The 71,702-nt window shown below is 49.2% G+C and overlaps 2 long non-coding RNA genes across 2 annotated transcripts; one reads left to right on the top strand and one right to left on the bottom strand.

Moving 5' to 3' along the window:
- Nucleotides 1-16,708: 16,708 nt before the first annotated feature.
- Nucleotides 16,709-19,356, bottom strand: LOC308525857. Its single transcript, XR_013996489.1, has 3 exons — nucleotides 18,418-19,356; nucleotides 17,507-17,787; nucleotides 16,709-17,409 (listed from the first exon to the last, which is right to left on the bottom strand). It is a non-coding gene; the product is annotated as an uncharacterized lncRNA (long non-coding RNA).
- Nucleotides 19,357-24,439: 5,083 nt separating this feature from the next.
- LOC308525855 lies at nucleotides 24,440-48,145 on the top strand. Its single transcript, XR_013996487.1, has 8 exons — nucleotides 24,440-24,554; nucleotides 32,626-32,765; nucleotides 33,547-33,723; nucleotides 34,894-34,985; nucleotides 37,129-37,253; nucleotides 39,668-39,741; nucleotides 40,019-40,123; nucleotides 46,598-48,145. It is a non-coding gene; the product is annotated as an uncharacterized lncRNA (long non-coding RNA).
- The last annotated feature ends 23,557 nt before the right edge of the window (nucleotides 48,146-71,702 follow it).

Consider the following 71,702-nt stretch of genomic DNA (forward strand, 5'->3'; position numbering starts at 1 on the left):
TGCGGGCTGGATATGGCCCCTTTGAAATGAATAACACTATTGAAAAAAAAGACCGTTCCCTTTGATGTAATGATGTTTACTTTGAATTTATATTAGTTCACACAAACACTCCATCCATGCTTTTGATCTCTCCTCCAACCAGTTTAAGAACCCATTGTTTCTATGGAGTAAAAAGGTATGCACAACCCTGGGATAGAGGCTGACGGGACAGAGGAGGGAGGAGACAGAGGCTGATGGGGCAGAAGAGGGAGGAGACAGAGGGTGATGGGACAGAGGAGGGAGGGGGCAGAGACTGATGGGAAAGAGGAGGGAGGGGACAGAGGGTGATGGGACAGAGGAGGAAGTAGGGGAGAGAGGCTGATGGGACAGATGACGGAGGCAACAGTGGCTGCTTTTACAGAGGAGGGAGGATACAGAGGCTGGTGGGACAGAGCAGGGAGGGGACGAGGCTCATGGGCCAGAGACTGATGGGATTGAGGCTGTCGGGATAGAAACCAGTGGGACAGAGGTTGGTAGGACAGAGGATGATGGGACAGAGGAAGGGAGGGTACAGAGGCTGATGGGACAGAGGATGATGGGAAGGAGGATGGAGGGGACAGAGGCTGATGGGTTAGAGGAGGGAGGAGAAAGAGGCTGAATGGACAGAGGATGATGGGAAAGAGGAGGGAGGGGACAGAGGCTGATGGGACAGAGAAAGGAGGGGACAGAGGCTGATGGGACAGATGAGGAGGGAGGGGACAGAGGCAGATGGGACAGAGTAGGGACTGGACAGAGGCTGATGGATCAGAGAAGGAGGTAGGGGATAGAGGCTGATGGTACAGAGGAGGGAGTGGACAGAGGATGATGGGGCAGAGGAGGAAGTGGACCGTGGCTGATATAACAGAGGAGAAAGGGAACAGAGGCTGATGGGAGAGAAAGGTGTGCACAGAGGCTGATGAAACAGAGGCTGATGGGACAGAGGAGGGAGGAGACAGAGGCTGATGGGAGAAACGACAGAGGTGACAGAGGCTTATGGGACAGAGGAAGGAGCAGACAGAGGCTGAAGGGTCAGAGGAGGTAGGGGACAGAGTCTGATGGGAAAGGGCAGGCCGGAGGGAACAGAGGCTGATGGGACAGAGGAGGAGGGATGGGACAGCGACTGATGGAACAGAGGATGGACTGGACAGAGGCTGATAGGACAAAAAATAAGGGAGGGAGAGAGGATGAAGAGACAGAGGAGGGAGGACACAGTGGTTGTTGGGACCGAGGAGGGAGGGGAAAGAGGCTGGTGGGGCAGAGGAGGGAGGGGAGAGAGGTGGGAAGGGACAAAGGAGAGAGGGGGCAGATAAGGGATGGGACAGAGGCTGATGAGATCGAGAAGGGAAAGGACAGAGGCTGATTGGACAGAGGAGGAGGAAGGGGACAGTGGCTGATGGGACAGTGGAGGGAGGGAACAGAGGCTGATGGGAAAGAGGAGGGAGGGGACAGAGGCTGATGGGACAGAGAAGGGAGGGGACAGAGGCTGATGGCACAGAGGTTGGAGGAAAGAGGCTGGTGGGACAGAGGAGGGAGGGGACAGAGGCTGGTAGGACAGAGTCTGATGGGACAGAGAAGGGAGGGAACAGAGCCTAATGGGATTGAGGCTGATGGGACAGAGGAGGGAGGTAACAGAGGCTTATGGGACAGAGGAGGGAGGTAACAGAGGCTTATGGGACAGAGGAGGGAGGTAACAGAGGCTTATGGGACAGAGGAGGGAGGGGACAGAAGCTGATGGGACAGAGGAGGAGTGAGGGGACAGAAGCTATGGGACAGAGGCTGATGGGATTGAGGCTGTTGGGATAGAAACCAGTGGGACAGAGGCTGATAGGACAGAGCCTGATGGGACAGATAAGTGAGTGGACAGAGGATAATGGGACAGAGGAAGGGAGGGTACAGAGGCTGATGGGACATAGGCTGATGGGACAGAGGAGGGAGATGACAGAGGCTGATGGCAAAGAGGTGGAGAGAGGGGACAGAGGTTGATGGGACAGTGGAGGGAGTGAATCGAGGCTGATGGGACAGAGGAGGAAGGGGACAGAGGGTGATGGGACAGTGGAGGGATGGAATAGAGGCTGATGGGACATAGGAGGAAGGGGACAGAGGCTGATGGGACAGTGGAGGGAGGGGACTGAGGCTGATGGGATAGAGGAGGGAGGACCCAGAGGCTGAAGGAACAGAGGAGGGAGGGGACAGAGGCTGAAGGGACAGAAGGTGATGAAAAAGAGGCTGATGAGACAGATGTGAGATGGGACAGAGGCTGATGGGACTGAGGTTGTTGGGACATAGAAGGGAGGTCACAGAGGCTGATGGGACAGATGATGGAGGTAACAGAGGAGGGAGGGGACAGAGACTGATGGGACAGAGGAGGGCGGGGACAGAGGCTGATGGGACAAAGGAGGAGGTAGGGCATAGAGGCTGAGGGGACATAGGACGGAGGGGACAGTGGTTGCTGGGACAGAAGTGATGGAGACGGAGGCAAAGGGACAGTGCCTGATGGAACAGATGCTGATGGGACAGAGGAAGGAGGGGACAGAGGCTAATGTGTCAGAGCCTGATGGGATTGAGGTTGTTGGGATAGAAACCAGTGGGACAGAGGTTTGTAGGACAGAGGATGATGAGACAGAGGAGGAGGTAGGGCATAGAGGCTGAAGGGACATAGGACGGAGGGGACTGTGGTTGCTGGGACAGAGGGGATGGAGACGGAGGCTGAAGGGACAGTGCCTGATAAAACAGAGGCTGATGGGACTGAGGAAGGAGGGGGAAGAGTCTGATGGGACAGAGCCTGATGGGATTGAGGTTGTTGGGATAGAAACCAGTGGGACAGAGGTTGATAGGACAGAGGATGATGGGACAGAGGAAGGTAGGGTACAGAGGCTGATGGGACAGAGGATGAGGGAGTGAGAGAGGATGAAGAGACAGAGGAGGGAGGACACAGTGGTTGTTGGGACAGAGGAGGGAGGGGACAGAGGCTGATGGGGCAGAGGAGAAAGGGGACAGAGGCTGATGGGAGAGAAAGGTGTGCACAGAGGCTGATGAAACAGAGGCTGATGGGACAGAGGATGAGGGATATTACAGAGGCTGATGGGACAGAGGAGGGAGTGGACAGAGGCTGATGGGAAAGAGGGGGGAGGAGAGAGAGGCTGATGGGACATAGGCAGATGGGAAAGAGTTGGAGAGAGAGGACAGAGGCTGATGGGACAGAGGAGGAGGGAGGAAACAAAGGCTGACTGGACAGAGGAGGAGGGGACATAGGTTGATAGGACAGAGAAGGAGGTAGGGGATAGCGGCTGATGGGAAAGAGGAGTTAGTGGACAGAGGATGATGGGACAGAGGAAGAGAGGGTACACAGCTGATGGGACAGAGGCTGATGGGACAGAAGAGGGAGGAGACAGAGGCAGATGGTACAGTGGACGAGGGAGATTAAAGAGGCTGATGGGACAGAGGAGGAGAGAGGGGACAGAGTATGAAGGGACAGAGGAGGGAGGAGAAAGACTGAATGGAGAAATGCTGATGGGACAGAGGAGGAAGGGGACAGAGGCTGATGGGACTGAGGTTGATGGCACAGAGAAGAGAGGGGACAGAGGCTGATGGTACAGAGAAAGGTGTGTACAGAGCCTGATGAAACAGAGGCTGATGGGACAGGTACAGATGGGAAAGAGGAGAGAGGGGACAGAGGCTGATAGCACAGAGGAGGGAGGAGACAGAGGAGGGAGGGGACAGAGGCTGATGGGACAGAGGAGGGAGGGGTCAGAGGCTGAAGGGACAGTGGAGGGAGGGGACAGAGGCTGATGGGACAGAGGCTGATGGGACAGAGACTGATGAAAGAGAGGCTGATGGGACTGAGGTTGGTGGGACAGAGAAGGGAGGTAACAGAGACTGATGGGACAGAGGATGGAGGAAACAGAGGAGGGAGGGGACAGAGGCTGATGGGACAGAGGAGGGAGGGGACAGAGGCTGAAGGGACAGAGGAAGGAGGGGACAGGTCCAGTAGATCCACTGAACCCTCAGCCACCCAGGTGGTGCTGCCCAAGGAAATTAATGGGGAAAAGTTGAAACAATTTGCTGGAATCACACAGCTGGTACCTGGGAGCAGTGGACTACGGAAAATACTGGAAGAGAAGATATGTTTTTCGGTTTCTTCTCCGCTCTGTTTTCTCTGCTTCCCTCTGTCCACCTCGACCCCAGTGCCGCTTGCGATGTCAGAGACCGTGGCTGCCGAGCGGAAAATGGTCTTGGAGAGCTGACGTACTGCCCCACGCCCAGTGCTGCTGTTTGTTACTGGGATAAAAGACAGCAGATGCTTCTGTCTGTGGCTGGAGGCGCTTAAGTGGGATGTCTTCAAGAGGCTGTTTTTGGGGGTGGGCAGCCCAAGGCCTTCCGTGGTGCCCAGCTGGTGCGACCCGTGCGGACCCACCGGCAGGACCAAGGGCGTGCGGATGGCTCCCTGAAAAGCCGCCTGGGACTCAAGGGCAACTCCGCCACACGCCCATCAGGAGGCAGGTCCCTTGTCGTTCCCTGAGGTGAAGGACAGCAATGCCAACAGAGACAGCAGCATGGCGGGCAGACTACCTCAGTCCTCAAACTGTGGTTGTGGTGGGGCTTCGAGCAGCTTAGCCGAAACCCGGTTTCTGTGTCTCTGTCTCTGACCTCTGTCTGTGTGTCCTTCCTCGTCGCTCTCTGCCCCTCGCTCTGTCTCTTTGTGTGTCTTCCTCTGAGTCCCTGTGTTGGTCTGTTTCTCTCTCTGTTGCAGCACACACACACACACACACACACACACTCACTCTCACACACTCACACACACACACACTCTCACACACTCACACACACACACACTCACTCTCACACACTCTCTCTCACACACACACTCAAACACACACACACTCACACACTCGCGCGCACACACACACACACTCTCACACTCTCACACACAAACTCGTACACACTCACTCTCACACACACACAGACACACTCACTCACACACACACACTCACTAGCTCACACACACACTCACTCGCACACACACTCTCGCACACACACTCTCGCACACACACGCACACACACTCAACACACACACTCTCTCACACACACATCTTTCTCACATACACACTCTCACACACACACACACTCACTTGCACTCGCACACACACACACACACACTCTGAACACACACACTCTCTCTCTCACACACACACACACACACACTCACTCACTCGCATGCACACGCCCTCCCCATCGCTGGCTAAGCATCCTGTTTCAGTGTTACCTGTGTGGAGAGGTCTTGGTGCAGAACAATCAGCTCCCCATCCTGGCACCACCGAGTTAGGGTCCACACAGGAGTTACTCTGGGAAGGTCACGCCCGCCTCCCAGACAGTCCCTGCTCCCTAGTTTCAATTCCCCTTCCAGCGTTCTTTCCCCTTAGAGATGATTCCTCTTGAATCGGAACAATGCTGCAATGAAACAAACGTCCTTCTATGAAACCCACCAAGAGAGCCGCCCCCCCCCGCCCCCCCCCCGCCCCGTCCTGGAGGCACATGCAGAGGAACCCCCAGGGACAGCAGCCTGCCTCCCCTTATGCCTGCAAACTCAGGCTCCAGGGCTCCACACCCCCTCACTCCTGGCTTCCCTTTCTTCGAGTGGCACCACCACACACAGGGTGCCAGGGCCCCTGGAGAGTCAAGGGACTGTAACTTGGCTCAGGAGTAAAGGATTTGGGGGTGGCGTGGCCAAGAACTGGGTCTGTTCTTGTGTGAGTCCCAGAGACTCACGATCCCCCCACCCACCGGAGCCTCCGGAACTTGGAGGTGGGAGGGCAGGGCGGGGCAGCAGTGGAAGGGGGGCGGCGTGCCCACCTCTGAGCCCTGGCGGATGGGCAGGAGGCCCAGGATGTTCGCAGCCTTCCTGGGTGTGTCACACCCCAGGGATGTGATGATTTGGGGGGGTGTTGGGGGGACAGCCACAGACTTTGTCTTCACTTTCTCCGAGTTGCACTGTGAGCCCTGAGATGGGAGAGCTGTGTCCGGCCACGCCTCCCGGCCTCCCAGCCTCCCCCTGCCACAGGCCGGAGCTGGGGGAGCCGGGACACGTGCTGCCCCTCTGGAAGGGGACACTGAAGGCGCCAGCTCTTGGGGCAGCTGGGGTATGCTGGCTCGGTGTTCTAATTTCCGTGTTCTCCGCCTTCATCCAGAACCCGATGCTGGGCAGTGTCTGGACTGTGCTGCGCGGCCACGCACGGGGCTGAGGAGGCGACACGGTGTGTGTAGGAGCTGCACGCGGGCGGCCCGGCCTTCGGGGAGCAGGAACTTACTTGAGACGAGATTTAGAATCCCATGATCACTGTAAACGTCACAGGATGCCTGACTCAGAGGCAAGGCTGAAGGAACCCAACCTTCAGTCCTCCCGGCATCAGCACCTTTGTCTGCGCAAAACTTTTGGATCCATCTTCCCGTCTAAGGCCGCCATTCGATTGGCCATTGCTCCTATCAATCAAAGTCGACCGCACACATTTCCCACTACGATTGGCCTCGGCACCTTTGCCCCGCCTCCAGGCAGACACTCACTTTCACCGGTTTGGGCAAAATGGCACCACTGCCAGTAAGGATGACTGACCTTGATGGTACCAGGCTCTGACCTGAGCCGCCCCGTCCAGCGGAGATAGCTCCATCTTTCGCCAAGCTGGGTCCTCTCCAGGGAGCCCCCTAGCGGACAGGCGCCAATACCAGCCAGCGAGCCGCTCCAGATGCCATCCCGGCACCCGGACCCCAGCGCCTGGCCTGGTGACGCCCTCACAAAGAACGCTGCCCCAAGCCTCGCGAGGCTTTTGGAGCGGACAAGAGGCCCAGCCTCACAGTCGCGCAGTGCGCCTAGTTCCCCCCGCCCTCCTTTTAAAAGAATCCTCACGCAGGGATATTTTTCCCATTGAATTTTTTTTAGAGAGTGGAAGGGAAGGAGGGAGCGGGATGAGAGAGAGAGAACCTCAGTGAGAGAGACACAGGAATTGGTTGCCTCCCAAATGGAACCCGACCAGGGCAGGGGATTGAACCTGCAACCCCAGGATGTGTCCTTGCCTGGGAAGTGAACCTGACACCCTGCAGGGCGCAGGCCGCCACTCTAACCACTGAGCCACCGGCCAGGGCACCCTTTTTTTTCTTCCCTAAACGGAGTGTCTGGAAATGAAACGTTAAGTCACAGGATAGAAACAAACAATGTTTGCCTTTTACCTCCCTGTTACTAACAGAAAGCAGGCCTCCCCGGGCTCCCAGCCTCAGGAATCTCAGCATGGCGTCCAGAACTGCCCAGGGAATGACACTGAGTTGATGAGGCGGCCACGTCAGCTGGGATTACAGTGAGATATTGGGGGTGCCACTGTCCCACCAGCGCAATGCTGTGTCCATGCCTTGAAGAAGTCTCCTTCCAATGGCTTTGCTAAGCAAAAGCGTCACTTGAACTGCAAAGGAATGGGCTTTGTATTTTATCAGGAAGACGAGGGAGTTGGTGTAATCTCCTGGGTGTGGACTTTGAAGGCGATCAGGCCCGGAGCACGAGGATCGAGCAGCGCGCACGCCCGGCCCTTCCCCTTCGGGCCCTTTGGGGTGTTAGGACACTGACCGCTCTGGCACTCGGGGCGCCGCTCACAGAACGTGTAGCCACAGGGGATGCCTGTCAGTGTCCCTTTCATTCCACCGACACCCTCCTGAGGGGCCAAGGACCATGTGGCAATAGAATCCCAAGACTGATTCTCCTGAGGCCCAGAAGGCACCCCGGAAACCAGAACCCTGGGGCTTTCACAGAAGATGTCACGGAAATGGTAAATGTACTTACTAAGGGTATTGACCCCGATGGTCATCACACACATGCAAATTAAAGCCGGCAAATGTGTGCCTGGAGGTGTGAGCACAGGGGTAACGTAAGTGGACTTAAAAAGGACTAGTGCCCTGGCGGGTGTAGCTCAGTGGTTAGAGCGTCGGCCGGAGCACAGAAGGGTCTCGGTTCCATTCCGGGTCAAGAGCATGTACACTGGGTTACAGAACTGATCCCCAGCCCTGGTTGGGGCATGTCCGGGAGGCAACCAATTTCTGTGTCTCTCTCACATCGATGTTTCTCTCTCCCTCTTCCCTTACCCTTCCATTCTCTCTAAAATCAATGGACAAAATATCCTCGGGTGCGGATTAACATAAAGATAAAAAATAGAAATAATAAGGTTAGGATGTTACAAATTATTATATATAACTAGAGGCCCAATGCACAAAATCTGTGCAAGAGTAGGCCTTCCTTCCCCCGGCTGCGGGCACTGGCTTCCCTCTGGTACCTGGGACCCAGGCTTCCTTCACAGCCCTGGCTTCATCAGGAAGGTCGTCCGGAAGGTTGTCGGGAAGGACGTCTGGTCTAATGAGCATATTACACTTTTCTTATTACAGATAGTATTCAGATGATATAATATGCATCTGAAACAAAAAAACAGTTCAGGAATCCCCTCCTGCTCCGCCCCAACCCCCACCCCAGCCCCACCTCTCCCTGGCTCCCTCCTCGGCTCTGACCTAAATTAAAAAAAAAAAATAGTTCAGTGTAAAATGAAAAGACATGCTTAGGTCACCCCTGGGGAAGGGGACCTCAGCTAAGAGGCTGTCCCTGAGCATGAGTCCTCCCCTCCCCGACTCGTGGGCAGCCTCCCGGGAGGAGCACTGTGTTTTCCCCGGGGCTCAGTGTCTTATGGGGGCTCTGACCACTGCTTTCTGGAGCCCGCAGAGAACTCAGAGGGAAGTATCCGGGCCAGCGCTGCCACTCCTTTTGGGGTGCCAGTCCCGAGAAAGACGAGGGAGGCAGATAATTACACCAGGCCGCCCAGGAGGCCGCCAGCCTGTAGGTGCTGCAAGGAAAAGCTTCCTACGGGCGGCCTGGAGCACAAACACCGTCATTCACAACAACACTTTGTTTGCAGGGCGTTTAAGAGATTTTCCCAAGACTTCTCATAGAGGAGAGCGCATTTGGTCCTGAGATAAGCTGTTCGGCCTTTTCAAGGACGGGGCTGAGCTCAGACACACTGGGCGCAGAGCAGGCGGGGCTGCAGCTTCGGTTCCCATAGCATCGCTAGGGTGTGACCTGGGGAGAATTACTCCCATTTTTCTGAACTTTAATTTTCTCACTGCTGAATGGAGACACGAAGAACAGAAAAGGACAATATACTCGGAATGCCTAGCTTGGTGAGGGCCGCGTGGGGAGCCCTGCCTGCATGGTGTTTGTTATCAGTTATTCTGTCCCGTGGACGCGGTGAGTGGTGACGACGCCCTGACTGGAACACAGCACCTGCTGGTTCAGGCCTTTTCCTCTGTACAGGTTTGGTTGGATAAAATAACACCACAGCCCACCGATGCTGCAGAGAACATCTGTGGACGTGGGCAAGGCCCCCCTCCGCTCCTCCGCCCCCCCCCCCCCACCCAGGGCTGGAAGAAGAAGAGGACACGCAGCTTCGTGGCACCCTGACCTCAGCTGAGGGCATGAACCCCAGGGCCCCCTAAGCCGGCACCTGCCATTGGCGCCTGTTGATCTAACAGGATACAACCGCCTCTGGGAAGCGTCGGTTTCCCTGGAAATGTTCTACTCTCTGGCAGTTTTGTGTGTCACACAGTCCTTTGTTCTGGGCCTGGTGATTAAAAATGGACTCTCACGGGTTCCTGGCTGTGTGACGTTGGAACAGTGACCCCCAGGCTGCGACGTTAACGGCCACTTCCTTTTTCTTATTCTGTGCCTTTTAGTGGGAAGATTTTGAAATCAACTAACCTGGTAACACGATGACCCAGGAAATTTGAAAGACAGAATGGGCCACACAAATCCCCCCATGAGCCTGTCCCAGGGTAACTGGGCTTACAGAGAGGAGCAGGGACTGCTCACGTTCAGAGGACATTTCAATGACTCGCTTCCCGGGAATAGCTGCAGCTCTCAGCTGGTTTAAAGACACATGAGCTGTCAGCGATGCAGGAACTCAGGTTAATTAAATAACCCATGGACATGCAATCACAATTTTTTTAGATCGGGGAGTTTACCGGAATTTCACGGAGCCTGCACGTGAACACGATATGGTGGGTGTTGTGCCCAGATTTCAAGGTTCCCAAATGGCCCAGCAAGGAGCCAGCGAGTCCGATGCAAAAGCAAAGAGTCTTTCATTTCGTACCTGTTCGGCTCCCCAACCACACTCACCGATGCAACGGTAAGCCCCAGTGGCCGATAGAGAGCGAGGCCTGATGGGATTGTGGGTTTTATAGTAAAAACCTTTTATGCATACTAGAGGCCCCCGTGGGGGTCCCTCCTCTGGCCTGCGGGGCTCGGACATGTCCTGAGGGGTCCCGGATGGTGAGAGGGACAAGGGACCCCACTGGTGCACAAATCTGGGCACCAGGCCTCTAGTTATAGGTCAAATTGTTTTTCTTGAAATCTTGTTTACGGCATGTAACATATTTTAAATAGTTTTTCAAGAAAAAGAGAAAGAAAATGCCAAAGAAATGAAAAATGAAAATAAATAAAATAGAGCTTAGTAGAGGTTTTCAAACGAGCAATAGCATTCATGTGTTGGACTTACTGGAGCACCTGCAGTGATTCCGAGGGGACGTGCACACAGCTCTGCAGGCCTGCTGTCTGATGGATCCAGGAGCCGAGGGCAGCTCGGGGGCGGCCCACAGGCTCGGGACAGACCCTGGGACAGACTCTGGGCCCCACGAGGACGCCCCTGTCGCCACAGGCTTGGAGCGGAAGGCCGTCCCTGAGCGCGTCATGGCCGGTGTCCGTCCTGCCGCGGGGAAGGCTGCAGCGCCAAGTGCACAGTGACCACCTGGGCCGCGTTCCGTGGACGCTGGACCGGCAGCGGGAGGTCGGGGTCCGTGGCTCTCACTCCCCATCGGGACCTTCTGTCTGAGCCGAACCCTGTGGCTGAGGAGGTTGCGGGTCCGGGAAGCCCTGGAGCAGAGCCCTGAGCGGGGCCACATAGGGCGGGGCCGTGGCCGGGTCCAGCGCCCTCTGCAGGGAGGAGGGTGGCCTGGCCGGTGAGGGGGCGTCTTCCTCAGACACAAACCCCGACTAGGAAGGCGCCTCCCTCCTGGAGCCACTGGTGCGGGCAGAGCGGGGGTCGCTGCCCAGAGGACCTGGGGCCTGAGCAGGGCGGTCCTCAGCCCGCGCCCCAGGGCCCCGCGGCCCCCACTCGCCATCTTCCCTGCAGAAGCCTCCTGGCTGCCCTGGCCGTGCGCTGCCAGCAGCCACACAGGTCGGACAGTGCCCACACCTCCAAGTTGTTGGCTCCACAGGCTCCAGGCTGACTTCCGGGAGGGGCGGGACTTCCGCGCAGTGGGCGGTACCTGCGAGGGCCCGTTGTGCGCCACCTCGTGGCGGGAGGCGGCAGCACAGGGAAGTGTCAGCAGCCAGGTGCCTCCTGGGGGAGCTCTGTGCTCTGAGCAGGGGCAGCAGGGGCTGCTCTGGCTCCCACAGCAAAGCCCTGCAGGTCCCAGTGCAGACGCCTCCGCCTGCCCCGCCATGGAGGGGCCCTGCTGCTCGCAGGCATCACGTAGGCACACGTGGGCGTAGGGACTTGGAGACCATGCCCACAGGGAATGTGCCCTTGGCCTGGGCGCCTATTGGCCAGAATTGACGGGAAATTTCTACTCAGCTTGCTGTTGCCACTCAACCCCGGGCCTCGTGCCTCCGTGTGCCGTGTGGGGCCTCTTCTGTGGTGTGTTCTGTGCCCCCGGTCCATGCGGATGGGACAGAGTGGCCGTGGCCTTGTTGAGAATGGCCTTGGCCTGTGGACTCCAGGTCAGAGGGGTCTCAGGGTCTGGGGTGGGTGGGCCTCACTGAGTGACAGGTGTCCTGGTGGAGGGAAATGAGACTCGCTGGCAGAGAGAAGGTCATATGACTTGGACGCAGAGATGGGTGGGCGGATGGGGCTCCCAGCCCGGGAACCGAGGACAGCTGGCTCCACCTGAAGCTGCGAGAGGTTTTCCCTGCAGCACCAGGAGGACCAGCCTTGCCCTCTCCCTGATCCCGGGGCTGAGAGTCTCACAGGCAGCGTGGAGAGCTCCGGTCCCTGCCCACCTGCCCGGTCACTGCCTCCTGGGCTCCTGGAGAGAAGCCACAGGAGAGGAAGGGGCTCCAGGCTGGGGCTGAGGAGCAGGAGGAGGGGTGCCTGGGGCGCTGGCTCATCCCTGATGCCCTGGGCACCTCCCATCCTATACCCTGACCTGTGGACCTGGGTTTATATCTGCCCAGAGGGCCTGAGGACCAGGGTGCAGGGCCGTGCGAGGGAGACTCAAGAGCAGGCGTGACAAAGCTCCTCTTAGGTCTGAGCCCACCTCCTCTAGTGCTGCCTGTACTCAGCACCCTCACTACCCCCACCCAAGTCTCTACAGCGTCTCCCTTCTGTCTTACACCCTGGAGCCCATGACTCTTTCTCATGCAATGGTTTCTCTGGTGCTAATTGGGAAGAGGGAGTCAGTCGCCCCCTTTCACAGGAACCAAATGAAGTGAATCCATTTATTCCCAAGGAGTGCTGACAAGGGCTCTGGCACAGAGGAGCTGCTCAGTGAATGAATGCCAGCGCCCTCCGCAGGCACTCAGGGCAGATGGTGGACAGGAAGTTCTGTTTCTCTGCTCCTGGTGAAAGGCCTGGTCGCAAACATAAGACAGTTCAAGAATGACACGGAGGCTGACAGGTGAGAGCTTGGGACAGGGTGCTGGTGTGCACGCATGTGTGCACGAGAGAGAGAGAGGGAGGGAGAGAGAGAGAGAGTGGGTATGTGTGTGTTTGCAGGACATGCAGTGTTTCCTAGGCTGTCATCCTAGAACTAGCTTAGGGAAAATGCATGAATCTATTTTAATGAAAAGGTAAGTGCAAATGTCCAAGCTGCTCCTGTGCCAGCTCACACTCAAATGGAGAGTGAGCGCCTGTTCGCCACACCCCCTCCATCATTGACTCCTTCCTGGGTTTTCATCTGTGCCCATCTGGTAGGTGGAAGGTCAGCATAGAGAGACCCTGTGAGAAGGGAAGGGATACGGGGGACCCTAGGCTGCAAGGTCACCCAACCCTCTTCTTCAGCTCCCTCCAGCCAGCCACCCAGCCACACCCAGCTGTTTTCCCCCCTGAGCCTGGGGAGAACATTCGGGCAGACCCTGGGAGCCTCCCAGTCTCTTCTCCCATCCTTGTGACCATGGTCCTGCCGCTCCTCCTGCGGGTCCTCTTCGGTGCACGCGCTGGCAGAGGGCTCACTCTCACCCTCGCAGGCCCCTGCCATTCAGCCCACCCTACCAGGCAGTGGCCCTGGCTGAGCTGCAGCAGCCTGTGCTGCTGCTGAGAGCCCATGGGTGTGTCCAGGGGCTTCAGAGGCCACGTGATACACACAGACATGGCTAACAATTAACTCATATGAACTTGGGATTCAATAAATTATATTAAAAGCAAAGGTGGTAACCCTGGCCGGTGTCGCTCAGGTGGTTGGGCATTGATTGTCCTGTGCTCCCAAAGGTCACCGATTCCATTCCCAGTCAGGGTTCAGGCCCAGGTTGCATGTTCAGTCCATGGTAGGGGTGTTGGCAGAGGCAACTGGTCAATGTCTCTCTCTCTCTCTTTCTCTCCCTAATCCTCTTTCTAAAATCAATAAAAACATAATAAGAAAGAAAGGTTATAAATACTCAAAACTTGCCCCTTGGCCTTGTTGGCGTGGCTCAGTGGTGAGCAGAAACCAATGAAACAGGAGGTCACGGTTCAATTCCCAGTCAAGGGCACATGCCTGGATTGCAGGCTTGATCCCCAGTGGGGGGTGTACAGGAGGCAGCCAATATATGATTTTCTCATCATTGATGTTTCTCTTTTCTCTCACTCTCTCTCCCTTCCTTTCTGAAATCAATAAAAATAGATTTAAAAAAACACAAAAATCCAAAACTGGTTACTTGGAATTTTTTCCCTGTTACCCATACTCTTGGGGTTATTCAGACCTATCGTACCTGGGTGGAGGTGATATTATAGAGCAGGGTGGACCATACATCTAGCCCCAGGTTCGTGGTCGGGACACCATGTCAGCAGCCTGAAATCACCTCTGGTGAAAATATTTGCACCCTAGGAATTGGCCAGTGTTACCAAATCGCGACTTGATTTGTTTTCTTCTGTGCCTGTGGTCTCTAGACTTGAGAAAGTGATGCAGAAAATGTTAATAGTGAAGATTAAACCTGAAAGTGTGCCCTGGGTGAATATTATGACACGTAAATCGTCTCTCTGGTTTTTAAAAAGACCTCTGTAGGCCTTGCAGTGCCAACACATTATAAGAATTGAGGGACTGGGCTGGCATTCAGAAAAGCACTACCTGACTGAGTAGTCACTCACATCATGAACAAAAGAGTGAGCATCTCATAGGCACCTCCAGTTTGTCTTACTTGCTTACATAACAGCAAGCATCACCCAACATTCTCATTGGAATGACACTCATCCGTCAGTTGAGGGCAAGCATAGGGTAGCTATAAATTCACCTGTTTGGCAAAAATCAAGAAGAGCTTTCGAAGGGAGTCAATGGGCTGTGTATCTACATGTTTATATTCTCGTGTGTGTGTGTGTGTGTGTGTGTGTGTGTTTATGTGTGTGTGTCTCTATGTGTGTCTGTGTTTGTGTATGTGTGTGTGGACATATAAACACACTCCCTCCTCTTCCTCTGGTTGGTTGATAAACATGTGGCTGGATGCTTCTTTCCCGAGGTGTGTCTGACCTTTTCCCATTTTCTCACTTTCCTGCTCTCCCCAGGGGGAGCCCCTCTGGTGCCACAGGTGACCCCGCCCTCTCTGCAGGCAGACCTCAGCCCTGAGCAGTCACGTGGATGTTTACCACCCCCCAGAGCACACAGCTCCCAGCCAGTGCAGAGAGGTGGGGTCCTGGAGCTCAGGAGGGCCTCGTTTGGGTGCTCCCTCAGCCATAGGACCCCATGGCACAACCCTGGGAGGACCACCCCCTGGGTTGGGTGGTATGTGAGTGAGAAGTCAGAGTTGGGAGCAACTGGGGGAGTGAGGGATAGGACACGGGGAAGGGAGGGCGATGCCCAGCATGGTCTGGGGCAAGGGGACAGAGGGGATGAGAGGAGGAGCAGAGAGGCTTTGGTGGGGGAGGAGCGTGAACGGTGTGCTGAGCATTGTGGGGTGGAGGTGTCTTTGGGACCTACAAGCTGGGAACAGATCAGGCGGTTCCCAGGAGAGGCCTGGCCTAGCGGTGCTGGGAGTCTTCTGGGAAGATGGCAGTGAAAGCTGTAGGTACGACCAGCTTGTCTGGGGCTGGAGGGGGATGAGAGCGGGTGGGGTACACCCCGCGGTGAGTCACATGGAACACATAGTCCGCAGAAGGATGGGTGTAGCTAGTGTGGAAGCTGAGGGAGGGAGGTTCACAAAGGTAGGTCAGCGGGGTGGATGCCAGAGGTGTCAGGGGCTGAGAAGTTGTGGGAGGCAGGCAGACCAGTTGGCCAGGCCCTGCCAAGACCCAGGGACAGGGCTGTCAGGGGGACCTGGGATGAGAACAGTCAGCTAAGAAGGGCGGGCACATTCCAGATCCATTCCACACCCAGGTTCAGGAGAGCGAACACCTGTGGGAAGTGGAGAGAGGAGGGGTCCAGCCCGCACCCCAGGTTTTGGCTTCTGTGATTGACAGCTGGTGGCCTTGGTTAAGCAGGGAGCCCAGAGGAGTCAGGGACAGTGGAGAAGCCTGCAGCCTGGGCAGGGGGTCTAAGGCAGCGACCTCAGGCCTGAAGCTCAGGAGCAGTCAGTGCTGGGGAGCAGGTGGCTCAGCCTTGCAGAGGGGCAGGGAGGGGGCTGCCTCCATGGTGGAACCGGGGAGCAAGCACACAGGGAGCTTCAATGAGTGTTTGTGGAAAGGATGAGGGGGGACCCAGGGACCGGCCAGTATGCGCCCTGAAGAGCTGTCCCAGAGGGGAGAGAATCAGGGGACAGAGGCTGAGAGCTCCCAGGGGTAACCGGTCAGGTTCAGACCCTGCAACAGCCAATGGCGGAGGGGAGGCGGCCTGCAGGGGTCCACCCGCTCAGTTTGGCTCCCATCTTTGGGGAGGGCAGCTCGCAGAGGGGGCGGCTCCCCCAGGGGCAGGGCCTCGGAAAGAAGGGGAAAGGAGGCCACAGGAAGCACCTTACAGAAGAGGCTGGTGAGGGAGGAGGGACACGCAGGCGGCAGCTGGACGGGCTGCCATGAGGTCAGGTCAGGGGGGATCTTCACCTGTCGTCCTCCTCCCTCCTCGGCCTCTTCCTAGTTGAGTGGCCTTGGAAAACCCAAGGATCATTTTTTTTTTAATATATTTTATTGATTTTTTACAGAGAAGAAGGGAGAGAGATAGAGAGTCAGAAACATCGATGAGAGAGAAACATCGATCAGCTGCCTCCTGCACATCTCCCACTGGGGATGTGCCTGCAACCCAGGTATATGCCCTTGACCGGAATCGAACCTGGGACCTTTCAGTCCGCAGGCCGACGCTCTATCCACTGAGCCAAACCGGTTTCGGCCCCAAGGATCATTTTAAGCTGAGCTCCTGCTGTGATAGAAATCCCAAATCAAAATGGGATTCCACTTAGAGGGACTTAAAATACACCAAGGCCTGGGAAGAGGATACACGGGGAGCCCGGAGCTCGGGCATCGCTGCCAGTGATGAGCGGTGAGGAAATCCAGGACTCAATTCTACTCCAACTCATTTTATTACAAACCCATCTTTGTATTCCAGAATCAATGGCTAATCAGTACAGGTCACAGCACTCGGAGACAGAACACATTTGCACACCCAGTTCTTTGTCAGCACATTAAGGCCAAAGGAAAACCTCTTTATAGAGCCCCGGTCCCCAGGCCAAGCCCATCCCAGGAGAGCACCTTAGGAAACCGGAAACCATGTGTCAGGAAACTGGCCATATACACACTAGAGGTGTGACTCCTAAAGAGAAAGATTGATGCCAGCTGATGTCAATATAGCCTGTCCCCCCCAAAAGGTAAAAAGAGGTAGGGCTGCTGATGGAAAATGAGTCCCCATTGGATGTAAATATGGGCTGTCCCCCAAAAAGGTAAAGAGAGGTTGGGCTGCTGATGGACAATGAGTCCCCATTGAATGTAAATATGGGCTGTCCCCCAAAAAGGTAAAGAGAGGTCAGGCTTCTAATGGACAATGAGTCCCCATTGAATGTAAATACAGGCTGTCCCCCAAAACAGGTACAAAGAGGTCAGACAAGTGATGGAAAATTCTCTCCATTGAATGTACATGTAGTATCCCCCCAAAATGTAGACACATTAAGAGCTGATAACGCACTTAATTTTCACTTCTTTTCAGTTTGAACAGATTTGAAGAAATCAGTGAAGACGGTAAGATTTGAACGAAGAGCATGTCTCCACAGGACTTTTTATGGGGACACAGAAAAATTAAAGTTGAGGGGACGCAACACCCAGCAGTCGAGGAATCAAGGGCAGTTATTGAGAGATATGCGTACAAACACCTAACCGAAGGAACGATTCTTGATGTGTGCGGCTCCATGGCTGCGTCAGTTGTGGTCCAGGCGCTGCTGCTGCTGAAGCAATGGAACCGCAAACACCGAGAATCGCTGCGTTCCGTGTTTCTGCGCATCCTCTGTCCACAGCGGCCCTGGATGCCTGGACTGGGGCCCGTTCGGGACCAGACACTTCATCCTGGATGTGTCCCCATCACAAAGTCCAGAGGATACATCTTCTTGGTTCCAAGCTGAGTCTGGCTTCACCCATTACATCAAATCCGCTAACCCTGAAAAGGAGGGAAAATTGAGTTCTCAGCTGTTAAAGTGTGTGTACATTTGGTGGACAGCCAGCCTGTGGTACATCCATTTGGGGGACACCTCAAAACACATATATTCCATGAGTGCCTACACGGGTATGGAATATAGTAAATTGGGTTTCTATCCCGGGGAGTGACTCAGAAACAAAGACTCAAAGTGTCATCCTCGATGGTGGACACCGGGGGCTACAGCCACGTTAGCGACCAGGCTGTACCCGCCTCTCGCACACGCTCCCCTCTGCACACTGTGGCCTCTGCTGGGAGGGGCGGGCAGGGCTTCTCTGCGCCAGGCGGGGCAGAGCCCATGATGGTAGAAAAGTGAACCCGGGGGCAGGTCCGGGGCCCAGGAGCCAGCTGGAGAGAGGCACAGCCTGAGGCCACCTGCCTGGAAGGCCTCGGGCCCCGGGCTCAGGAGTGTGGGGCCCAGGCCTGGCTCGGCAATGCTCTGGCGTATCAGTGAGCCCGACTCCAAGGTCCACCCAGGGCCGCGAGTTCTTGGTCGTCAGGCCAGTCTGGGCTTCTCCTGGGAGCCCCAGGCTTCTGGAGATGGAGTCAAGTCCGGACCACAGGGCCCAGCCCTGAGAGCGTGCCTTCATGTACCTGCTCACCCACAGCAGCACACACATGGACGCTTTCATGGAGGTCAGGTTGCTGACACATGTTGTAAGGGGCACAGCATCTGCCTCAGGGAGTGTGTTTGTGACTGCACTGTGAGCATCCCCGGGCCAACGTGGATTTGTTCAAAGAGACCAGTTTCTGAAGGGTCAGACGTGTGCAGCCATCGTGGGAGTGTGACCCTAGGGTCCGGCAGAGCCTTGTCACTCACCGAAAGATGGGAGCAGCGGCGGGAACACTTCTTCATTCCAAAGTCGCTCCCGGCCCCTCCGGCCGATGGGAGAGGGGGCCCTGGTGGTCAGAAGGGGCGTCAGGAGTTTGAAGGCTCAGGGGCTGCGGGTCCAAAAGACCAGTCACCCACGGCCACGCTCATCTTCTGAGCTCCACCTGCTGGTCCCACGCAGCTGTGGCGACACCCGCCTGCTCTCTAAGTTGTTCCCATGACTGACGTTCTCAGGGGCCCGTTGGCGTGGGAGCCACGTCGGGTGACTTGCGTGGGCTCTTGGCAGGGAGCCCCTCCCTGTGGTCCTGCCCTGGACCCGTCGGGCTCTGAGAAGCTGACACTGCCAGGACAGGGGCCACGGTGGCCACGTGCCCTGAACGTCCGGGGCTGAGGCCTCGTCCTGGCAGCCGGGGCTGCAGTCACTGTGTGGTGCTGGGGCTGGAGCTGCTGTGGCCGCCACCTCCCGTGGCCATGGCGGGGCCGTGGAGGAGGCTGCAGGGGAGCCAGCCTCTCCTCCTTTGGGGGAGCCAGTGAGAAGCGCCTCCTGTCCAGTGGTTGGCACTGGGGACCCTGGCGGTGAAGGAGCTGGGGCAGAGGGTGTGGCTGGCTGTTTCTGCCCTCGAGTCCTCAGAACCCCCGCCTTCAGGTGACTCCTGTTTGCCGGCCTGTGGCCTGAGGTCCCAAGCAGCTGGGCTGAGGCTAGGCTGACTGCCCTATTTAGGGACAGGCACCAGCGGGCAGCTGTGTGGGAGGTGGGGGGGAAAGGGGGGAATGGGGTGGCCTGGCTCTGCCCAGAGAAAGGCTCTGAGGAGGCAGGGCTGCCTCAGGGCGCACTGGGTGGGCCTCGGGCTCAGCAGGTCTCAAGTTGGGCTTCACATACCGCCCGGCCTTCAGCAGCTTCCCCCGCAGGGGCTGACAGTCCTTCTGCGGGCACAGAGCTGGAGGGCATCCTCCCTTTGCTACTGGCAGGTGCGCCTGCCTGGCCCCCGGGGGTCAGGAGATGAAGGTGTTTCTGAGCAGGTACCTTGGCAGGTCATCGGGCACCTGGGAGTGTCCTACAGAGAAGAGAGGAACGATGGAGAGGACTTAGTGAGGGCAGGAGGGTTCTCGGAGAGCCCTCCCCTCCCAGGGCCGCCCCTCACAGGCCACATGGCCAGGACCAAAGTTTCCGCTCCTGCTCAGCCTGTTCACAGCCTAGCGTCACCCCAGCTCCAGCAGCGCCTTTGGTCAGGACGCCAGGCCTGGGTGCTGGGTCAGCAGAGGCATCTGAGTGGTCAAGGCTGCCTCCGTGGAGGGCCCCTCCCTTCAGTATCCGGTCTCCAGGGATGCTTCATCCAGGTCTAGGCGTCACCTGGGGGTGTGTCTGTGAAGCTCAGAAATGGCATGCCATGTTTCTGTGAGGACCTCCGTGTCTTTCCTGCACTTTTCACAGGGTCTGGCCCTACAGGGTGAAGGAGCACTGGCAGAGGGGAAATCAGCGCGCCCCTCACCGCCCCAGTCCCACCGGGGAGCGAGCAGAACCGGCCTGGAAGTGCGGCAGCTCCGGGTGGAGGCATCTCAGGCTCCTAGTGACAGGACTCGGCGCAGATGGAGAGGCCGGGACGGTCCAGTCACAGCTCAGCCTCCAGCTGACCGGGTCCTGCTTCCGGGCTCCACTCGGCGCCGGGGACCAGGCGGTACCGGCGGGCGGACCCAGCATCCTCCCCCGAGGCGAGCAGAGCCGGACCGCGGGCTGCGGCACCTCCCGCGAGACCCGGTGCTTCAAGGCCCCGCCCCCGGGCCCCGCGCGAAGCAGGACGGGAAATTCAGCGGAGTCCGTCGTTTGCTTTTAGAGCGGGAGCTGACGCCCGCGGTCCTGGGCTGCTGCTCGCTGGTTCCCGGGAGCGGGGGGCGGAGGGGGAGGAAACGCTCAGCGGCGGCGGAGTCCCCGTGACCGACTCTGCTGTGGCCCCGGGGGCGCAGCCGGGCTCCCGCGCCTCGCACGTCCCGAGTGACTCAGGCGAGTCCCGGCCGGCGGCACTGCTGGTCGCCGTGTGTCCCTGACCCCGCACCCGACCGCCCCGGGCGGCGTGGCCTGGGCTCCGCGCCGCCCCTCCCCGCGCCTCCCAGGCCTCCTTCCCAGCTGAGCGCGGTGTCCCCGCGGCCGAAGCTCAGAGCGGGCCGCCAGGCGGCTGGTGCTGCTGAGGCCCCGGCTCAGCCCGCGGGTCTCGCTGACCCTGAGGCCCCGGACGCGGCCCTTCTGCCCAGACCCGGCTCCGGTGCCTCCTGTGCCTTCGGGTCCCCCCCTCCCCCCCAGCCGCCTCGGGTGCTCTTGGCAGGTCCCTGTTCCCAGGAAGCCAGGCCGCGGTCTCCCTGGGAGCGCATCAGTTCCATGCGGAGCTGTTATAGGGCCCCCGGGAAGCGCACACACAGTTGGGGCTGCAAAGATCTAAATATACTAATCAGCACAAAGTGGCCATTGTTCTGTGCAGGCGATCCTTTAATTACCGATTCTGTGGCTTCCTCTCAGAGTTAATATGTTGGATAACCTGTTGACTAGAACATAGGAAGGCCGGCTGGATTTTGTGGTGTTTGGTGTAAGTTTTATAAGGCACTGTGGGGTGCACAGTCCTCTGCCAGGGGCTGTACCCACGTGAATGCCGGGCAGTAGACAAAGAGGACATGAGAGACAGAGGCATATAGGAGAGTCTTTTTAAAAAAATATTTTCATTTTTTTTTACGTAGAGGAAGGGAGAGGGATAGTTAGAAACATCATGAGAGAGAAACATAGATCAGGTGCCTCCTGTACACTCCCTACTGGGGATGTGCCTGCAACCAAGGTACATGCCCTGGACTGGGACCCTTCAGTCCGCAGGCTGTTCTCTATCCACTGAGCCAAACCGGTTAGGGCAGGAGAGTCTCTTTTGCAGGCCATGTAGCCATTGCTAACAAGGAGCCATCAGACAAAACAGTTCTTCAAAGTAGCTTCACACAGTGGCTGCGCCAAGCAGCCCTTGCTAATACAGTAGCAAACAGGAGCCATACCAAGCAGCCACCCACCGGCTGGTTAGGAACACGTTTGTACTAACTTAGACACAAAGGCTTCCTGCCCAACAGTGACATCAGTATTTGGGTTATAGTAAGGTACTCCTGCCCAGTGTGTACAGTACAATCTCTGTGTCCTTGCTTAGATTGGCCTTGAACATCCCAGTTAGGATTCTCCTGCTCAGATTGGCCTTGAACATCTGGCGTACCCTGATGAGGCTCCCACAGGCACTATCTCAGTCATGGCCCAAGTTAAACTGTTCTCAAAACTGACTTATCAGAAGGAGGAAAAAGTGTCATGAATGTGACATAACCGTTCTCTCAGGAATAACACTTAATTCACAGAAAACATAACTGCAACCCTAGAGGAGCTGCATGGGAACCACAGGCTTAGATATTTCAGCCAAGAAAGCTGCTGGTGCCAAAAAGATCTCAGAGGAGAAACGAAGTCAAATTAAACTGTTTGTGATGTGAAAGCCATTTCAAACACTGTTTTTAAAGGTTGTCTAGTGCTGACATGAATGTTTGTTTTGATTCCTGTATTTGAGGATTGCAGCTTAACCGCTATGCCACAAAACCGTTTTACATATAAGAGTTGTCTGAGGCAGAACTGTCATCCACCTTCTACAGTGGCCGAATTTGACTGGCTGTTAGTTACTGTTCATAGAAATGTTCTGGAAGTAAGGGGTGAGGGCTCTTACCACCCACAGCTCATCCACTTCTTTGTAGTAATAAGCTGAACTGTTAAGTTTGCAAACAAGCACGACTGTTCCATTGCCAGTAATTTTATTCATGCCTTGGTCTTTTGGGTTAGCACCAGAAATTGGAATTGCTTGCAATTATATGTTTAGGTGGATTGAGCCTCAAAATTAATGATGACATTTACTAGTTTCTTAAAGCACCAAGTGGTTCAACTTTTGATGCATTAGAAATGATATGTTGTTTTTGTTTGTTTCATTTCAATATGCCAGTGATCTGTCAGGTGTGCTTTTTAAATGTTGTTCCAGCATTTGAACAGAAATGCCCTTAAATGTTGAGAGCCATTTACTATAAAGTAAAACTTGTCTAAATCCTTAAATGTGAAATGTGGAGAAATTAGTGAGTAGTAGTAGGAAATGTAGGATCAATATTGTCAGACATCAGTGCTTATCTCTCAGCCCAGTGATTTCCTACAGTTGATTTTGTCAGCAGCTAACATGTAGCTGTAATGTTAATTATGTACTGATAGTGTGAGGTAACTATGAAATGGTAACTAATTCCCTGAAAGAATCAGATCTGGAATGCTCTTTGATGTTATGATTACTTGTACACCTACAATGTGATAGGATTGTATGACACTCATCTAAGGATTCATGGCTCTTCTGTAAACTTCTGATAATTTTCTTCTCGTTTTGATCCCAGCAGCTGGCCAGAATGTGTTTGAATTCATACAGAAATAATATTGATATCTGAAAGCCATGTTGAACTTCTCTGAAGAAAGGGCAACAATGATTGCAGCTGGGGATTTGCAGGAATTTGTTCCTTTCCGTCGAGACCACTGCAGACAGCACCCTAATGCTTTGAACCTTCAGCTTCGGCAACTGCAGCCAGCCTCTGAGTTGTGGTCGTCTGATGGTGCTGCTGGCTTGGTGGGATCCCTGCAGGAGGTTACAATCCACGAAAAACAGAAGGTTTTACCAAGTTTCTCAGTTTGCTTTTGAAATGTAGAGAGATTCGATCTACTTGTAATTTAAGGCTACCCAGATGCAACTGAGAAATGAGTATGATGCTACTTCTAGGGTATTGGTTAAGATTTGGTAATTTTCATGAAAGCTAAAAATAATGACCTTAATTGTATTACAGTGTCATGGCTGTTTAGACATATAACTCAGGGATTTATAATGAGAGTCACTATGATTATGGTCCATTTAAATCTCTTTTTCTTCATTTAGTACGTGGGACCAGATTTCATGTTATTTGATGGTTAGATAGTCGAGTTAGCAATGGTCCCTGCTGCCCAAAACTTACATATTTCTAGAGGAGAAAGGAAATGCCACATAAGTAGATACAGTACTAGTTTTTAAATAGGGGAATGAGAAGTAAGTGCATGTTAAACAGTCAGTCATTCTCATCTTAATTCCATTTCTGTATCCCTTTTGGGATACCAAAATTTCCAGGAGCGGAAGTCTGTAGTTAGGAATCCAAACCTTTCTCTGCCCTGTTCATTCTGATGGTTGGCACAAGGGCAGGAAAGTGAATGTATATGCAGTTGTGAAGCAGGGAAGTCTGCATGGTTGGTAAGCTCCCCCAGTGTCCCATGTGCACTTCACTGCCCCCTCTGCTTCACCCCCCATATGCTTCATATGTCTTTAGTCTCCCAAGAATGTTGGTTTAATTTTTGGATATATAGGTAAGGTCTAATTTTTGTTTATTTATGTTTTTGGCAGCATAAAATGGTAACGTAATAATAAAATACTTAATATAGAGAATTCTTGAGGTAAATTCCCATTTTTGAAATCCTGTAAGATACAGTATGATACATACACCCACACCCCCTCCTCTGTTAATCGGTGGCACCAAACCTAAGAGTTGGGCTTGGACTGAGCCTTACTCCACAGACAGAGCAGGAGACTTGTATCTGAATTGCGGTTCAATTTTAATTAATAAATCTTGCTCCATAATGTTGCAAAAGAAATAAAAACTGCTTAAACATGTCTTACATATGTAAATTTTTTAGGAAAGCTGGCAGTTAAGGAGAGGCAGAAATGAAATTGGAGAAATGGATTATGACGAGGAACTCTATGTGGCTGGAAATATGGTGATCTGGAGCAAAGGGAGTAAAAGCCAGGCATTGGCTCTTTACAAGGCCTTTACCGTTGATAGTCCTGTTCAACAGGTGAGTTGATTTGAATTTTAGTATTTGATTGATTATTTAGTGTTTTTTTTTTTAAACAATGCTTTTATCCTAATTTTAACAGAAATAATAAAAACAATATATAATGATCTCAGTAGCTAGATATATGTTTTAACATGTAGTGAAGATAATGGTAGGGAAATAAACATTTCAGTTATTTTCTATATCATCATTTTTTTGCACTGTTCTTTGTCAATTTCATGGTAATGTTTAAACACTTGAGTAATTTAATTAGTTATTGCCGAGAAAATTCATGACTTAAATTTAAGGGTATAAGAATATATTAGCACATGATTATATTTGGTTGCAAAGTGTTGAATAAATAAAAATCAAGTTCATAGTGAAAATAGAGAGTACGGGAAAGGAAAAAAAAATCTAATTTGCTGTCATTGCACATGCTTGGGTTGCTGGCTTGATCCCCAGTAGGGGGCATGCAGGAGGCAGCTAATGAAAGTTTCTCATCATTGATGTTTCTATCTACCTCTTCCTTTCTGAAGTCAATGAAAATATATTTATATATGTATTTATATTTCATAAATTTATATATAAATTTATATGTATATTTATTTATATGTAAACTACATGTATTTCTAACTGATTATAAAAAAAAGAATAGAAACAAATAAAAATTAGTAATTAAAGGGACAGAATTAAGCATTTGCTCTGCCTTTTTAGGAAGCCTTGCAGTTCATCTCCAGTTAATAAAGGAAAACCCTTATTTAAAGTAGAATTCCAGCTAATAAATATAGAAGGACTGGTAGAATTTGAAAATCGCTATTCTGTGTAACCTCTTACTCCAGTGTAACCTCTGATTCAGACAAGGATTGTAAATGGGATAGTAATGCCATTGCGTGAAAGGTGTTAGCATGGCACCAAGGTGTCACCCAAAGTGAAGAAATAAATGCATCTCTACTTTGAAGCTGCATGTTGTTCTCCACCTCCACAACCTGGTGGGTTACCATCACTGATAGGGGACAGAGGACTCCTTTATACCTACAGCTGTAATGTGGCATGGAGACATGATGTCATCTACTCAGTTTTCTTCCCCCAAATATTTGATATGAATATGTAGACCTAACTTCCAGTTATAGGAAGTATGGGGCCTAGAGGATCAGTTTGTAAAATGAGATGAGGAATGGGTGGAGGTATAGATGAAACAAGAACCACCAGAAATTGAGAATTATTGAAGCTGGCTGTTGGAGATTTATTATGTTACTCTGTTTCCTTTGTATATATTTGAAATTTTCTATAATAAAGACTTAAAGAAAAAACCACTATGAGATACAATTAGACAAATCCAGAATATGGGATAGTCTACATTCTGGTCTCCTTAAAGAGTTAGTCATGGAGAGAAACCAAGATGGCAGCATAGGTAAACACTGGAGTTTACTGCCTCGAACAACCACTTCAAAAATACAACTAAAAGACGGAATGGACACCATCCAGAACCACAGGAAGGTTGGCTGAGTGGAAATTGTACAACTAGAAGGGAGAAGGAAAGAGAAAAGCATACCGAGACTCAGAGGAGACGCAGTATGGCAGTAAAATACTATGGTGCGGAGGTGCATGCGGAGCGGGCTGGCGGCTGAGGGCATGGTTGTCGTTTTCAATCAGGAGGTAGTCTCAGGCTCTGAGCTCCGGTTCCAGGCAAGTCTCTAGGGACCCAGACTCATACGGGAGAAGCGGGACTGTCTGGCATAGGTCAGAACTCGAGGGCAGCTTTCTCTCCGAGGTGCTTGCAGCGATTACCAGGACATTGAGAAGCAGAGCCTCTGAGGGCTGGACTGAGAGCAGCCATAACTGCTAGCCCCACCCTGTTGATCCCGTGGGACCCGCCCCGCCTAAGCCCTGCAGGGAAGATTTTGCTGTATAGCATCAGGCAAAGGCTAGATTAGCACCTCCCTAGAGATCCAGGAGCCAGGAAACCCAGAGGTCAGAGTGGAACCATCCAGTTTGCAGCTCCGTGGAACCATAAAGGACACACTCAGGGGGCAGACTCAGTGAGCACCAAAGCCCCATTGAAGCAAGTCTTGCCCCAGAGGAGTGTGTCCAGCACAGAAGTTCTCCCACTGCAGACACAGCTGATACTCACAGCCAATTGGCCTGGAGGTCAATTCCTCCCAGTGATAACTACAACAATCAAGGCTTAACTACAACAAGACTGTGCACAAAGACCACAAGGGGGTGCACCAAGAGTGTCCTCCTCAGGTAATTGGGGAGGCTGAACCACTGGGCCCTAGTGGACACTCAAAACAGAAAACCACTTTATCAACACAGGGAAGCATAAAAATGCGGAGACAAAGAAGAAGGACACAAATGACAGAAATGGAGGAAAGCAAACTACTGGATATAGAGTTCAAAACCACACTTTTAAGGTTTTTCAAGAATTTTCTAGAAACTGCCGATAAACTTAATGAGATCTATAAGAAATCTAATGAGACCCTCGAGGTTGTGATAAAGGACCAACTAGAAATTAAGCATACACTGACTGAAATAAAGAATATTATACAGACTCCCAACAGCAGACTCTCTAGCCTTGATTGCAAGAATCACGTCCACGATTTGAAATATGAAGAAGCAAAAAACATCCAACCAGAAAAGCAAAATGAAAAAAGAATCCAAAAATACGAAGATAGTGTAAGGAGCCTCTGGGACACCTTCAAGCGTACCAAAATCCGAATTATAGGGGTGCCAGAAGAAGAGAGAGAGCAAGATATTGAAAACCTATTTGAAGAAATAATGACAGAAAACTTCCTCTACCTGGTGAAAGAAATAGACTTACAAGTCCAGGAAGCGCAGAGAAGCCCAAACAAAAGGAATCCAAAGAGGACCACACCAAGACACATCATAATTAAAATGCCAAGAGCAAAATACAAAGAGAGAATCTTAAAAGCGGCAAGAGAAAGACAGTCAGTTACCTACAAGGGAGTGCCCATACGACTGTCAGCTGATTTCTCAACAGAAACTTTGCAGGCCAGAAGGGAGTGGCAAGAAATATTCAAAGTGATGAATGCCAAGAACCTACAACCAAGATTACTTTATCCAGCAAAGCTATCATTCAGAATTGAAGGTCAGATAAAGAGCTTCACAGATAAGGAAAAGCTAAAGGAGTTCATCACCACCAAACCAGTATTATATGAAATGCTGAAAGGTATCCTTTAAGAAGAGGAAGAAGAAGAAAAAGGTAAAGATACAAATTTTGAACACCAAATACACATCTATCAACAAGTGAATCTGAAAATCAAGTGACTAATCTGATGACCAGAATGAACTGGTGATTATAATAGAATCAGGGGCATAGAAAGGGAGTGGACTGGCTATTCTTGGGGGGCAAAGGGGTGAGGGGGATGTGGGAAGAGACTGGACAAAAATCGCACACCTCTGGATGAGGACAGTGGATGGGGAGTGAGGGAAGTGGGTGGGGTGGGAACAGGGTAGAGGGGAGTTATGTTGGGAAAAAAGAGGAACAAAAGTAATAATCTGAACAATAAAGGTTTAATTAATAAAAAAAAGAACAGTAGTAGAAAGCAAAAAAAAAAAAAAAAAGAGGCATGGAGGGGGAAAAAGGTGGGGCCTATTGTAGGTTAAAAGAGACTAAAGGACATCACCAAATGCAATATATTTTGCACCATTTTGAATGAACTTTGATTGAGTCCTGGTTCTAGAAAATTGTCTTAAAAAAACATTTTGGGGAAAATTTGAAAAAGTTGCAAATGGACTGAATATTAGGTGATGTTAGAAAAATTTTTTCTTAGGCAAGATGATGGTTTTGTGGTGTATAGGAGAGAATATTTATTTTGGGGAAATGCATGATGAAGTCATGATGTGGGGGATTTTCAGGTAGTCATCATCCCCCAGTCAAATCCCTCACATGCACATAAGCAGATATGGCATATTGGTAACCACTGTTAGATTTATTTGTTTATTTTTAAAACATTTTTTATTGATTTTAGGGAGGAAGGGAGAGGGAGAGAGAGAGAGAGAAACATCAGTAACATCAATGGTAAGAAGAGAATCATTGATCGGCTGCCTCCTGCATGCCCACTACTGGGGACTGAGCCCGCAACCTGGGTATGTGACCTGGACTGGAATCAAACCCAGGACCAGTCCGCAGGCCGATGCTCTATCCACTGGCCCAAACCGGCTAGGCCTTAACAACTGTTAGATTTAGATGAAACAGGTGTTCACTGTATTATTTCAACTTTTCTTACTGAATATTTTTAGAATAAAAAGTTTTTGGGTGGGGGAGAATATATCTATAGCAGTTGAATTAATTATTGGGCTATTGACAAGAGATTTCAAGACTTTTTGACTAATGTTAAATTCCTTAGTGGTAAGCACTGCAATCTTGGTACCTGGACATTGCTTTTTTGTGTTTTCCCCCATTAACTGTTTCCTGATGAACATTGTACCCTTCTAACAATATACTGGGAATGATAAACTGAATTATTCCTAAACTTGAGGGCATGTGTAAAAGCATTTCTGTCCAGGAGTGTTGAAGCCAGTGACCATTTTTTTAAAAATATATTTTTATTGATTTCAGAGAGGAAGGGAGAGAGATAGAAAGATAGAAACATCAATGATGAGAGAGAATCATTGATCGGCTGCCTCCTGCACGCCCCCTACTGGGGATTGATCCCGGAACCTGGGCATGTGCCCTTGACTGGAATCGAACCTGGGACCCTTCAGTCTACAGGCTAATGCTCTATCCACTGAGCCAAACCAGCAAGGGCCCCAGTGACCATTTTGATGATATTTCCGCCCCCCCTGCCCCCCCGTAACCATATGGTTAGTGTAGTTGTGAAAGTGGCATGATGATATCCAACAAGGGTTTTTTTTTAATATGTATTTTTATTTTCCAGAGAGGAAGGGAGAGGGAGAGAGAGATAGAAACATCAATGATGAGAGAGAATCATTGATTGGCTGCCTCCCGGGGATCGAGGCTGCAACTCAAACATATGCCCTGACCTGGAATCAAACTGTGACCTCCTGGTTCATTGGTCGATGCTTAACCACAGAGCCATGCTGGCCGGGCTCAAACTCATTCTTTGCTTCTATGTTTCCATCTTAAATTCTCCAAAGGATGATTGCATGTTTACTAGATTCCATGGATGTGCAGTTAGATGAATTGTCTCTTTTGTCTCCGTTATCTTAAGACTGCTTGTAAATAGAACGATAAGATTTTTAATTTCAGTCCTTTTGGTCTGGAAAACATATTGTTCTTTAGTCTTCTTACTATATGCGGGAAGATATTTTATATTTTGGTTAGGAATCAATACCAGGTGTATGTGACTCAGATTTAGTTAAACAAATAAACAGATAACTAAAATGCTATATGCAGATGAATTAAAATGCCACATAATACCTGTGTGTCCACAGTGTGGTGAGAGTCAGGGGACTGGCTCTGAAGGAAGGATTTCTCAAAGAAGTTGCTGATTGAACTGGAAGTTGGTAAAAGAAGGGCATTCTAGGCAGAGCGAATCAGCCAAACTATTTATGGAAAAACATGATGTTTTTAAGTTCAGAATGGATGTACACAAGGTTTGGGTGTGGAGAGATGCTTGCAGGTGCTGAGTGGATCCAAACTGAAGGGCCTTGTTTGTACCTGGGAACTTGAAATTTAAACTGTACACAGAAGGAGCCTGTCAAGGATGTTAAAATGGAAAGTACATCTTCAGTTCTGTATTTTGAGAAGATAGGACTTTGGTGGCAATGTGTAGGATGTGTAGGATTGGCTGGAGAGTAGAGAGACTGTTGTCAAGGATACTGTTCTATGATAGTTCAGGGGAAAAAGATTGGCTCTGAAGAGAGAAGACAGAAATGAGAGACAGAGCTGAGGGAATGTGTAAGTCCTGAGACATCAGGAGTAAGGGAGAGTATGAAAATACTGTTGGGGTGGGGTGGGGATGGGAGTGGCCCGGAAGAGATTAATGCGGGGAAAGGAGGACCTATGTAATACTTTCAACAATATAGATTTAAAAAATAAAAATAAAATAAAATACTATCTGCTTTTAGAGACTGGGAGGATGGGATTTCATAAAAGGAAGCTGAGTCAATAATAGGTACAGCGTAGATTTGGGACATTTCAGGTGGGAGTGCAGCTCTAATGCCGGTTTTTCCTAAATTCAACAACCACAGATCAGACAATTCAATTTAAAACTGGACAGAGGGCTTGAACGGACATTTCTCTAAAGATATGTAAATGGCCAATGAGCACATGAAACAGTGCTCAGCATGTTTAATCATTAGGCAAATGCAAATCAAAACCACAGTGCGATACCATGTCATACCTACTGAGATGACTGATTTATTAAACAATGAAAAAAATAAGTGAGGATGTTGAAACTGGAACCCTGTGATTACTGGTGGAAAAGTAAAAAATGCCACTGTGGGAAACCATTTGCTGTTTCTCAAAATATTAAACCTAGGCAGGGTGGAGGGGATGAATGGGGGATAGAAAGGGACATCTATAATAATTTCAACAATAAATTTCAAGATAAATTAGGGGGGGGGAGTTAAACCTAGAATCACCATATGATCCAACAATCCCCCTTTTGATTATATATACACAAAAGACAAAAGCATCGATCAGATGCTCAAACCTCAGAGGGAAGGTAGGGGAGGGTGGGAGTAAGGGATCGAGGTCAACCAAAGGACTTGTATACATGCATATAAGCATAACCAATGGACACAGACCCAGGGGAGTGAGGTCATGAATGGGAGTAGGGTCGGGGCAATGGGGGGATAATGACATATGTAATTCCTTAATAAAAAAAAATGTTGAAATAAAAGGAAAAGATTTGAAAGTGGGGACTCAGTCGAACACCAGTGTTCATAGCAGCATTATTCACAATAGTTGAAATTGGAAACAACCCCAGTGTGTATGGAGAGATGACTGGATATACAATATGTGGTATATGCCTACAATGAAATATTTAGCCTTTAAAATGAAGGAAATTCTGAGATGTGCTACCACATGGATGAACCTTGAGGATGTTATACCCAACATAACATAAATACTGTATAATTCCACCTTCATGGGGTACTTTGCTTTGAATAGGTAAATTCATAAGGACAGAAAATATAATAGAAGCTGAGGGAGGGAGAAAGGGGGAGTTGTTGAATTGGCAGTTTCTGTTTGGGATAATGGAAAAGTTCTGGAAATGGATAGCATTGAGGTTACACAACTTTATGAATGAATGTATTTAATGGTACTGAATTTGTACACCACGAAATGGTTAAAATGGTAAATTTTACATTATGTATATTTAACCACAATTAAAAAACCCATAAAATACCATTAAATAATTTCAAGTAAGTGATTGTTAGGCATGCTAGTGAAAGTTGAATGGCATTTCCTAGTTTATGTTTTGCAAGATGAAAGGGAAAGTTTAGTTTTTCTAAAGATATTTTTCTGACTGTCTAAGAATGATAAGATCATTAAGAAACCTGTAGGTTATGAATAGCTCTTCTGGTAATCTTTAGTTTTATAAAGGACATAAGGTCAATACAGGTTGAGCCACGGTTTGAGGTCACTTTTGTGGCAAGGCTTCTAGCTAGTTGATTTTTAAATTTTTGTCTACTCTTTTCTTAAAATTTATTTACACACATACTTTATCTTATAATATTTATCATTCATTTGTTTAATTTTATTTTACCTTTTTTAGTTCCCATGGTGCATGTGTTGAGCTGGTGAGAAGGTAGTATATAGCTATATGTCATTATTATTTATTTATTTATTTTTAAAATCTTTCCTTTTGAAAGTATTATATATGTCCCCCCTTTTTTATTGTCCCCTTCTAGCTCACCACAATTCTTATTTAGATATGATTTGTTAATAGGCTATTATTTAGATGCAATTCTTAGATAAGCATTTTGTTTTAATTTTAGGCATTTATCATATCACAGGGTAAGTCTGAAAAAGCCTACAATAAGTTTCTTTTTGGAATTTTATTGAACTTTTTGATTCCAAATGTATACCTCTTTTTTTGTTGTTCAAAACCAAATGAATAATGGTGGTTTTGTCTAAGCATTTTTATATTATTCATTAAAGGAAGAGTCCACATCTCTTTCCGTAGAAGGTGCTGTGGAGACTGTGGAAATGACAACAAAGAGCCTCAAATCTCGTGGAGAAAGTGCTTTGGAGACTGGAAATGACAACAGAGGATTTAGAAGATCACTAAAGTCATTTAGGTGTTTTGATATTCCTTTCATTTTCCAGCATTGTGATTACTTAATTTTTAAAATGTTTTAATTGATTTCAGGGACAGGAAGGGAGAGGGAGAGAGATAGAAATATCCTTGATGAGAGAGAATCATCAGTTGGCTGCCTCCTGCACACTCCCTCCTGGGAATAAAACCAGAAACCTGGGCATGTGCCCTGGTCAGGAATTGAACCATGACCTCTTGGTTCATGGATTGATGCTCAACCACTGAGCCACACCTGCTGGGCCAGCATTGTGATTTTTTTTTCATATTCTTAGATCAACTGAATATGAAAATGGAACTTGAATTGCTTTAATTGAATTTTTTTATTGTTTAAAGCAGCGGTTCTCAACCTGTGGGTCGTGAGCCCTTTAGGGGTCGAATGACCCTTTCACAGGGGTCGCCTAATACCATGGGAAAACACATATATAATTACATATTGTTTTTGGGATTAATCACTATGCTTTAATTATATTTAATTTGTAACAGTGAAAGTGGGGGTCAACATAACATGAGGAACTATATTAAAGGGTCGCGGCATTAGGAAGGTTGAGTTTAACACTGGTTTAAAGTATTACATATGTCTCCTTCTCCCCTCATCGACCCCTCCTTGATCACTCCCACCCCCCTAATTACAAGGAGGCATGATTTAAAAAATCAATATCTGTTTCTTCTTCTCGGGATTGGGATTATTTACTGAATTCAGACCACCACCAGAAGGTTGAGTCTCACCTTTTGAACAGATCTTTATGTCTGAATCTTTTGGAAAGTTTCTCAGATGAAGGATGAAGACTTGTCACAGAATCTTAGTCTGGATTCTTCTACACTTCTCTCACATACCTGCAATCTTTTTCCTACTTCACTGGGTCTCTGAGGAGCCTAAATGGAATACTCTGATGGGAGAAGGAATTCATTCACTTGTTGACGCCCCTTGTTCAGTTGGCAAGGTAAATACTGTGTGTAGAGTGAAAACTTCCAGGAGTGCTCAGGTGACTCAGACGTTGGCCTTAAGAACCCAGAGCATTGTTTGCAAAACCTAGAATTGTTTGAAGATACTGGCTATGTAAGGGCTTGTGAGTCATCTTTGTCCTAAGATCAGTAGGAAGTCAGGAAACATGGTAAACACTGGGGGTGACCCGAAGAGCATTTCATGTTGACAGGCTGACTGCCTGCACTGTGGTGGAAGGTCTATAACAATACCTGCTATGCTGTAACAATACCTACATTCTAGTAGTGCTTACAGTTCAGAGAACTGCAGTTTAGCTACATAAATTGTCAACCAGGCCAGGGAACCATGACCCCCATTAGTGATGAGAAAACCTGTCAGTGTGTTTCCAAGACCCTGACGCTTGGTTCGCTGTGGGCTCTCTGCTGCACTTGTGCTGTTGCCTTCGGTGTCTGTCAGGTTCCTGGTGGATCTACGTTTAAATGGTGCTAACACTGCACTCTCACAGCCTGGCCAGCACTCTGTTTAACACTGAATTCTAAAGGTCACACACTTGGGTATTGTGACCGTTGATAATAAATAAAATTGAATGGAATAAAAATACCAACATCTGAGTTAATATTACAGAACGTTTTCTAATTTTTGTGATCTTCCTTGAGATAAAGAAGTTGTATTCTGAGACATGGCACTTTTAATTTTTTTTTTTATTTCTCTTAGGACAAATCATTACTATCGTGAAAACTGTTTTATAATGAAATGATTTCCAACCCTAATCATGGGCTCTGGTATTTTTTACATATTTTATTTAGTTTTAAAACTTCACAGTGAATTAACTGGTATTTCCCCATTTTCTGGAAGAAAATATTGAGGCTCTAGAGATGGTTTGTTCAAGATCAACAGCCAATAGGTAATGGAAGAGAACCGAGATCACAGTGTTTTTACAGTAGTTTCACCTGCACAACATCTGTCTAGCAAAAGTAGTTGAGGTTGCACTTACAATACTGGGCACAGGAAAGTCCAGAAATAGAATAAAGGGGCTCTGGATTTGATTATCTTTTTTCTCATAAGTGTTTTTAAATGGGAAAGTTCTATTGATGATTGCTAACTGTTGGGGGTAAATATTGGAATACCTTCCTAGTTATTTGTATTTTATATGTTCTTGTTGTTGTAGGGACTTAAAAATGGAGTTTTACTTAGATCATTACTGCAAAGATTACACAATGCTTTTCAGAACAACTGAAGAAGTATGCACACTTGATCAAGGTAAGCAACTGTGTCATTAAAGGTTTTGTGAACAGTATGGTGACATTTGCTTGTATTTCGATTATGTTTGGACTCTATGTTATAAACTCGCTTCTAAACAACATCAAGTACAGGCCAGCTGATGGGGTGTCAGGTCCTGTCACTTGTCTTGTACTCTCGTTCTTGAGGTCCCTTCCTTCCTCTCAGCCTCTCTCTCGCATTCTGTGTGTGTGTGCGTGTCTCTGTCTGTGCCACTGACCTGTTGTTCTGTCTGGAAGCTGAGTCCACACCCTTTTCCTTACCACTTTAGCAAGTCTTGGTTTTGGTATGTTCTCCACTTTGTTCTGAGAGTGTTTTGATCTGAGAAAAGATACGGCATATCGTGCTACTTTATTGTAACTTCTAGACATAAGCTGTCAAGTGCCTTGAGTGGGATAGATTTCCACCTTGACATTCCTGATACAACGATTCTAGTGTGAAGCCATCAAGGTTAGCAGCAAGAGTACTAAGCCCCATTGACTTCGGGGCCTCCTGATCCCATGTGTGCTCTGTGACCTGTCAACCTCTAGTATCGCCAGGTCCCTAAGCATTCTCTACGGGCAGACCGAAGGATCTTTTGAAAATGTCAATATGATCATGTCTCTTCTGAAAACTGCCAGTGGTCTCCTATGGCCTTTAGAAATGAGTCCCAAATACTTAGCGTGTCCGTCCAGGCCGACCATGATCCGACCTTAGCTCCTATTGCAGTCTTGTCTCTCCCTCACCCCTTTTCTGTGGTCACACTTTGAGATCCTCATTGGCATCACACTCTGCCAGCCCAGCTTAGAGCTGTGCCATGCCCTGTATCCCGACGTCTCCCTCTGGAGTCGGTGGAAGGCTGGTGTACTTTCCGGCATCTCCCATCTTTCCCCTGTCTTGCTCTCTGCTCCCATTGTTTTTTGTTTTTGTTTTCGTGTTTGGTGTTGTTGTTGTTTTGCAATACCATGAAATGCTACAACCTTGTCCACCCTCAGGAGTTTTAAGGATCTCATTCAGTGTGGAAGCTGAGAATTATAAGCAGCAGAATAGTGATGCAGCTAACAGTAGGGACTTGTCTTTCTCACAAAAGAACAAGTCCACAGGTAGGTGGATCCAATATTGAATTCAGCTGCTCAGTGATGTCAGGGTAAGCTCCCAGCATCAACGAGAGGAAAAAAATCCTCTCCTCGCTGTTGTGCTTTATATCAGGGAGGAACTTAGTGTCTCAGAAATCAACTATGAGACTCTTGCGTGAACCCTTGGGCAGAACGGGCCAAATTGCAAGGGACATGGGGCAGTTTAGTGTCAAAGTGCTCCCGAAGGAGGTGCCTCAGCCCAGGAGGAGGTGGTGAGGGGAAGGGCAGTGGGGACGTGTCAGATGGAGAGCTTCCTGTTTCTACTGTGATCACTGAGGGCCCCGTACATTTCTTCTGTGTGGACCTGTGGAGGACAGGTGTCCCGAGATTCAGCGATGACTGTTTCACAACAGTTGCCTAGTGTTTTGAAGTACACTGTCTCATAGGGTCCATATTATCCACATAGAACTGGTTAAACATATATGTTTTCATTGATCTCAGAGAGAGGAAGGGAAGGGGAACAGAGAGAGCAGGGGGGTGGAGGTGGGGGCGGTGAGGAGGCTGGGGAAGGGGAGAGAGAAACATCAGTGATGAGAGAGCATCATCCGTCTCATAGCCCCTAGCGCGCAACCCCAGTATGGGCCCTGACTGGGAATGAAACGGGGATCTCTTGGTTCCGGGGTCCACGATCAAGCACTGAGCCACGCCAGTCGGGCAGCCACATATCAATTTAAAATGAAACTTTTTTTAATTCAAATTTAGTAAAACTTAAAATTCACTGAGACATTTAGGTTTCTCCTGTTGGATACCTGAGGAGTGTTGGCTTGGTGTATTGACCAGCTAGCTGGTTTTCCTTGAAAGCAAATATGAAATGAAAGAAAGGAAATGTGTCTCCCCTCAGAGCAAGAGTACTGCTCACATGAGAACGATGAGCTTTGGATGAGTGGGCCACAGCACTGAATGGATCCCTCTTGCACAGCGTGCCTCCTTTTGAAATACTCACCAGTGGCATTCCTTTGTCCTTTTCTGCTTAGAATTTTCTGACATGGTGGTTTTCATTTTAATTATAGATTGTTCCCGTGGTGGTGGTGTCAGTGAACTATGGCCCCTCGGGTAGAACCAGGGCTGTGTACCTTGTTTCCATACCGTCCTGTTCCAGTGGAACCATTTCCTCTCCCTAAGCTGAGTTTGACTGGTGAGTTAAATTCTGGGCTCATGGAGGAAGGGAAATGATTCAGGAAGTGTTTAGTGGAGGGAGTTGTTTTGAGTTACTCCTGTTGCAACCAAAGCAACAGGAGTAACTTGCTATCCCTAGTGATTTTAAGTATGGTTGAGAGCTAGTCTACTGGTTGTTTCTGGCCAAATAGCAAATGCATCTAAACAGCGAGGGAAGTAGAATGCCCCCCATTAAGTAATTTTTCCTTTCCTGAGACCATTTCAAGATACAAATTGGCACTTGGGAAAGTTTAGAAAGATATGATTGAGTCTGGCCAGTGCTGCACGGTGGTCGAGCGTCCGCCTGTGAAGCAGGCAGGAGTGCACAGTTGGTTTGATTCCGGGTCAGGGCACAGGCCCGGTTGCAGCCTGGATCACCGATAGGGGTCGTGAAGGAGGAAACCGATCCATGCTTCTCTCTCATGGTTTACGTTCCTGTCTCGCCCTTTCTCCCTCCCTGAAATCAATCAAAGTGTATTTTTTAAAAATATATACTGAGTCTAGCCCCGGCTGATGGGGCTCATTGGATGGGCATCTCCCCTTGCACTGAAAGGTTTCCGGATCAGTTCCCAGGGAGGGCATGTGGCAGGGTTTTGCGGTCAGTTCCATGTCGGGGTGGGCACGAGGCGGCTGGTGCACCTCTCATCTGTGTTCTCTGCCTCTCCCTTTCTCTCTCTACTGTCTATGTCTATATATTGGAGGTATGATCCTTGTGTCAACCAGAACCTATACATGAAGCAAAATGAGAAGAAACTGTCACTTCTGGTAGTTTCACTGCTGACAGTTCACCAGTGTGAACATTCTGGTGTATATATTTCCAGATTTTATTTCCCCATTTTATCAGTGTATACGTAGTTATCAGAGGAAATTAAATGTTTCAAAACTTATTTTAAAACTGTATTATACAGTGAGCACCTTCCATGTCAGCATATATGTGTACGTGTGTGTGTGTACGTGTGTGTGTGTGTGTGTGTGTGGAATTATGTATATGTACGTGAGAAGACATGGTCTACACGTGTTTTTAATAAACAACCTTATTTATTCAAAAGGAGTATTTAACTTAATGGGAAATAGTCTACATAAATAGGTAGGTACTTTTAGAAATTATCCTTATTTACTATTATAAATGTACAGTTGGGATGTATTCCTCTGAATTATTTAAGATAATCGCCTAGAACTCTTCTGACAGCACGAGGGAAGGCTTCCAGCGCAGCCAGTAGCTGGCTCCATAATGGCTTCAGGTACTGCCTCGAGCCAGGCCTGGCCAGGGCAGGGCCTCTCGTTGGACCAGGCTCTGGCCCCTGAGCAGGCCCTTCCTCTGCCTCCGGAGAGCTCTGGAGCTCTGGGCGTGGACCTGGAGCAGGAGAAAGAGACACATTGACTCACACTCCTGGCTTTCCTGTGACTTAGTGCAGACAGGAAAGATGCCACCGCCTTTAAGGGAACTCCAGCCCATGAGCCTGCCCTCCCCCGATGATCTGCCCAGATGATCATTCCGCCTCACCTTGTTGAGTTGCCTCGGTGGGCTCAAGGTGCTGCAGCGCCAACCATAGATTTTGGGTGTGGCCCACCAGGTTTGGGCAGGGGAATTGACGGGCACCAAGGCCTGCTCTACCTTGAAGCAGGCGGAAGGAAGGGGCTGCCCCAAACCCTGGACGTGGTCCAGCCAGGTCCCCACCATCGCAGCAAAGGCCCTGGGGAGAGGCAGGTGGGCAGCAGATTCTGAGTCCTGCTCTTTCCTTCCAGTCTGCCCTCCCATGGTACACTTGTTTAGATATGAGCTTCTGTGCAGGTCTCCCATGACCACCCATGGGAGAGCACCATGGTAACCCCGGCCCTTGTGTGGCTGTCATGGTTGTAGCAGTTGTGGGATCCAGCAGGTTTAACACGGAGTCTGTGTGAGACTCTTCTTCCCACTGGCAGCTCACCTAAAGGTCCAGTGCACTGCCCACCCCCACCCTCCAGGCCCTGGGCATCTGGACTGAGGACTGAGACAGGCTTGTGAGCACCCTGCTCACCACAGGCCTGTTCTGAGCCTGGCCACTGTGGTCAGGGGAGATGGATATGGAGAGGGGCAGGCAGAGCGGGGTGGGTCTGTGGGGGGGAGGGGACTGTGAGGGACCAATCAGCACAGCGTCCCCTCTGGGTCTACAAGGCCCGGGACCCCACCCACTGTCGTCTTTGACTCCTATCCTCCTGGAATAGAAGACTCCAGAGCCCAGGCCTTTCTTGGGAATCAGATGATGTATAAGATTAGGGTTCTGCCAGGCACTCTCCATCCCCCACCCACCACAGTCCCCACGATGCTGACTCTGAGGGCCCTCCTTCTGGACCCGGAGACCACTCACTTTATGACTTGGTCCTGTGATGTGTCAGCCCGGTCATTCTAAACAGGTGTGCATCCAGATGGAAAAATCACTCTGATGGCATCAGCCCTGGTGGATGGTGGACACGAGCTGCAAATGATGGTGAGCGTGACTGCTGGACCCAATGCCCAGAACTGAGGCCCAGGGATTGTGTCTGCTTCATTCCTTGAGTCAGGCTAAGTGTCTCCAAAAGTGCGTGCACATTGTCGAGTAAAGAAACTCCAACCAGGAGCATGCCATACATCTGAGTGGGCCTGGGCCCCTGCTCTCCCCAGAAATCCCCAGTGTGGTTACACCAAGGACCAGGACCGGCTAGGTGAAATCTCACACTGCTTAACAGGTCGCTTTGCATGTGCTTTTCCAACCTCTGATGCCACAGGCCGCTGATGGGTGTGTCAGAGTTCTTTCCGTGGGACAGAGTGAAAGAATTGCCAACAACAACTGCCGCACATCCAGCTACCCTGTCTGCAGAGCCAGGGAGAAGGTGAGACCTGCCATGGCTTGTCCCCACAGCAGTGCTATGAGGTTCCCCCCCCCCCAGCAACCCACTTTTCAGAGGAGCATCCTGAGACTCGGGAAGATGTGGTGACATTTTCATGCCTCACAGCTAGCAGTGGGCAGAGTCACGAGTGTATGCTCACCGAGATAGAAGCTCGTCCAGGAACCGTTGGGCTCTGCAGAAGGCCAGCGTGGAGACGTGGGGGTGATTCCCCCTGGGAAAGCTGGTACCGTGGCCATGGCAAGATGAGGGACAGGACACAGTTCACACGACATTTCTCTCTCTGATATTGCTACAAATATGTGAGGAGCTTGTCTTTACCGTCCCATGTAGCTGGACGGGGGCGGGGGGTCCTCATTTCTTTGTCTTGGGGCAGTGGGACACTAGGGAGAGTCCTGGGAGGGTATCTGTGGAGTCCCCAGATTGGAGTGTGGGTTCTGGGCACTGCCAGGTTGTGTTGGGGTTTTGGGTGTAGAGACCCTCGAGGCCAGCTCTCACCTCAGACAGGCACTGGTCTGTGTCGTCAGCCTGGTGCACCTGCACCCTGACCCCGTAGGTGGTGTAGTCGGGTCCATGGGCCAGCACCTCAATGATGTCCTCCTTGGAGCTCTGCAAAGACAGAGTGGGTACTGAGCCAGGAGGCATCAGGAACCTTCCACCCAATCTGTGGTCCTGTGTCATGGCAGACCTAGCCTATGAGGACAGTGAGGATGTTTCTGGCAGCCCTGCTGAGCTTGCAACAATTGATTTGTGTCAAGGTGTAGCCACAGTGAAAGCCTGAATGACTGAGGAAAACTCTGTCCTTGTTGGGATGATATGGAGTTGGGTCAGGCCACAGCTCCTGAGCTGGCCGCACTGCAATGGTTTGTCGTCCTCTGTGAGGTGATAGGTTGCAGAGAAAAGTATTCAAGGCCTTTATCCCTTCCTACACCCCTAACCCCCACCCCCGCTTCCCCCTCCCCTTTTTTTTCAATACACAGCACTATCAAGTGGGATGATGTGTATAGCTTGGAGAAGGTCTGCAAGGACAGTCGGGCTGGGGCTGGTCCACAGGATACTTTGGGCAGGGATTTCATCAGTTGAAAGGAGCATGAGGCAAAGAGAGCAACAGATGCTTTCTCTCTGATCCCAAGAAGCACAGGAAGAAAGACTGCTTTTCTCCCCTACCAGGGAGCTGGTCAGGAGGATTGAAGGTGCAGATCACTTTGGGAGTGGGCCTGTGAGAACTTGAGGCCCCAGATTTGAGTCTGACTTCTGGTCCCACCCCAGTCACCTCAGAGTCCTAGGTGTGGGCCAGCTCTCACCTCAGTTTGGCACTGGATGGTTTTCCTGTCCTGACGCACTTGTCCTTTGTACCCGTTGAGGGCATAAGTGAACCTGTCAGCCAGCTCCTCGACGTGCCCTTGTTGGAGCTCTGCAAAGACAGAGCCCGCTACCGGGCCAGGAGGCATGAGGGGCCCGGGCATTACCAGTGGGGAAGATGCCCACCACCCATTCTGCTCCCCAGATCAGGCAGAGAGGGGCATCTGCAAAGACCTCCAGGCAGGGAGTGAAGTTGATGACCCCTTGAGCACCCCTGCGATTTAATAAGTGGGTAGCAGAGCTCTGACCCCAGCACTCGGCTTCCCTTCCTGTGAGCCATGACCTGGGCAGTGAACATGACACACCCTCCAACACCCTCCAGGCTTCTGACACTTACCAACCTGCTCCTTAGCCCAGGTTGAGCATCCCTCATCCCCCGCTTTCTTCACCTCACCATCCCGGACACACACACACACACACACAAACACACACACACACACACCTGGGATGAGGGGTAAGAGGTGTGGGCTCCCCAGGTATGACCCCCAGTTGGCGCACAAGTGTGAGCTGAAAGGGCCTGCCCTTGGTTACCTGTGTGTGCCTCGTGCCAGAGGGCGAGGGGTATCAGTGGTGGCGCTTGCGCCTGTTTCCCCAGCAACAGAAACATCTCTTGCCCTGGACTTTCTTCTTCGCAGAGTGTCGGAAGAACGGGAAGCAACAGAGAGACATCCTGGTCTCCTGACCTTCTCCACTCAAGTGAGCTGGAAAGGAAGTTGTCTCTAGAAGAGGCATGGGTAAACTTTTTGACTTGAGGGCCACAATGGGTTCTTGGCAGGCTGTAAGATAAGCATGGATAGAGTGTTTGTGTGAACTAATGTAAATTCAAAGTAAACATCATTAAATAATAGGGTGCGGTCTTTTTTTTTTTTTTTTTTAGTTTTATTATTTCGAAAGGGCCAAATCCAGCCCGCGGGCCATAGTTTTCCCATGGCTGTCCCAGGTGCTGGGACTTGGAGTGTCCCATGGGGTAGTGGCTGTTGTGGTCGGGAAGGGCTCATTCCAAGGGTGAACTTGGGCTTGTCAGGTATTTAAAACGCTTGGAGGATTGGGGTTCCCCTGGGCCTTGCTCTGTGGGGGCAGCCAAGGAGTCACTTTCCCAAAGGGTGGGACTTGGCCAGCCCCTGGTTCCTGGGAGAAACCAGGAGAGTGGAGAGGCTCGATCAAGTCGCCACCTGGGACCAAGAGCCCCAGTGAGAGACCAGTAGCCCCCGTGTGGGCTCCTTCCCTGTGCGGGGCTGGTCCCCTGTCATTGTGGGGCAGGTTGCATGTGCTCCCTGGACCTGGAGGAGTGTTGGCTGCTGAGCTGACAGGAGGCAGCTGGGGACAGAGTTCCCGCCAGACCCCAGCAGGGCCCCCTGTCTATTAAGCCAGGAAGTGAGGGGTCCTGCTTCTCTGGGGCTTGTGTCTCAAGCCAGGGGACAAGACGGATCTGTAGTCCCCAGAAAGTTAACTACCTGGTCAAATAGGGTGTATGTGTGGGGGGGTGTGAGCAGGGGAGGTTGGAGAATCGAGCTGAGGGAAGGGAATGGGCATGGGCAGAGCTTATTCCAGGCCTAGGAATATGTGTCTAGGAGGGTAGTCACCACGTGAGCCCATATACAACTTGGTGTTTATTTAGCAGTGGCTTCAGTGCAAGGATTATGATTAAATTGTGGTTGGTTGGTTGGGTGGGTGGTTGGGTGGGTGGGTGGGAGGTTGGTTGGTTTGGTCTCAGAAGAAATAAGAGGTAGAGACAATTGTCAGTCTTTACTTAGAGCCCAGCAGTGGCCTGACTGGGTCTTGGCTGGTAGGGCCTGTCCTTCTCAGGATGAATTTGGAAGTATTCTGAGAGAGATGGCAGCACTTCTCCCACCTGTGAGCTGAGGCTGGTTTCCTTGCTGCCTAGCAGCTGGCTGTCCGAGGGGCTTAGTGGTAGGAATGATTCACACACAGCTCCCTTCCTCACTGGGGAGAATAGGTGACATGTGGCTCTCAGTCCTTGCACTAAACTAATGTCAGGTTGGGGCAGACCCTACATGGAAGTATTTCAGCTTCACAAACCATTTGAGTGAGTTAAATAACAATTCTTATGTTTTTTTAATTTTTAAGGCAGAAAATACAGCCACATTTTAATTTGATGTTTACAGGAGTTGATTTTTACACCCCCAAAATTGGCTTCAGCTGAAGTTTTCCATACCTGGGAAGTTACTTGTTGAATTTTAATAAAAGTGACATATGGTGCTCAACACATCTGTATTTTCTGAGCCTTTTCACACCAATACAAAGAATATGCAATTGATGTTTTAAAAAGATAATGCTAAATTTACTAATTTGGGTTATAGTACAGTTACTAAGAAATGTTTAATAGTATCTACCAAAATGTTATAGGATAAGGTTTATAGAGGTTGTATATTTTTAAAATGAGTAGTATTATAAAACTGTGTTTACATTTTTGTGAAGTTTTGTACCACAAAGTTTAAAACAAGGAAAAGTTTATTATTGCTGAGATATTTAGGAACATTGTAGAAATCTGAACCTACAATTATTTTTTGAAGCCTTTGAAGAAACCTTATTTAAGAGGTCTAATTTTACCCTCATCCTATAGATGCAGCTAGGAGACCCAGAAAGGGTAAGTGAAATCCCCAAGACCACAAGCTATTAATAGCAGAGATCAAATGAGAACCCAGGGCAAGTGCTCATTCTATTTTTCCTGTCAGCCTCTGTAGACCCAGTTGAGGTTAGAACCATAGAGCTGTGACTTAGGAGATCTGAATTCTTTAAAAATCTTTTCTGTATACATATGTTTCTCTTAGGCGTCTTGATAGTATTATTTAATTACTAGAGTCCCAGTGCATGAATTGGTGCACATTGAAAGGAAATTAATTAGAAGAAATATTGTAAGATCACTATTTGCCCTTTCTCAATAATAGAAGTGTATACCAAATTCACGATCAACAATGACAGATGGAAACACATGCAACTGGCGCCAGAGAGATAGATAGATAGATAGATAGATAGATAGATATAGATGTAGATATAGATATAGATATAGATATAGATATAGATATAGTTATAGATATAGATATATAGATATTTGCTTACTTAGACCTGCTTTCTGATTAGGTAAACTTTTTCCAGCTTGGTGAAGTGCCCCAATTTCTTTTTCAGGATATTGACAGCAAAACAGCATAAATACCAAAATGAAAGCAGATTATTATTGTGCATCATGCAGAGATAACAAAGGGAGAAATATTTAACTATAACCCCGTTTGACTATATTCCCTGCAGTGAGAAAACCTGAAGTCATGTTCAGGCTCTACCATTTCTTGCTTCTTTTCAGTTGGGTCAATTTTTAAAACATTCTAAATCTTCATTTTCTGGCTAATGAAATGAAAACAGGATTCTACCGAGTCTCCTCTCTACCTATTCCGGGACTTCAGTGAGGATCAAATGAGATGAGGCACATGAAAACACTTCAAAGACATTTGGTTAAAGTGTAAAATGTTTGCACCTGGCTATAAAGCAAGTGGGTGAAGAAACTCCAAGGAGGCTAGTCGCTAGGGAGAGGAAGCCTGGCATTACTATGTGACATCATTACCTGGTGCCCACAGCCACCATTTCTGTGCTGGGCTGGCCTGTGGGCTTTGTGCCATGGGTTCGTGGCCGGGCCTGTGTCCCACTTGGGAAAAGCGGAGTGTTGCTTGTGGACTCTGGGTGCGCAGTGCCCTGCCTCTGTAAAGGGCCAGTTCAGGTCACAGCAGCTCCAGTATTGAACGTCTGCCCCTGGTGGTCAGTGCTCTTCATAGCGAGTGGTCAGGTGGTGGAATCCTTAGCACATTAGCCTTTTATATATATGGATTTGCAATAAGAACGGCAAAAACCGTTTTTAAAAAAGTTACTGTGGCTCATGTCTGAAGTTTATCAAATCTGAAACTTTACTGTAGATATCAGCCTTCCAATGAGGAATTCTTCAAATACAGCCTGAGCTGTGGACCCTGAGGCATCCTACCTAGGAGCCTCTCTTCAGGGTTGCTGACCCGCCCCATCCCCTACCGTGCCTCCAACCCCTGCCCATTATTTTTTCCAAGCAGACCCAGCATCTCCAAAGCCCAGTGTTCTCATTCAGGAGCTGTTGGAGTGCAAGAATGCATTTTAAAGGATATTTCACAACGCAAAGCACTTTTTAAGCTTCTCAAAGATAAGTGGATGGTCACTGAACATGGATGCAAAATGCATTTTACACCAAAAAAAGTTACTTAAATGTGTTTTAGAAGATTTTTTTCATTATCAAAATAATATAGGATCATTAGAATTTTAAAAAGAATAGTATAAAGTAAAGGAAATCACTTCTTTCCACTATCCAAGGTTAACCACTGTCAACATTTCAAAGTATTTCCTTTTGTCTTTCGTACATTTATATATCTAGATACCTTTTTGAGGTGATACTATTAATTCATTTATATTAATATATGTTGTATTGACTTCAGAGAGGAAAGGAGAGGGAGAGAGAGAGGTAGTAGTAATATGAATGATGAGAACGAATCATTCATCACCTGCATCCTACATGCCCCCTACTAAGGATGGAGCCCCACGTACTCTGACAGGGACTCCATGTATGACCTCCTGGTTCATAGATCAAGGCTCAACCAGTGAGCACGCCTCCAGGGCAAGATGATACTATTTGTTATGTGTGTATCCTGATTTGTTTTCTCTTAGTTATGGTGTTTTCATTCCACTGCATCTATAACCACTTTTTCCCCGTTTATGAAGGCACTGTTTATTTTTCCCAGCTTTATTGAGAAATAATCAATATACACCACTGTATAAGTTGAAGGCAGACAAAAGGATGGTTTGATTTGCCTACATTGTGAAATGACTACCACAGTGAGTTCAGCTAACATGTACTGAAGATGTGACAAACCAAAATTGAAATCTCTAATGTAATTTGGGTTATTTTTTCTTCAAAGTCAAATCTACAATTGTTACTATTGCAAAAAAGAGCTTGTACTTGGAACTAAAGTGCAGGGTGTGGTGGGTCTGCAGGCTGGGGCTCTACTGCCCTGGCCCCTTGCACTTGAGCCCTGTGCCTATTCACATGCAGATCCTTTCTCCTTCCAGACTTCACATGAGGCTGGTGATGGATGTGCTGCCCCTGCTGGACGGGTTCCACAGTCTGTCTTCCCACCACGGAGTGTCAGAGGTGAGAGGCCCCTGTGTAAGGCTGTGGAGCATATGAAGTTCAGAGTCACTTGTGTCTCAGCAGCTCTGGGGGTGACCTCAGCATCAGCATGCGCAGAGCCTATGCTGGCCTCCAGGGTGTGCTCTGTGCGGGTCCAGCTCACCCACAGCTCCTCTCTCCCTGGATTTCAGCCACCTTCCTGGTCCTTCTGCTAGAAGCTCTGGTTCTCTCAGAACCTTACACTCCTCTCCACCCATGAGCTGTGTGGCAGCTTCATATAACAGGATGGTTATCAGGGAAAACTGGCAAGAGAAAAAGAAGAAAAATAATCAGGAGTCGCCACAATGCTTTGGAGTCCAGGGCCTGGCCAGGAGAGAAGGGGGAAGGGTCCAGGGCAGCCGCCACTCTGGCTCCAACAGGCCCCTGGTCCAGTCCTCTCTGAGTCATTCCCGTCCTGCGCACAGAGCAGTGCTAAGACTCACTGTCTTCAAGACAAATCAGCTCACCACCGTGCTGGTCACTGGTCAAGTTCTCAGTTCGCTCCCCACTCAGCCCACTGCTGCTCTCTCTGGAGTCTGCAGATAGTATTCTCTCTGAGACCACGGTTGTCATCATTGGGTGGACAGCTGGCCATTGGTCTGCTCCATCTCGGTGGCTCCAGAATGATGTGTTTTCTTCTTTGGAGAAGAAGAAAAAAGAGCAAGAGTATGGGTCTGGACAGAAAGTAGCCTTTCTGTAGAAATGCATGGACAGTGAGTTTTTTACTCTTAGTACTTTGAAGTGCTATGTGGATTGGCATGAGGTACTTTTGTTTTATTATTCTTTCTGGATGTTCTCCCTGAAGGTGACTGAGTTGGCTGGCTGCACAGGTAAAGGAACAAGAGGGTGAGTGTGCTGCCCTGGGTGCCAAGTAGCAAGGAGTTTGTGCTGTTCTGCATTTCTGAGCCTCTCTCACCATGTGAATCAGCTCTGGCCAGAGGCAAGGACAGCCATGAGTGGCTGCTCCAAGTCCATCCTGACTCCACTCGTCTGTCCCACCTCCACACGATTGAGCTGTGCTCATTGCCAGCTAAATCCACAAGCCAGGGGAGCCCTGGAGCCCTCAGTCACTGTGGGAGAGGATGAGCATTGGTGGCTCCCTGGCCCACATCATGGACCAAAAAGAGCAAGATTTTATGGGGTACAGACACTGAAAAGGCCTTCATGACAGCCCTACATTATTACCCTAATGATACAGGTTTGGATGGACAATTACAAACTCCCTACTTGACCATAGAGTAAAGTATGAAACCTTAATGAGTGACACTCCGTCTCTCATCTTCATTTCACCCCTTAAAATAGGGATGTGTTGATTTCATCCACCAGCATTACTTCTTCCATCTTGCATTCAAGTTGACAGGAAAATTGGAGCCATCTATGGAAGGAGAGAGCATATGAAGACAGGGTATTATTTTTACCTTAATTTTGAGCACCACTCTGTTGAGTACAAAGAAAAAAATTATTTATCTTTCCAGACCTTTAACAGAGCATAGGTATCTTTTCTACAGTTGAGATCTGCAGATGATTAAAAGGCACGTGCTTCCAACGACAATGCTGCCTTCCTTCATCCTTGTCCTTGGGAAGTGTCACCCTGGGCCCTGTACCCTGGTCCCAACCTTGACACCGAGAAGTGAATCTGCTCTGTCGACAGGACCCTGGCCCAGTGTTCCTGGAATGGCACAAAAGGCCCATCCTTGTCACTTGGTGGATGTGGTTTAATGAAGCAGAGGGTCACTGTGGGAGGATTGCACTACCTGCGTTGTGTTTTGTGAGATGGTTAAAAGGTTTGAAGCTCCTTTAAGAAACCAGGTGGCACAGTGAAGGAGCTGTTCCCCCCAGTGATCGCATTAGAGGTGGCTGAGACACAGCAGCTGTATTAAAAGCTGTGGAAGCTTCATGATGGGATGAGAACTTAGCTGTGTAGGTGACTGGTCTGGATGGTGGCCCTCAATCCCACTGACCACCAGTTCCTGTGGGCAATTCCTTATACTCAGCCCTGACCCCAATGGGACCTGCTGGACCAGATTCTCTGGGGCAAGACAACCAAATCTGGTTGTCGCCCCTTTTATTTTTTAACCTTTTAAAATTACAATTGTAGATTCCCATTATTTATAAGAGATAAGACAGAGGTGGCCCATGTAATCTGACCCGGTTTCCCTCAATAATATCTTATTAAAATCTCACAACCAGGATATTGACAGTGACCCAACCAGCCATGTAGAGCCCATAGAAAACAGCTCTACCCGATTCTCCCACACCCAGGACAGTGCCTTCTATTTTTATTTTTTTTTTGGTATATTGTTATCACAGTAATATATACACAATGAAATTTACCATTTTAAGTATTTTTCAGGGCACAGTCCAGTGGTGGTAAGTGGTCCTTAACACAACTTAACAATCATATTGTTGTGCTGCCCTTACCACCATTGGCTCCATCACTGTTCTCATCTTCTCCAACTGAAGCTCTGTCCCCACTAAACAGCAACTCTGCATCCACTCCCCCATTACTGGTGCCCTCCATCTTACCTCTATGACTCTGATGGCTCTAGGGACCTCATGTGAGTGGGATCACACACTATTTGTCCTTTTGTGACTGGCTTATTTCATTGAGCATCATGTCTTCAGGGTCCATCCAGGTTGTAGCATGTGCCACAATGGCCTATTTTTCTAAATTGAATATATTGGGGTGAGATTGGTAATGAAATCATGTAGCTTTCAGGTATACAGTTCGGTAATACATCATCTGTATGTTGAATTATGTATCTCACCGCCCTCCCCCCGACCCAAGTCAGGTCTCCTTCAATCACAATTTATCCTTCCTAAACCCTCTTCTACACACACCCCTCTCTCTCTGATAATCACCAAACTGTTGTCTGTGTCTATAGGTCTTTTCTTTGCTTAATCCCTTCACTTTTCCCCTAGTCCCCCAACCTCCTCCCCTCTGACAGTATTCAGTCAGTTTTCTGTATCTATGAGCCTTTTTCTATTTTGATTGTAGTTTATTTTGTTCATTAGATTCCACATATAAGTGAAACTATAAGGAACCTGTATTTCTCTGACTGGCTTACTTCACTTCACTTAGCATAATACTCACCGGTTCCATCCATGCTGTTGCAAAAGGTAAAATTTCCTTCATTTTCTATTGTGTGTGTGTAGGTGAGTAGTATTCCATTGTGTTAATGTACCATAGCGTTTTCTCCATTTATCTGCTGCTGGGCACTTGGGCTGCTATGAAATCTTCGCTATTGTCAATAATGCTGCCGTGAACATAGCATTGCATATATCCTTTCCGATCTGTGTTTCAGGTTTCTGCAGAGATATTCTCAGAAATGGAAATGTTAGGTCATAAAGCAGTTCTATTTTTAATTTTTGAAGGAACTTCATACTGCTTTCCACAGTGGTTGCACCAATCTGCATTCCCACCAAGAATACACGAGAGTTCTCTTTTCTCCACATATTCACCAGCACTTGATGTTTATTGATTTATTGGTGATAGCCATTCTGACAGAGGTGAGGTGATACCTCGCTATGATTTTAATTTCCATTTCTGTAATGATTAGTGATGCTCAGCATCTTTTTATTTGTGTAATAATCATCTACAGATCTTCGCTGGAGAAGTGTCTGTTTAGGTTATTTGCTCATTTTTAAATTGGATTGTTTTATTTTGTGATGATGCTGAGTTTTTTAAGTTCTTCATAAATTTTGGATATTAAACCCTTATCAGATGTATCATTGGCAAATATGTTCTCCCATTCAGTGGGTTGATGGTTTCCTTTGCTGTGCAACAACTTTTTAGATTGATGTAGTCCCATTTGTTTAGTTTTTCTTATGCTTCTGGTGCCCAAATAGATATATCAGAATAAAAAATATTTCTATGAAAACTTATTGCCTTTATTTTCTTCTAGAATTTTTACGGTTTCAAATCTCACTTTCAAGTCTTAATCCATTCTGCATTTTTTCTTCAATATGGTGTAAGAAGGTAGTCAGCATTCATTTATTTTTCTACTTATGTGTCCAATTTTCCCAATTGCATTTATTGAGTGGACTATCTTTACCACATTGTATAGTCTTGTGTCCTTTGTCAAATAGTAATTGACCATAAGTGTATGGGTTTATTTCTGGACTTTTTATTCTGTTCCGATGATCTTTATGTGCGTTTTATGCCAGTACCATACTATATTTATTACTATGGCCTCGTAGTATAGTTTGTTATCAGGTAGCATGATTCCTCCCACTTTGTTCTTCTTTCTCAAGATTACTCTGGCTATTGGTTTGGTTTTATTTTGTGTGTGTGTTTTTTGTTGTTTTTTTTTTTTTTTTTTTTTTGTGTGTGTGTGTGTGTGTGTTGGGTTTTTTGTTGTTGTTGTTGTTGTTGTTGTTTTTGTACTTCCATATAGATTTTTGTGATATTTGTTGTAGCTCTCTGGAATACGTCACTGGACATTTGAATGTTGTTAATTCTTCCTATCTTTGAACACCATATATGCTTTTATTAATTTGTATCTTCTTCAACTTCTTCCTGTCTTCCTTCCTTTCTTTCACTTTCTTCTTTCTTTTTTTCTTTCTTTCTTCTTCATAATCTTTATTATGTTCAGGGGAATTCCCTCTATTCACATTTCGCTGAGAGTTGTTATAATGAATAGGTGTTGTGTTTTGATGCTCTTTCTGCATCTATTGTTATAACCATGTGATTTTTATTTATTTTGTTTACGATGTATCATGTTTTTTATGTGTAGATACTGTACAAAGCTTGCATCCCTGGAATAAATCCCACTTCATTATGGTGTGTAATCTTTTTAATGTATTACTGGATCCAGTTTGCCAATATTTTGTTGAGGATTTTAGCATCTATATTCATCAGGGATATTGGCCTATAATTTTTTTCTTTGTAAAGTCTTATTCTGGTTTGGGATTAGGAGAATGCTGAACTCATAAAATGAGCTTGGGAGTCTTCCCTTGTCTTGAGTGTTTTGGATGAGTTTGAGGAGAACAGGTGCTAGTTCTTCTCTGTTTGATGAAATGCACTGTGAAACCATCCAGTCCAGCACCTGCATTTGTTTTTTGCTGCTTTGTTTATTTCTGCTCTGATCTTTATTATTTTCTTTATTCTTCTCACTTTATGGTGTCTTTGTTTTTCTTTTGCACTAGTTCCTCTAAGTGTCAAGTTAGATGATGTATTTCAGATTTTTCTTGTTTCTTGAGGTAGACCTGTAATGTTAGGAATTTCCCTCTTAGGACTGCTTATGCTGTGCTCCATAGAGTGAGGATTGTTGTGCTCTCATTTGCATGTGTTTCAAGGTATTATTTCATTATTTCCTTGATCTCATTGTTATCTATTCATTGTTTAGTAACATGTCAATTAGCCTCCAAGACTTTCTGTGTTTTACAGGTTTTTCTTTTTCTTTTTCTGTTTTCTTTTTAATCCTATAATTACTAATTTTTATTGTGGTAAAATAAATATAACATTTAGAGTTTTAACCACATTTAAGTATACATCAAGTATATTGACATGCAATGCTCACCACCATGTATCCCCAAATTTTTATGTATTTATTTATTTATTTTTGCTTGTCATGGTTTTTATTTCTCTGTTAATAAATTTATTGGGGCAGGGTGGTTTTAGGTGTGTACAATTCAGTAATAGATCACTTGTACATCAGTTTTGTCTAATTGACTTCTAGTTTTATACAGTTATGACCAGAAAAGATTCTTGATATGATTTCAATCTTCTTAAATTTACTGAGACTGTTTTTGTGCCCTAACATGTGGTCTATCCAGATAATGTTGCACGTCCACTTAAAATGAATGTATATTCTACTGCTTCAGGGTGAAATGCTCTGAAGATACCAATTAAATCCATTTGATCTATTGTGTTATTTCTGTCCACTCTTTTTTTTTTTTTAATTTAAAGACTAGGTGTGAGGCCGCCCTGCACAAGGGTGAGAAGGTGCCCAAGTCTCCCCCCCACCTCTCCCTCCCCCCCCAGCCCCCGCCCGTCTCCCTCCCCCCCCAGCCCCCGCCCATCTCCCTCCACCCCCACCCGCAGGGGCCCCAGCCCAGGGGAGCCAGGGGAGCCTAGGGGAGCCAGGAGAGCATGTCCCACGCTAGGGGGAAGGGAATGCTTCACTGATTTGAGTGTCACCCTTGCGCAGGGGCCAGCCTAATCTCATCTGTATCATTCCAGCTTTAGGGTATGTGCTCCTGCTGCTGCTGCAGAGTCCAGCACCAGGCCACTCTTTGCTTCTTGATTTTCTGTGTGGAAGATCCAGCCATTGATTCCAATGGGATGTTAACATCCCCTACTGCGTCTGTATTATTGTTGAACTCTCCATTTATGTACATCAGGATTTGATTTACACATTTACTTGCTCTTATGTTGAGGAAATACATGTTTGCAAGGGTTATATCCTCTTGTTGGATTGCTCTCTTTATCATTCTGTGGTGTCCATTCTTATTGCTCAATATAGCCTTTGTTTTAAAGTCTGTTTTGTCAGCTATATAGGTTTACCTCCCCGGCTTATTTTTCATTTGTTTTTGCATGAAATACCTTTTGCCATCCCCTTGCTTTTTGTCTGTATATCTTTCATTCTGAGATAGATCTCTTGTTGACTGCATATATATGGTTATTAATTTCTTATCAATTCAGCTACCATGTCTTTTAACTGCAGCAGTCAAGCCACTTACATTTAAAGTGATTATTCGTAGATATGTTTTATTCTTTTAACTCTGTTTCCCTTTTATTCCTTCTTGATAGTTCTTATACTAATGGTTTGGTGGTAAAACACTTGTTTTGCTGTTTCTTGTCTAGGACGCTCTTTATTTCTCCATCAATTTTAAATGACAGCCTTGCTGGGTAAAGTAGTCTTGGTTGAAGGTCCTAGCTTGTCATTATTTTGAATAGTTTGTGCCAATCCCTACTGGCCTGGTATGTTTCTGTAGAGAAATAAGCTGACAATCTTATGGGAGCTCCCTTGGAGGTAACTGACCGTCTTTCTTTGGTTGCTTTTAAGATGTCCTGTCTTTAATCTTTGTCATTTTCATGATGATGTGTCCTGGTGTCAAGCCTTTTTGGGTTCATCTTGTTTGGGACTCTCTGCTTCCTGGACTTGTGTGTCTCTTCCTTCACCAGGTGAGGGAACTGTTCGGTCATTGTTTCTTTTAATATGGTGTAGTCCCTTAATCTTTCTTTTCTCCTTGTACGCCTATAATGTGGACGTTGTTAATGTTTCATGTTGTCCCAAAAGTCCCCTAAACAGTCCTCATTTTTAAAAGTTCTTTTTTCTTTTTGCTGTTTTGTCTTCTGTGACTTTGTCTTCCAAATCACTCATTTGATTCTCTCCTTAATCAAATTACTTATTTTCTCTAGTGTATTCTTCATTTCAAAGATTTTACTCTTTATTTCTGACTGGATCTTTTATATGGCTTAAATATACTTTTTCATGCCTACTATCAGTTTTCAAGTTCCTACTGATTTCATCCATTTTTCACCTAACTTCAATTAACATCCTTACAACCATTTTATGTATATATATATGCGGTATCTGGAATATTGCTTGCCTCACTTTGTTTAGCATTTTTTCTGGATGTGTCCCCTGTTCTTAAATTTGGGGCATGTTTCTTTGCATTTTGGCTGCCTCTGTGTGTTTCTTTCTTTGTATTAAAATCCAGGTCTTGATAGTGTGGCTTCGTGTAGTAGGAGTCCTGTGGAACCCAGTGGCGATTTCTTCTTGATCATCTGAGTTGAGTGCTCCAGGGATGTCCCGTGTGTGTTATGTGAACCTTCCTGTGGCAGTTGGTTCTTGATGGCTGTTGGCCCATGCATGTACTAAGTCGATGCTCAGGCTAGTTAGCTGCGACCACAGTGTACCCTGCCTATAGTATAGTGTATAAGCTGCTGACAGGTGTTGACCACGTGGAGTGCAATTCATCTCAGCGGGGTCTGGTGCCTGCCTAGATCTCTCTTTGGATCTGCCACTTCTGAGGCTAATTGTATCCTTCTCTGATGTGCTCTGAAGCTGGCCACTGGGCTTGTTGGTCCTGAGGCTTCCTGGGAGCGACTCTGTTGCTGAACAATGTCAGATGCTTGATGTGACTGGCCCAGGGCAATCTATTTGCATCTACAAAGCAATTCACAATTTGTGACAGGCACTCCTGAGGCCCAGTAAGCTCAGGAAGGCCCTGGCAGGGCACCAAAGCTGGCTTTTACTAGCACTGATCCCGGGGACAGGTCAGCAAAAGTCCCAGAGCACACCATGTTCTGCCTCCCTGTCTGCTTCCATGTGCCGAGTGCCTGTTATTCTCCGCTAATGAAAGAGTCTCTGGAAGCACTCAAGTTGCATGAGGTAGGTTCTCAGGGAGTCCCCAGGTAGAGGTGAGTGGTGTTCACCAGATGGATGCAGGTTCAAGCTCAGTGTCAGTGTTGGGTCTGAGGCCACTCAGCAAATGTCCCAGGGTATACCACGTCCAGCTGCCACCCGCTGGGTCCTCACACATCTTTGAGCAGTGTACAGAAGACACAGACCTGGCATTGTTTGTAGGAGGAGAATGAAAAAGTCAAAAGAGGCTGCTTCCCAGGATTGAAGATGTCTGGAATCTGTAGTCTGAGATCAGCCGTGTGAGCTTAAGGGCTTTGCAGAGGGTCTGTGGATTTTCAAAGGCCAGAGAGCTGCTTTCTGTTGTAGATGATCCATGGATCCCCTGGGATGCCACAGGGGAGGGAGAGCATGGTGGGATCATGCAGGTGTAATCCAGTCATCATGTAGTGAAAAGTTGAGTCCCCTTATGGGTGGCTGATTTCAGCAGATTCATCCCTCCATTTCTGTCCTAAGAGAACTGAAGCTCTCTCCAGACTTCTGACCACATGCATGCTCACTGGCTTCCCAGGCAGCACTGTCCCTGCCTTCTTTCCTCCAGGCTGGGTGAGCCAGGCTGGCTGGAGTGTAGGGAAGGGAGGATAGAGGTCCATTTGGTGGGTTGAAATGCTGTGAGAACCTTTAAGGCTTAAATTTATTTTTTCTGTGTTGGCTCCCACACTACAAATAAGCAGCCAAAGTGATGCTTAGCTCACTCTCAAGGAAGCACAGTTCTGCCCTGCACCAGTGCCACACATCACCAGAGCCATGAAGGGAGCTACTGGAGGAAGAAAACAGGGCATTCCTCTCCCAGGAGTGTAACACCCTCACAGGCATGATGCTGTCTGTAGAGCTGACCACTGTTGGAGCGCTTAAGGCTTTTAGGCACAGAGTATAATGATCTGATTTACATTTTTTAAAGATCACTCTGATTCGCATTTTCATTTTTATTCAAAATTGTTTTACTACTTTAATTTAGTTTCAATTAGGGATGACATTCAATATTAGTTTCAAGTGTACAAAATAGTGGTTAGACATTTATATAACATATAAAGTCATCTCCTGATAAGTCTAGCATGGGATATCTTTGAAAAGGGTATTAATCGTATTCATGAGGGCTCCACCCTCATAACCTAATCAACCTCAAAAGACCCACCTTTCATTTACTTTTAATCAACCGTATTTGGGTGACATTCATTAATGAAATTGCATAGGTCAGGTGTGCAATTCTATATTGCATCATCAGTAGATTGCATTGTGTGTTCACTGCCTTCAAGTCAAGTCTCCTTCCATCACCATTTATCCCCCCTATTCCCTCTTCTCCCTCCCCCACCTGTCACCCACCAACCCTACCCCCTACTCCGCACAGGCCACCACCACCTGCCACCCGACAACCACACCCAGCCCCCACCGGACTCACCACACCCCCAACCCACAGCCCCCTCCTGCGACCCCATACCACCCACGTGCCAGCTCCCATCCCCAACCACTACCGCTCACCCCTACCTCAAACTCTTACCCACACCCCTACCCACACCCCACAACCCACACCTCACACCGCACACCACCCCCCTGATTCTTGACCCCCCATTCCCCAGTCCACACGCCCTAGTCCCCACTCCCCTCCCACCACCCCCACCTACCATACCCACCCCCCAACTCCCCACCCCCAACTCCCACTCCCATCCCCCACTTCCCACTCCTAACCTCCCACCCCCACCCCCCTTCCCCTGTTTGTGATTTGACATTTGAAATGATATTTGAGATGTGTCTTGAGAGCACAGGTAGGACTTAGACAGATGAAGAAGGTGAGAATGTACTTCAGGTACAGAGAGTGGACACTCAGCCTAAAGGCAGGAGAGATGAACACTGGAGAGGCCAGAGCATATGCCCCTCAGATGCCTGTGAGTGAGGGGTCAGGGCAGGGAAACAGAAGACTCTGGCATGGAAGGAGAAGGCAGAGGGATAAGGTGACCAACCACAGAGTGGTCAGAGCAGCGGAGACAGCAGGCCCTCCATGGGAAGGCAGGGCAGTGGGGGCAGGGGACCAGGGGAGGGACCAATGGACAGGGAGGACAGGGAATGCTGTGAAGGGGCAGGGCTGGGGGACAAGGGCCCCACCATGGGGGAACAGGGGACTCTCCATGGAGGGGTGTGTTTCCCCTGTTACCTATCTCTACTCCCCTGTCCTCCCTTCCCTGGCCCCTCCATGGATGGTGCCCTAACCTCACTATCCTGCTCAGACTATGTGGGGTCCTTTGTCCTCCCTGCCCTGCTACCTCGCGAGAGGATGTCCTCTCTCCCCTGCCCTGCCATCTATCTAAGGACCTGTGCTGAAATCCTTGCTGTCTCAAAGTAGGGTTCTCTATGCCCCCAGCCTCTCCCCTCCATGGAGATATCCCTGTTCCCTCTCCTGCATGACCTGTCCCTCTATGTAGGATTCTGTCTCCTCCCTGCCCTTCTCCCTCAAACTGGGGTTACCTTTCCCCACTGCTTGCCCCCTCAAAGTGAGGTTCTCTGTCACCCTGCCCTGCCCCTTCCATGAAGGAAACCTTATCCTCCCTGCCCATCCTCCTCAAAGTGAGGTTCTCTACACCCCTGGCATGCCCCATCCATGGAGGGTTCCCTCCCTCACCTGTCCTGAAGCCTCCATGGAGGTTTCCCTGTCCCCACTGCCCTGCCCTCTCCCTGGAGTGTCCCCTCTCCTCCCTGCCCAGTCAACTCCATGGAGGATCCCCACTTTCCCAGCCCTCCCCCCTCCATGAAGATTCCCCTCTACTCTCTGACTGGCCAATCATAGAGGGTCCCGTGTTCCAAGTCCGCACTGCCCTACCCTATCAATGGAGAGTTCCCTGTTCCCTATACCCCCTTCACTTCCCCCTCCACATAGAGTTCCCATTCCCACTATCCTTGCCTTCCATGGAGGGTCCTCTCCTCCCTGCCGTGTTACCTCCATGGTAAGTCTCCTCTCCTCTTTACCTGAAACATCCATGCATTGTCCCCTCTACTCTTTATTCTCTCCCTCCATGGAAGGTCCCTTCTCCTCCCTGTCGTCTCCCCTCCATGGAGGGTCCCTTGTCCTCCCTGCCCAGCCCCCTCCATGGAGGGTCACCTCTCCTCTCAGTCTTCTTCCCTCAATGGAGTGTCTCCTCTCCTCCCTGCCCTACCCCTCCATGGAGGGTCCCCTGCCCCACCTGTCCTGTAGCCTCAATGGAGGGTTCCTTGCCCACTGCCCTGTCTCCTCCACGGAGGGTCCCCACTTCCTCTGCCCTCCCTCCTTCATGCAGTGTCCCCTCTCCTCCCTGCCCAGCCCATTGTTTGGGGTTCCCTGTTTCCCGTCCCCACTGCCCTGCCCCCTCCATGGAGGGTCCCCTCTCCTCCTCTCCCTTCCCACTCCATGGAGGTTCCCTTGTCCTTCCCGCAGAGCCACTTAAATTGAGGGTCCCCTCTTCTCCCTTCCCTGTCCCCTATACTCCCCCCTCCATGGAGGATACCTTCTCCTTCTTGACCCATCGCCTCCATGGAGGTTCCCATCTCTTCCCTGCCCTTCCTCTCCCTGGAAATATCCTTCTCCTCCCTGATCTGTCCCCTTTATTGAGGGTCCCCTCTCCTCCCTGTCTAGCCCATCCCTGTAGGGTTCTCTGTCCCCGTCCCTGCCCTCTCCTCCCTGGCCTGTACCCTCCACTGAGGGATCCTTCTCCTCCCTGAACTGTGGCCTCCGTGGAGGGTCCTGACTCCTCCTTACCTGTCCCCTCCATGGAGGGTTCCAATAACCCTACACTCCCCCCTCCATGGAGGGTACCTTCTCCTCCATGACCCATCTCCTCCATGGATGTTCCGATCTCCTCCCTGTCTTGTCCCCTCCAGGAAGGGTCCCATCTCCTCCCTGCCCTTACCTCCATGAAGGGTCCCCTCCATGAAGGGTTCCCACGTCCTCCCTGCCCTTCCCATGCATGGAGGGTCCCCTCTGCTCCCTACCCTGCCCCCTCCTTGGAGGGTCCCATCTAATCCCTGCCCTTTCCTCCCATGAAGGATCCCACCTCCTCCCTGCCCTTCCCCTCCATGGGGGGTCCCATCTGCTCCCTACCCTGCTCCCTCCATGGATGGTCGCCTCTCCTCCCTGCCCTTCCCCTCCACTGAGGGTCCCCTCTGCTCCCTACCCTGCCCCCTCCATGGAGGGTACAATCTCCTCTCTGTCCTGCCCCTCCATGGAGGGTCCACTCTCCTCCCTGCCCTTCCCCTCCATGGAGGGTCCCCTCTGCTCCCTGCCCTACCCCCTCCATGGAAGGTACAATCTCCTCCCTGTCCTGCCCCTCCATGGAGGGTCCCCTCTACTCCCTTCGCTTCCACTCCATGGAGGGTCCCATCTGCTCCCTACCCTGCCCCCTCTATGGAGGGTCCCATCTCTTCCCTGCCCTTCCCCTCCATAAAGGGTCACCCTTCCTTCCTGCCCTTCCGCTCCATGGAGAGTCCCCTCTCCTCCCTGCCCTTCCCCTCCATGAAGGGTCCCATCTCCTCCATAACTGTCCCTTCCATGGAGGGTTCCCTGTAACCACTGCCCTGCACCCTCCATGGAGGGTCCCCTTTTGTCCCTGCCCTGTACCCTCCATGGAGAGTCCCTTCTCCTCCCGGCCCACCCCTCCATGGAGGGTCCCATTCCTCCCTGCCTGTCCCCTCCATTGAGGGTCCCCTCTCCTCCCTGCTTTCTCCCCTCCATGGTGTGTCTGCTCTCCTCCCTGCCTTCTCCCCTCCATGGAGGGTCCTATCTCCTCCCAGCCTGTCCCCTCCATTGAGGGTCCGCTCTCCTCCCTGGCTGTCCCCCCATGGAGGGTCCCCTCTCCTCCCTGCCTTCTCCCCTCCATGGAGGGTCCCCTCTCCTCCCTTCCCTTCCCCTCCATGGAGGGTCCCATCTGCTCCCTACCCTGCCCCCTCCACGGAGGGTCCCATCTCTTCCCTGCCGTTCCCCTCCATGGAGGGTCCCCTCTGCTCCCTGCCCTTCTCCTCCATGGAGGGTCCTATCTCCTCCATAACTGTCCCTTCCATGGAGGGTTCCCTGTCACCATTGCCCTGCACCCTCCATGGAGGGTCCCCTTTTGTCCTTGCCCTGTACCCTCCATGGAGAGTCCCTTCTCCTCCCGGCCCACCCCTCCATGGAGGGTCCCTTTCCTCCCTGCATGTTCCCTCAAAGGAGGGTGCCCTGTCACCACTGCCCTGCACCCTTCATGGAGGGTCCCCTTTTTTCCCTGCCCTGTACCCTCCATGGAGAGTCCCTTCTCCTCCCGGCCCACCCCTCCATGGAGGGTCCCACTCCTCCCTGCCTGTCCCCTCCATTGAGGGTCCCCTCTCCTCCCTGCCTTCTCCCCTCCATGGAGTGCCTGCTCTCCTCCTTGCCTTCTCCCCTCCATGGAGGGTCCTATCTCCTCACTGCCTGTCCCCACCATTGAGGGTCCGCTCTCCTCCCTGGCTGTCCCCCCATGGAGGGTCCCCTCTCCTCCCTGCCTTCTCCCCTCCATAGAGTGTCTGCTCTCCTCCTTGCCTTCTCCCCTCCATGGAGGGTCCCCTCTCCTCCCTGCCTGTCCCCTCAATGGAGGGTCCTTTTCCTCCCTGCATGTTCCCTCAAAGGAGGGTGCCCTGTCCCCACTGCCCTGCACCCTTCATGGAGGGTGCCCTTTTTTCCCTGCCCTGTACCCTCCATGGAGAGTCCCCTCTCCTCCCTGCCCACCCCTCCATGGAGGGTCCCACTCCTTCCTACCTGTCCCCTCCATGGAGGGTCCCTCCTCCTCCCTGCCCGCTCCCCTCCATGGAGGGTCCCCTCTCCTCCCTCCCCTCTCCCCTCCATGGAGTGTCCCCTGTACTCCCTGCCCTGCCCCCTCCATGGAGGGTTTACTGCCTCCCCTACCCTGTCCTCTCCATGGAAGGACCCCTTCCCCCTGCCCTGCCCCCTCCATGCAGGGTCTTCTGGTTCCCTGCCCTGTCCCATCACTCACAGGGTCTGAGAGGCATGTGCTCTGGTCCCCAGTGTTCATCTGTCCTGCCTCCAGGCCGTGTCCACTGTCTGCACCTGAAGCACATCTCACCGTCTTCATCTGCCCAAATCCTCCCGGGCTCTCAGGACACATGTCAAATATCATTTCAAATGTCAAATCACCGAGTGATCTTTAAAAAATATAAATCAGATCCCCCTATTCTCGTGCCTAAAAGCCTTCCTGCTGTGACAGCATTTTCAACCCACACTAGGGCCCTCTATGCCCCCCCCCCTCTGCTGTTCCCAGCCAGCCTGGCTGTCCTTGCCCTGGGGCACTGCCTCTCCTTTTGGGGTGGCTTCCCCAGGTCTCCATGGGGCCAGCTCTGTCTCAACAGCCATGTCTCAGTTTAAATATGTTGGGGAGCCCTTTCCTAAGCCTTCTGGGGAGTCACTTTGCTCAGGAGCCCCCATCTAGCCCTATGGTATATCACCGTCAGTAGGTCACAATAGTAACAGAGGTCAGAATGGTAAGACAGGTCATAGAGGTAACCTAGCCACCATGCCAGGTCAGCCATGTGGGCCAACCTCTCAAGTTTTCTGGTGGTGGTGTTGTTAAAAATCAGTGAATAAACATTTATTGACACCAACACACCCCAGGTCCTCTACAGAAAGCACAGGAGGTGTGTCTCCCCCCGAGGTCCTGGCCCTCAGTAACCAGGTGTTCTTCAAAGTGAAAACTGGCTGGGAAGGAGGGGCAGAGAAGCCAGGGAGGGACCCCATTTGAGTTGCTGGCTTTGAGGCTGGAGGAAGGGATCAAAAGCCAAGATTTTTGGGAGCCCCAGGAAGCTGGGAGTGGCTTTGGCAGGGAACAGAAGGGAACTGTGCCATAAGGAAGGGAATCTGCCACCTCCCCATGAGCAGGCCCCCCGAGGCCTCCTGGGAGGAGGGCAACCCAATGAACCACCTCAGGTTTCTGACCCACAGCACCTGGGACCCCACACTTTGTCCTGTGAACCTCTGCCTTTAAAGTCATAGGTCAGGGCACCAATAGAAATCCTTTGTGCCCCTGTGGCTCCCTAGTCATATAAGCTAAGTCTGTTTTCTTCATGGCTCTTCCTGTCCTCTGAAATAAAGTGTGGCCTTGGTTCTTGTTCACCTGTCTGTCTCTCAGGCCCTCTCAGCACCTGAAAGGTGACCTGTGAAGGCCCTGCCCCGAGATCCAGGTAGACATCACACACTTGCTGAATGAATTCCTGAGCAAAGAGCTCTTTTTTGATTTCCTTTATTTCATATTTGTAATAAACCTGATTCATTAACATGTACATACATATGATATCTTAATCCTCTTTAGGACATCCCACATAGATTCATGAATTTTTAAAATATCTTAATTTTTTGGTCAAAACCCATGTCTCAATTTCTTGTTCAGAAATGCAGTAGCTGCTTTATGACCTGCCTTGGGGAGGAGAGGGCTCTGACTGCAGACCAGGTTCACGCCAGGATGTGGCTCCTGTTCCTGGTCCTTCGCAGGCCAGCCCTTTTGGCCTCTGGTGACCAGTTTACCCATGATGCACCTTTACACCTCATCTTCTGTTCACCAGCCTGGTGTTGCTTCCTCAGTTGGGCACAAGGTGCAATATACAGATCCTGTCACATAGAACCCACACCTAAAACCTGTATGTTCTTGTTGACCAATGTCACACTAGTGGATTTAATAGATAAAAATATTCTTTAAAAAATCACATATTAGTTATTTTGCAGATTGAAACTGGTTCAGGGAGATGAAGTGACTGGTCTGAGGTTCCCCAATATTCCCACTGCTCATGATTCTGAATGCCCAGCACTTTCTTCTCTTTCTCCCATTAGAGTTCAAAGGCCCTGCCTTTTAGAAATCCAAAGAAGCTGAAAAAACAGTAGGAAGCTTCAGACCTCCTTTAGAAAGCAAACTTTAAGTCGGCAGAGTGGAACATCTTCTCTGTCAGTGTTTCTTTGCTTCTTTCTTCACTCATTTGCCAAATGTATGTTTTACAGACATTTCTAGAACGGACCTTTTCAGTACTGGATCTCCCTCTCAGAAGGTGCCTAGGCCTGTGCTGGGACCAAAGAGCCCCCAGTGCTGAGTGGGAATTCAGCAATGACTTTTGAAGGTTTCTTTTTAAGAAATACATACAAATTCTGATTTTACTTTAATCACTAGATACAATTGGGCCTTGACTTACGAGTTTAATTCATTCTGAGACCAAGCTCGTTAAGGATCTCCTTAAGGCGCCCCTTAACTCAAATTACTCTGTCAACTCAATGCAAAAAATCAGCCAAGAGACAGCTGGTATCTCAAAAAACTCCTTAGTGGGGACACTTGTAAGTCAAGGCCCCAGTGTACTAGGAAGGGTTCTCTCCTCACAAGAGCCTTTATGCTATTTTCACAAGACACTTGCTCAGTGTCTGGTGAAAGGAAGCTCAGCTTATTTCACAGAAACACAACAGCTAAAACCACAGCACTATTTTCATAATAAGAAATTTCCTTTGCACATTGTAGCGAGGAAGAAACACCTTTAAGAAGAAATGTCAGATAGAGTTACAGTTTCGCATGAATAAAGATAAGTACGGCTCAAAGTTGCAAATATATTCAGTATGTTAAATGTGCAGGAGAAATATAGCTTATTTACTTGTTTCTAAATGAATTTGTCTTGAGTCCCCCACCAAAGGATAGAGGGGAGAGGAGCAAAGAAAATATTTAGCCCAGTTTACTATCTGAGCTCAGCCTCAGGAAGGGAATCCTGTCTTTAAATGAACCCAGTGCCTTTCCCATGGGTGTTATATGGGATGGGAGGCGGAGCTATTTTGTTTTTCTGGCAACAGGGGCGGAGTCTTTGTATCTCCTGTTGTCTCTCAGGGAGTAGCTAGCCTGGGTCCCTGCCTGGGGTCCTACTCCAGGTTTCCCTCTGGAGTTCTACTCACCCAGAGAGTGAGGACATGCAGCATCCCTGCTGGGGGCTCCCAGTCTGCCCAGATAATCCCAGGGGAGCAGTCCTCAGCCCTCCACTTCTAACCCCAGTGTCTGTGTGTCCCCCTCTCCCCTCTGAGAGTCCTGGCTGCAGAGGAGGGGGCAGGAGGCATCTGCAGTTCCCTGTCCTCAATCTCCTCATTTGTTCCCACAGTTACCAGAGCTCAGAAGGCTTTGCTTCTCCTTCCTATCCATACAGACCTTCCCCGATGGAAAATTTGAGAACATTGGAATTCAGGGCAGGTAAATGCTTTTCAAGAGCATGCAAGTGTATACAAAGTATTTGAGAAAATTAATTTCGAAATTCCACATTTCTTTTAGGTGCTGCTTTCACATTTGGTCTGCCTGATGAGTCATCTGTGATTATTTTTTTTTCCATCTCACCTTTCACAGTCTCTTCTCTCATTTTAGTTAAGAAAACCATGCCTTCCCCACCTCCTCCCAGAAATCTTACCATTGCCCCTGGGGGTGACACTCTCCAGCCCTCTGAACTATGAGTGCATGCCAACTAATCATAGTGCATGAAGCAAACCCTATCTGAGAAGGAATTCTTAGGGTAATCTGAAGGCAGCAGGAAAAACAAAAGTAGAGACTTCAGATGTAGTTGCAGCCTCGGTCACCTCCAGCTACACAAATGTTAAACACAGCCTGACACCTGGCCAGACAGTGTAAAATCTCACAGTGCTCAAAATGGTTGATAAAAGGGAAAAATGGATTATTTTTTTGTTAAATAAACATCAGCATAATAAGAACTAAAAAAACCTAGTTTTCTTCCATAATTCAGGCACTTTACATGTATTGTTCTAATCCCAAAATGGTCCCCATGTGCCTCCCATTTTAGAAAGCAGAGAACTGAAGTCAGAGAACTGAAGACAGGAGGCCAGAATTGGTGGGGCTCCAAATCCAGCCAAGTCGGCTCCCCCAGAGCAAGCTGCCTCCTGTGTCCAGGTTTTCCTTGTCCTCCCTGATGGAAAATATGAGTTTCTGTTCCTAAGACTCATGCTGGTGTCTTCATGAATTTCAACCAATTTCCTAAAGAACCAGTGGGAAAAGAATTTTTACGGTTAAGGACTAGCAATAGGGATACAGAGGAGACTCTCATTCAGAACAATTGGAGCATAGAAAATGTTTACAGATCTGCTTCCGAATAAATGAATGAATGTCACCCTGGGCTCAATGTTTAGACAGGTGCAGCTACAGAGAGAATCCAGAGACCACTCCGCTGCTCTGTAGACATGGGAGCATCCTACGAATGACACTTGCCTTGACACCTGCCTTGGTGACAAGAATTATGCAGACGGCTTGAGCGGATATACAAAACATTTTATACATCGAAAAAATCTTTAGTTGTGTTTTTTTTTTAAGTGAATTACTGAATCTTCTGAAACTTATTTTGGCTTTTGCAAAAGTTCAAAAAATTTCACATTCTTTTTATAGTTTCTTCTTTTATTCATTTTTCCCCTGATATTGGAAAAAGATAAAAAATAAAGGCATGTTCAAAGAACATAAAATCCGCCATAATTTCACATCCCACAGTTAACAGATAATAGTATGATCTTTTTCCTTTGTTTCTTTTACATATATATATATATATATATATATATATCTTATAAAATTGCAAAATTTGGAATTATATATTCAAATGTGTATATACATATATTTATGAAAATATAAGTACACATACTTTTTGCTTCCTCTTGTTCTTAATATTATGCCATAAACCTTCCTGCACATTCTAAGAAAAGACTATTTTAATGGCTTTGTAATATTCCAGCATATGTTTAAATCACAATTCAGAGAACCCAAATTCTATCGCCGGACATTTAAGTTCTTTCCACTTGTTCAGCATTATGAATAATAGGAAGAATCAGCACTTTCTAAAACTTTCTCCATTTTTTAAATGAAAGGAAATTAATTTTAAAATCACTAGAAAATCTGTGAGAATAGAAATGTTTTATTTTGCACTGCTCAGCAGTGTACCCAGCAGCCACATATGGCTATTGAGCTCTTGATAGGTGGTTAGTGCCACTTAGGAGTGTGATTTCTCCTTTTACTTCATTGTAAATTAGCCTCATGTGGGTAATGACTACCTTATTGGTCACAGCAGAACTTGAGAGCGCCGAATCCTAAGCACTAGACCACCAGAGACTGTGGTACACATAATGAACAACATAAACTGATGAACAAAAACAGATCCAGAGACAGAGAAACATCTATCAGACCACCAACCTCAGAGGGAATGTAGGGGAGGGTGGGGGTAAGAGGGAGAGATCAACCAAAGGACTTATTTGCATGCATATAGGCCTAACCAATGGACACAGACAACAGGGAGGTGAGGGCATGAGTGGGAAGGATGGGGAGGGTAATGTGGGGATAAGAACACATTTGTAATAACTTAATCAATAAATAAATCTTAGAAAAACAAACAAACAAACAGAAACCAACAAAGCAGAACTTGACACTTGGGAGCTCAATGCACTGCTTTGAGAATTTGCTTGTATGCAGGAATACCCCCATCTTGTGGTCTTTTAGAATATTGCTTCTGAAATATTGGGAACTTAGGTGTATTAGCAAGTATGAGCAAGTATTTTTTCTTATAACTTCAGAAGGTTCATAAACCATAAGAGTCATCTGGTAGATTATGTAAAGTATCTGGAAGTTTAAAGACTGGCGTGACTAAAAGACAGTGAGTACACAGGGCAAATGAATTGCAGAGGACAGTAAATATTTAGAAAAACACTAAGAATAGAGTCACTCTTTTGATTGGGACACAGGGAGGATTTTAAACAGAGGGACCTTGTTATCTTCCAAGTCCAACAATATTACTATTTGCAGATAAGGCTTCATATGGTTATTCCTAGAATTAGTATAATTGGGAAATGATCACATTTAGGCATCAAGGATATCTTTTTCCAAGAATGGCGAAATGTGAAGAGTTCCTGGAAGTTGGTTCATCCTTGAAATACCCTTGAAACAGATTTCATTGGAGATTTATCCCTAAAGCACACCCCTTTGGGGCATGTTACCAAATATCCAGGATGCTACTTTAATATCCAGGTTTCAGAGCAGACCGTGACTTCCTAGTTCATTAGTTGATGCTCAATCACTGAGCAAGACTAGCTAGGCATATTTTGTTGATTTTAAAGTGTGCAATATGCGACATTTGAAATCATTTGAAATCCAAATACAGTGCTAATAATAACGCACACGGCCTTCATCTACTCTGTGTAGGACAAGGGTCCGCAAACTTCCTGTGTCAAGGGTTTGGTAGTAAATGGTTTGGGCTCTGTAGACAATACCATCTTGGTCATAACTACTCAACTCTGCCATTGTAACATGCAAGTAGCCAATGACAATGTGTAAATGATTGTGCATGACTGCTCCCAGTAAAACGGTAATTATGGACACCAAACAGTAATTATGGACACCAAAATGTTAATTTCATATTATGTTTATGTATCAAAAATATTCTTTTCATTGTTTTCTAACATTTAAAAAGTGAATAAAAATGATTCTTATCTCATGTGACATATATAAACAGGCAATAGTCCAGATTTCACCCGCTGACTATAACTTCCTGACACCTGGTACACAGACAATATAATGACATACCCTCCTTTATAACATCTACAAAAAAAATTATTTCCTTCTTTAATATAAAATATTTAATAAAATAAGTCAAAAATTAAAAGCTCAGATATTGTACATGATGATGAGCAAACCAGTGACCTAATGGAAAATTCTGGCTCTCGACACTGACTTGGTCAGAATGCAGAAGTGTCCTGTGTTGAAGTTATTCTGTAGGGACAGACTGTCAGTAGGCAATGCTGGGTGGAGGAACTAACCCAGACTCCTGAGCACAGCAGGATGGCAGCAAGGAGCCCAGGGTGGCCTCTTGGTACTGCCCAGAGGCGCCACCAGGTGGCGCTGCAGCGGCAAACCATCCTGGCAGGCCAGCCTGGCAGATGTGGCCACAGGTGCCCACATGGGTGAGGGGGACACGCCTGGGGTACCGCGAGTCACAGGAACCGCTGGGCTTCCTGGCTCCTGCTACTGCCTCGTCCGGGTCCGCCAGGGTCCCGCGGGCGGAGGAGCCGTTGGAGGCCGAGCCCAGCTGGTGTGGAGCCGCCCCCGCCTCCAGATCAAGTGCATCTGCCTGGAGTCCAGGCCACCATCCTGCAGGCGCTCCTCTCCCGCATGTGGGCTGGATCCACTTGCTCATCTGAGGGGGGAGCTGGAGCGGAAGCTGGTGAGGGGCAGCAATGGGCCAGACCACCTTCCTCAATGTCACCAAGGTGAGTGCCCTCCTGCGCACCTGCCCAGCGACTCCCGCCTAAAAGCCTAGTCGACCCCCCCTTCCCGCCCCCCACCCCCAACTGTGTGCGGGTTCCAGCCTATCTGGAACCTCCCAGGTGCTAGGACTTGGAGTGTCCCATGGGGTAGTGGCTGTTGTGGGCAGGAAGGGCTCATTCCAAGGGTGAACTTGGGTTTGTCAGGTATTTAAAATGCTTGGAGGATTGGGGTTTCCCTGGGCCTTGCTCTGTGGGGGCAGCCAAGGTGTCACTTTCCCGAAGGGTGGGACTTGGAGAGCTCCTGGTTCCTGGGAGAAAGCAGGAGAGTGGAGAGGCTCCATCAGGTCGCCACCTGGGACCAAGAGCCCCAGTGAGAGACCAAGAGCCCCCTGTGGGCTCCTTCCCTGAGCTGGGCTGGTCCCCTGTCCTTCTGGGGCAGGTTGCATGTGCTCCCTGGACCTGGAGGAGTGGTGGCTGCTGAGCTGAAAGGAGGCAACTGGGGACAGAGTTCCCGCCAGACCCCAGCAGGGCCCCCTGTCTATTAAGCCAGGCAGTGAGGGGTCCTGCTTCTCCAGGGCTTGTGTCTCAAGCCAGGGGACAAGACGGATCTGTAGTCCCCAGAAAGTTAACTACCTGGTCAAATAGGGTTTGTGTGTGTGTGTGTGTGTGTGTGTGTGTGTGTGTGTGTGTGGTGGGTGGGGGGGGGGGGGCGGTGAGAAGCAGAGGAGCCAGCCTCTCCTTTGGGGGAGCCAGTGAGAGGCGCCTCCAGTCCAGTGGTTGGCACTGGGGACCCAGGCCGTGAAGGAGCTGGGGCAGATGGTGTGGCTGGCTGTTTCTCTGACTGCCCCCCCCACCCACCGAGTCCTCAGAACCCCCGGCTTCAGGTGACTCCTGTTTGCTGGCCTGTGGCCTGTGGGTCCCAAGCAGCTGGGCTGAGGCCATGATGGCCGCTGTGTTCACGGACGTGCACCAGAAGGCAGCTGTGTGTGTGTGTGTGGGGGGGCGGTATTCGGTGGCCTGGCTCTGCCCAGAGACAGGCTCTGGGGAGGCAGGGCTGCCGCAGGGCGCACTGGGTGGGCCTCGGGCTCAGCATGTCTCAAGTTGGGCTTCGCATACCGCCCCGCCTTCAGCAGCTTCCCCCACAGGGGCTGACAGAGCTGGAGGGCATCCTCCCTTTGCTCCTGGCGGGTGTAGCTGGTGTGGAGGCTGAGGGAGGGAGGTTCACAAAGGTAGGTCAGCGGGGTGGATGCCAGAGGTGCCAGGGGGCTGAGAAGTTGTGGGAAGCAGGCAGACCAGTTGGCCAGGCCCTACCAAGACCCAGGGACAGGGGTGTCGGGGGGACCTGGGATGAGAACAGTCAGCTAAGAGGGGTGGGCACATTCCAGATCCATTCCAGACCCAGGTTCAGGGGAGCGATCACCTGTGGGAAGTGGAGAGAGGAGGGGTCCAGCCCGCACCCCAGGTTTTGGCTTCTGTGATTGACAGCTGGTGGCCTTGGATAAGCAGGGAGCCCAGAGGAGTCAGGGACAGTGGAGAAGCCTGCAGCCCAGGCAGGGGGTCTAAGGCAGCGACCTCAGGCCTGAAGCTCAGGAGCGGTCAGTGCTGGGGAGCAGGTGGCTCAGCCCTGCAGAGGGGCAGGGAGGGGGCTGCCTCCACGGTGGAACCCGGGAGCGAGCACACAGAGAGCTCCAATGAGTGTTTGTGGGAAGGATGAGGGGGGACCCAGGGACCGGCCAGTGTGCGCCCTGAAGAGCTGTCCCAGAAGGGAGAGAATCAGGGGATAGAGGCTGAGAGCTCCCAGGGGTGACCGGTCAGGTTCAGACCCTGCAACAGCCAATGGCGGAGGGGAGGCGGCCTGCAGGGGTCCATATGCTCAGTTTGGCTCCCATCTTTGGGGAGGGCAGCTCGCAGAGGGGGCGGCTCCCCCAGGGGCAGGGCCTTGGAAAGAAGGGGAAAGGAGGCCACAGGAAGCACCTTACAGAAGAGGCTGGTGAGGGAGGAGGGACACGCAGGCGGCAGCTGGACGCGCCGCCATGAGGTCAGGTCAGGGGGGATCTTCACCTGCCGTCCTCCTCCCTCCTCGGCCTCTTCCTAGTTGAGTGGCCTTGGAAAACCCAAGGATCATTTTAAGCTGAGCTCCCTCTGTGATAGAAATCCCAAATCAAAATGGGATTCCACTTAGAGGGACTTAAAATACACCAAGACCTGGGAAGAGCGGCTGCCTGGGAAACAGGAAACCTGGCTTCCCCTTCTCTGGCCTCCTGGCCGAGGGAGGTCTGCATTCCAGGGGCCCAGGACCCGGGGACGGACGCAGGGACCCCGGAGCCCGGGCATCGCTGCCAGTGACGAGCGGTGAGGAAATCCAGGACTCAATTCTACTCCAACTCATTTTATTACAAACCCATCCTTGTGTTCCAAAATCAATGGCTAATCAGTACAGGTCACAGCACTCGGAGACAGAACACTTTTTCACACCCAGTTCTTTGTCAGCACATTAAGGCCAAAGGAAAACCTCTTTATAGAGCCCCGGTCCCCAGGCCAAGCCCATCCCAGGAGAGCACCTTAGGAAACCGGAAACCATGTGTCAGGAAACCGGCCATATACACACTAGAGGTGTGACTCCCAAAGAGAAAGATTGATGCCAACTGATGTCAATATAGGCTGTCCCCCAAAAACGTAAAGAGAGGTAGGGCTGCTGATGGAAAATGACTCCCCATTGGAGGTAAATAGGGGCTGTCCCCCAAAAAGTTAGAGGTTGGGCTGCTGATGGACAATGAGTCCCCACTGGATGTAAATACGGGCTGTCCCCCAAAAAAGTAAAGTGGGTTGGGCTGCTGATGGAAAATGAGTCCCCATTGGTTATAAATATGGGCTGTCCCCCAAAAAGGTAAAGAGAGGTTGGGCTGCTGATGGACAATGAGTCCCCATTGAATGTAAATACAGGCTGTCCCCCAAAGAGGTAAAGAGAGGTAGGGCTGCTGATGAACAATGAGTCCCCATTGAATGTAAATACAGGCTGTCCCCCAAAACAGGTACAGAGAGGTCAGACAACTGATGGAAAATTCTCTCCATTGAATGTACATGTAGTATCCCCCCAAAATGTAGACACATTAACAGCTGATAACGCACTTAATTTTCACTTCTTTTCAGTTTGAACAGATTTGAAGAAATCAGTGAAGACGGTAAGATTTGAACGAAGACCATGTCTCCACAAGACTTTTTATGGGGACACAGAAAAGATAAAGTTGAGGGGACCCAACACCCAGCAATCGAGGAATCGAGGGCCGCTATTGAGAGAGATGCGTACAGACACCGAACCGAAGGAACGATTCTTGATGTGTGCGGCTCCGTGGCTGCGTCAGTTCTGGTCCAGGCGCTGCTGCTGCTGAAGCA

Source organism: Myotis nattereri (genome assembly GCF_964212035.1).
Source record: "Myotis nattereri genome assembly, chromosome: 10".
In the NCBI taxonomy this organism is placed as follows: Eukaryota; Metazoa; Chordata; class Mammalia; order Chiroptera; family Vespertilionidae; genus Myotis; species Myotis nattereri.